Here is a 71940-nt window from a genome sequence, read left to right as displayed (position 1 = left end):
TTTATTCATGATTTTTAAATTCTCATAGATGGGCTTGTCTTTGCAGCTTTATACTGGATTTGTTTTGTAAAAGAAGTTACTGACAGTAGAGGAGACATTATCCGAAAACTAATTTATGATATTTTTTTCCATACACAAATAACTGATAAATGCTGTTTTTGAGTATAAGAACATTTATTTTGGTCACTTGATCAGAACATAGAATTCCTAACTTTATCAATATGCTGGTGACACCCAGATTTACTAGAGGGAAGTAAAGATTTATATTCTGTTGATTCATACATTTATTTAAGTCATAAGTCATCCATAAATTCCTAAGGAAGCATGACTTTTTTTTACCAGTAACATCTAATTAATTTATTTTTTTAATTTGTGCTATTTTGTATCGACTTTGATTTACTTATTGGAAATAGTTTTTGATATTTTGACCTTGAAGGTTGTTGTCAGATCTTGGCATCCATTTTTCCCTCTAAAACAAAAATTAGAATTGTACCTGTTTGCTTTTACCACTCTTTTAAAGTTGTCTCTAAAGTTTTCTTTGCTCTAAACATAACTTTAGGTTGCATCTCGGTTCAGGAAGTTTGTGATAAATCAGAATATAAGTTGAGCTGAACTGATGACCATCACAGGCGACAGCTGTCTATGGTAGAAAGATTAGAAATTGGATCCTCCCAATTTTTAGACAATAGCTTCAACGTTGGAGGAAGCCTTTGCCTTGGATGTTGTCCCTGCACGAAGGGACTGACCTTGGCAGAAGGAAGAGCAGTTGAGGTTATCTTCAAGTGGATGACAGGAAAATGAGTGTGCTACGTCTGGAGTTTCTCTTCCAAACTGCTACTCCATCTAAATCAAAACAAACAGTCTTTACCAAAAATAGATTTTGATCCGTTTCCAAGTCCCAACAACATAGCAAACTCTGGTGAAATACCCTGAATAGCTTGTTATTGAATTATACATATTGTCATATCCAAGCCAGTTATTTATTACTGGAGTTGTATTTTGTTTTCAACTTTGTAATTTCAGAAAGTGCATGTTTTTTCTGACTTAGATAAAAGTGTTTCTGGATGCGCTAATACTGTACAGTTTACAAAGCACTCAGGAAGAGGATGCTTGAGCGTTTGACGTGAGGATGTGAGATCAGGAAAGAGCAGATGATAAGCTGGCAGAGACAAAAACATTAACGTCACACCACGCCGTTGAACCAAACCATGTGCTGTTTGTCCAGGTACTTGGAAAACTTGTTTCCGTTCTCCTTTATGTTTATTTTAATTCTATTAAAAGCCTAAATGTATTAAAAGTTGATCAAATGTGAGGACAATTAAGGATAATTTTCCAGGTTTCTTACATAATTTGTTTTAATTCTACTAATATGCATTGTTAAAACAGTTTTTTGCTGGTCTACAGTTTTTATGTTTAGTCCAAATGACTATGTTGTGCTAGTAACCTGGAATCCCCGAGGGACTTTTATTTTACTAATAACATTTATCAATAAGGCAATATTAATTTGAGTAAAACATAATAATAAAACTAAATCATTCATCAACTCACTTATCCATGACCATTTGTGAAATAGAATGCTTCGACTTGATGTCTATGATGACAACACAGTGGTAAAACAAACACTTGGAAAAACATGACTTTAAGTTTAGTCATGGGATATTAGAAATGCTGCATTGAAAGAGAGTCTGATAATAATGTCCATGTTTGGGATAAAGCAAAAACAAGTTAAACAACAGATCTAGATAATAAGGGCCTTGATAGGCTAAAAGGAAATTTGTTAACAGTGAATCAACTATACTTAGGAGGGTGGAGATGAATGTGGTATTTTTCATTTTAAATGTAACATAAACAAAAAATTCTCAAAAGACCTTGTTAAGGTATATCCCAACCGTTTGACGCAGAAACAAAAGGTCCTTGTGTTCCTCCCATCGGGACCGACAGGGTGGCCTGGAACACAAGTTGGGATAGTGACTTCTCTGTCTGTAACCCTCCCACTCCCCAAACGATGTCTCACTAAGGCACAGCGTGGAGAGTCAGCAAGATCAAAATCAGCACACCAAGACTCTGCTAAACCAACAGCAGCTGGCAGAGCTGGGGAGGGTTTCCCAAACAGGGGTATAGGTTAGAAAATACACAGCTCAGCACCTTTCAAAGCCACTTTTAGCTGACATTTTTAGCCGTAATACCCAGCAAATTACCGGATTGTTACTAATGATGTCCTGATCAGGATTCTTTTCGGTCTCAGATATTAATCAAAGCCATTGAAGAACAAGCATATGCCAATACTTTGTACTTAATACTTTAAAATCAATTCTATCTGTCTCTTTATCTATCTTTTTAATTATTATTAATCAATATAAGCCTGCATTCCATAAGTATCACATGATGAACAAATGTATAATGATTGTGTAGGACATACTTGATGTTCTGGATGCTGCTATATCTGTTCTTCCTGACAGCAGTAAGTGTGTCCAAACTGCGGTTTATTCAGGTCAGCGTCCATGTGCTTCCTCAGCAAAGACTTTACTAAGTTAGGAAAGTGACAAAGCTGAAAGAACACGTCCACTGAAACACCCCTATCATTTGTTTCTAAAGATATATCTGGCTTGACACACAGCCACAGTCTTCACTAAGCTTGTGTTTTGCTGATTCATTGAGAGCATTTACAGCGTTAAACTGGGCACATTTACTCTTTTTTTTATTTTATTCTTATAAATTCAGTGCAGATTCAGGTAATTATGTGCAGCAAAAATTTACAGAATATGTTTTCCTGCTTTAAAATTTTAGCACTTTGCTTTGATGACGGTAAAATGTAATGGCCAATGCTTCATCAGTGCAATCCTTAGCTCTCTGGTGGGACTCTGAGCCACATGATCTGATCAGAGCAGATGATTTGACACAGACAGACAGGAAGCCATACCAGCTAATACAGTCTCAATTCCACCATCAACTTAATTGCAAATCTGTGATCGTTCAGGACAATCCACGTAAATTTGCTTATGCATGGTCTGTATTACATATCTGGAACTGTGCACACAGCAGGAACTCTGTGATTTTTAAAAACTGGCCATAGATTATTTCTACACGACTGATTTGCAGTGCTTCGGACATAAAAGTACAGACAGAACAACAACGACAGCCAGAGGTTGAGATCGGTCAGGGACTCCGAGACAGATGCTTGAAAAATGTCATGATTGGGACGCCAATTCAATTAAGAAGTCCTTTTAAGAAAATTTGAAAACAAATTGTTGTACTGAAACGATTTTAAATGTTAGCGAGCAAGTCTAAACTGAAAGCTCTGTTCATCTTATATATTATAGCTTATTGCAAACCTCCCATGTAATAATGGCAAGCATTTTCTCAAAATCCACAGTTTTTATCGATACCTCTGAGTTAACCTGGTATATATTTAGTAATATATGAAGTAAAACTGCAATGTAGTGACACTTTAAATTACAGATGAAAAGACATCCAGCAGCTGATGCAAAGCGCTTTAAAGAATAAATGGAATAAATTGATTAAGCTTTTATAGTAGTTTTCTAGTTTTACCAATGCCTCATAACACTTATGACTCACAATTACCCACCCACACTGCAATTCTTTTGGGCTCAGTGCCTTGCCCAAGGACACATAAACATGTGGTGGGAAACTAAAATTGAAACTGCCATCTTCCACTTCAGAAGGACTGCTTCTCCCACTGAGCCACAGCCACCTCTAATTTCAATAGGCAATCTGACAAACTATAACTTTTAAATTCGCAAACTTGACCACTTCATGCTGCTGTATGACCCTTAGATATTCCATGTGATTTTAGAGCCTGTGTGCAGATTATACCTTATGAAAGCAGCTCAAACAATAGAAACCGCCAGATTTTCCTCTAGTCTCATTCCGGGCAGAGTAGTCTGAAACAGGCCTGTCCCTGTTTGCATTGCAGATGCCTCACTGAGTTTGTTGCTAATGTAGCTTGACGTCTGTGTGTATGCGTGTCTGTGTTTGTTCTCATCTCAGGGTGGCCAAATGAACCGTTTAGCCTGAAGACCAAAGATCATAGGCCTTGATCCAACAGCCAGGGAGAGACCGAGAGGATCGAGACCACTGCAGCCTCCTATACATTATGAGTCGCGACTGAAGAATTCCTTTAGGGTTTCGTTTTGTGGTGAGTTTTATTTTCAACCTGAACTCTACTGTGCGAATAGGTTTGCTTTTGCAGCGGATTCTCGCCAGGGTTTGTAGTTCATTAGTCGGCTACACTACATGTGGTTCACAAATGTGGGTTTGTGTTTAAATTCCTTTATAATCCAGAATGCATCAACAAATAAGGCCGAGTGTGCTATATAATTTAGAGAGCTAACCAAATGATGATAGCGATCAAGTACTGAAGTTCTCAGAGCTTTCAATTAAGAGTTGAATGCGAACACAAACAGTCGGTCTGTGCAATTTGTGGACATAGACTTCAACTATGCAATGGCATGAAGACGTATGGTTTGACTTAAATCAGCATTTCTGATACTCTTTATAACAAGTACCACTTGAGTAAATGCAAACTACCACTATGCTGGCAAAAATAAAAAATGTAAGAGAAAGAAAATGCAGTCCTTATCTGTTGCCACAGTCTCTTTAGTTAAAATATGTGGCATAATTCTGCATTTATTCCTTATTGAGGATTAACAATTTAGAGGCAACTTGCTGCAGCTATAAACAGAATGTCAACATTTCAAGTGTAAAAATGTATGGTTTCTGACAACCCAAATCTCAAAATCCAATATGGCTGCTACTAATTTTAAACAGAGATAGCAGCAGTAAAAAACTGATTGTTTTCCCCCATCTGATGTTTTGTTTCTGATTATGTCAGTCAAGCTGATAGCATTGGACAACCTACATATGTTCCTATAATGTTTGAACATGTAAAATACAAGGAAGATACTATTACCAGCTGGTTATTGCTAACAGCAGTTAGCTTATCTCTTAGCACAACAGTTGGGAAATACCAGTGGATCTTCCACTTGCAACTGCAAGCAGGTAAAAGTGGATCTGGTGTAATTCCCAGATCAGTCCCCTGACTTCGGAGAAAAAAAAAGTAGCCACCAGGATTTCTCCATGGTCCAACTTTTTTTTTTTCTAATTCAGTTTTCTACAACAATTCTCCTTAGATTGGCTTCTGTTTAATGCACAGATCGATATGCTTCAACAACTGATCTCTTTGAGCCGTAATTGCATTTTAGCTCCACATAAAAGCCAATTTGCTTTGCTTTTACATGGTAAAAGCTGAACAGCCTTTTTATCACCCAGTTTGGGAATCCTGGGCTTGGAGAACAAAGCACACACATTAGAAGGAGAGGACGACAGAGCTTTTCAACTTTTCCCTTGAGATATCACTTGAATATTTCTCCTAGCCGCAACCCAGAGTATGAAGAACGTTGTCAATGTTAGTTGGAAGGAGAAACATTTGGAGCAGAGTGATTGTCTGATAATCCTTATGCAACAACATTATGTTGTAATCAGGCAAGAAAACTGCTGACAAAATGGTAAAGCAACTGAGAAAAGCCAGTCAGCAGGGAAATGCTACAGGGTGACGAAATGAAGGGAGATCCAGCTTCAAAATGATAATGCTCCCTAAAGGCCGATTTGACAAATATTACAGTTGTTTTCAAATGACAAAAGCTACTTCCTATAAAAGTAAATGTATACATAAGTCTACCAAGGACCACTACAAAATTGTTGCACATTAATAACAAGCTTCAAATGAGACCAAAGGTTTGTGGCTCTTGGAAATTTGTTCCTTAGGAATGAAGACTTCCTGAAGAATGTCAAGAGTCATGAAAGCATGTACTGAATGGAAGCAAACACAATGGATGTCGCAAGAATGAAAGGATAAAGGAAGGGCAGACCACCTAAATGTCAGGGACACACTCTTCGAACAATACAATAAACCAATATTTTCATTTTGGATTCATCGTGGAGTCTTATCTGATAGGTGGGAGATGGTTGTCATTGGAAGAACAAACTTTACCTTATGAAGGATGTTTTGAGCTCTGGAACTTTTCAACACATGGCCATGTTACTACCACAGACCTCACTGTATTTTATTGGTACTTTAAGTGACAGAACAACACTAGGTAATGTATAATTGTGACATGAAAAGAAAGTGCTGTACTATTTTTTGGTTATTTAAAATTATAATGCAAGCCACACTTTCTTCCTTCAATCCCAAAGTTATGCATTACTTTTTGTTGGTCTATTACATATAATTTCTATAAAATACACAGATGGTTTTGGTTGTAACGAGGAAAGTTCAAGGTGTCTGAATACTTTTCCAAGGGATTGTATAAAGTCGTGGTTCAGAGAGCCTTTTGCCAAATACATCTGATCCCAGATGAAGCCACGGTAAAACTTTTGTTGAAGATCTGCAGGCATGACCCCACCCACCCCTGACAAATCAGTGTCTTTGCATTTAGGCATTGAGCAAAGTGAAATATTTGAAACACTCTGTGTGGAGTATAAAGTTTGATTATGTCAGATTCAGAATAAATATGTTGTGGTATATCTTTCTTGTTCTTTAGGTATGAAAAAGTGAAGACCAAAACACCATGGATGTCAAGAAAAAAGAAATGGACCTCCTAAGCAACAGCATTGCAGCTTTGGCACACATTAAAGGTAAATCACTGTCCAGCAAAGAATGTATCATCATGTAAAACACTTTATTTTTGGCAATCATCGCTTGCTTGTGTCTCCTCTGTAGCCAACCCAGAAAGCTTTGGGCTGTACTTCGTCCTCGGCGTTTGTTTCGGCCTGGTTTTGACCCTCTGCCTCCTGGTGATCCGCATCTCCTGTAAGCCACGGACCAACGTTGCTCCTTCCACACCTGAAAAGAACCCCTTAAAGGACGCCAGTGTGGAAGATGATGAAAGTGATGACGAGGAGGAGGATGAAGGGGACGACGTGGAGGCATCTGTCGCATTGCCCATCACAGAGATCCCAGTTGGGAATCATACCAGCCAGTCAGACGGCACTCTGAGCGTGAACGTTTTTACTTCCGCCGAGGAGCTGGAACGTGCGCAGAGGCTGGAGGAGAGAGAACGAATCATCCGGGAGATCTGGAGGAATGGCCAGCCTGATATCCTGGGGACTGGGACGGGGACTATTGGAAGAGTGCACTACTACTAACGTACGCAAATCTTCAAGGAAACATGCTTAATGGACGTAGACACACAAACATTTGGGCCTGGTGTCCTTTGAGTCTGAGAGCTTCTGCTTGATGCAAAGTGACTTGTGGACCATAAAAAAAAATTAAAAATACGGTGCTAAATTTGACATATTTTGCTGAACTTTGAGATATTGCACTTCTTCTGTAGCATTATACGTTACTGTCAACTGAATACATGGGACTGAACTAAGAGATGTCTTGACAACCTCTGTGGAAATCAAGTGGAATAAATAGTGGTGCTGAAGGACTCTTGGATAAGTCAACCTTTAAATATACAAGGAAGATGTATAGATATTGAGCATTGAATGTTTTTTCTCAGTTAATACATTCCTAAAGGGAGTACTGACATGAACTTCACACCAGATTTCCACTTCTCTAAACAGGTTTTTTGTACATTGACATTCAAAGCTTTCAGTTTTTTGTCTCATCTGACCAGACCATATTCTCTCAAACTTTCTCCGACTTGTCCAAATGTTCCGCAGAAAACGTTGAATGAGTTTCAACATGCTGCTTTTCAGTAGCAAAGTCTAGCGCAGTAAGTTTGCATTGATGTCAAAAACGGTTGGGTGGAGTTCTTGTCGGAGTTAATGGGAAATTCGTACTTTCATTTTAGGTGTTTCTGAAGCTTGCTGTTAGTGGTCTTTGGCTCCTGGACTACTCTTCTGATTGTTTTAATGACACACATCAGACTGTTACGGACCATGTAGCCATGTATGGTTTGTGATAAAATTATGTTCTTTCTACTTTGAGATGTTGGTCCCAAATGTGCATCCTGGAACATACAGAAGTGTACAAATATGTCTGTAACCAATACCATCAGTATATTTCACAAGTATAAGGTTGCAAAGGTCTTGAGAAAGCTCTTTGCTTTTAGCCATCATGACATGTTTCCTGAAACCTTTTCATCAATCTTCACTATTCGCTGTCACGGTAAGAAAGCAGAGTTGGTTTTTAAATGCTTAACAGATTTCAACCGGGTCGCTGAGGACTTTTTTCAGCTCCTTTTCCTCTTCTTCAATATTCATTCCCTGTTTTATTACATGTTATACACATTGCTTAAATTGTGGGGTTGCTTGTCTTGATTTCCTTGTATGGATTATTTGTGTGGCTACCAACATCTGGTGTGAATTCCATGCTGGGCCATTGGGACCATTGGAAAACAATTTTCTGAGGAAAATGTTGATGGGTTCAATACTTACTTCCCCACTGTATTTGGTGCTTGATGTTAAAACTAAACAGCAACTAAACAATGAAACATTAAAAATCTAAAAGGTTTTCTCTTTCAGACTGTTGATTATGGAAATCTCAAAAATTGTTCCTGGAATTTTGTTACATGCATAAATTGAGCTATTGTGAAATTCTATTGTTTAAACAAACAACACCATTTGGTTAATTCGACCCACACACAGAACAAGAAAATACATTTAAACTGGTGAATTTTACATTACATTACATTTACATTAATTGGACCAAAGGAACAGAAAATATATTAAAAAAATGTAAGCCGAAATACACTGTTGTTTATCTTCAGCATTCTAAAGAAAGGAGAAGACCTCAAAACACTCAAACGCTCACCTTGTGTCAAACGTAGTTTCCAAAACGCCTCACATAGTAATATTATCATGAATTAAGAGCCTGCACACTCTGATGGCTAAATAAAATAAATAAGTTCAACATAAGATTTTACAAAAGCTGCAACAAAAACACATTTTCTTAAGCTACAGGGCAAAACCATTTTTTTACTGCACAAAGTTCTCCTAAAATAAAGGGATGCTGTAAAAATAACGACCTTCATTTTGTTCCTGCTTGCAACCTGTACTGCAGCGCAACTGCTGGTAAGTAGACGTTTAAAAAGTAGCAGTTTAAATAAAAAACAAGCCATGCCTTTTAAAAATTGTGATAACGTTTACGATCTTTTCATACGTTAAAAGTATAATATTGGTGTGACTCTGTCGAGTAGATTTTAACTAGTTGCTATTGTTGGCTTTGCTTTTATGCATGTGAAATAAAGCCACAGAAATGTAAAGAGTCTTTCAGTAGGGAGATTCCTGTTGCCAGTATTCAAAATGAAGTTGAACGGTTTAAAGCTAAAACTAAATCATACCACTACTGCCATACACCTATATAACAGCTACATTATGAGGCACTCCTGTTTAATTGCTCAAAAAATAACTCAACACAATTAGCAAGTCAGCCAGTCGCTTCAGAGAATGCATTCAGGCATTTAAACAGACAACTTTCTGGGCTGAGTATTTCAGACACCGCTGATCTACTGGGATATTAATGCACAAGCATCTGTCAGGTTCACAGAGAATGGTCAGAAAAAGAGAAAATACCCAGTGAGAGGCAGTTATGTGGACACAAGTTGCCGTGTTGATATCACAAGACAATGAACAGACTGGTTAAAGATGAAAAAAAAGGCTACAGCAGCTCAAATGGAATAATCACAATCATTTTATTTTCTAATAACAGTTTCTAGGCAACCCCAGCACATCTGGATTTTGAGACAAGCCTGCTCAGGTTAGGCGTTATGTCTCAAATGAATGGTATTCTAATCATAATAAAGAAGACTGCAGAAGCAACTGAACAATAATAAACCAGCACCAGCTTGACACATATTACCAGCATTCTTGTGCGGTATTGATTGATTTATTTGTGATCTGCCAACACGTAGGCCACTTCCACATGACAACAAGGTTAAGTGTATCCACAAAGGTGTTTTTGTTGTTTGGGTTGTGCGCCCATACGGATCCGGTGTTTTGGGAGACCATAGACGATAATTTTTGAAACCAGAGCGGATACATTTCAAAAAGCTGGTTTTGTGTTTTCATCTGTACACGAGAGCCGCATCTTTTCTGAAACAGTGACGTCGTAGCTATGCCTCTCTCCTGTAGCCCTCATGCCCCTCACTCTTACAAATAACAACAAATATGGCGTCATCCTGTGTTTCGGCTTTGTTGTTGCTGTCAGCAGGGTCCTTGGGCTTTTCCTTTCTAACGAGCCCGCTCCACACAGCGTGTGTCCCCCTGCCAACGCACATTTGTGTCTGGTCCTTCCACCATGGCGCTGTATGTACTTCACAGGAGCTGTCAATGCATGTCCATTGTGTTTTGCATGTTTCTGTGGCAGTGTCACAGCGCCACAAATGGGCCCGGCATGCCTACTGCAGCTCTATCAGTGGTTCTGCGTCCTCTCACGTGGACGCGCATTTTTTTTTTTTTTTATCGTTTATGAAAATTTACAGTGTTTGTCTCCATGTGATGTGCAGTTTCAGCCCTCCAGGGCGGATGTCCTGCATGTTTCAGATGTGTCCTTGCTCCAGCATACCTGGTTCAAGTGGATGAATTATATCCTCAACAGAAACCTTGTTGCGACCCATTCATTTAATTCGTGATTCAGGTGTGCTGAACCGGGAAAGCATCTAGGGCTGCTATCCTGCAACTTTGGGATGTGTCTCTGCTTTTACATAGCTAAATCAAATAATTAGGTCAGTAGCAAGGCTCTGCAGAAACCCAGAAATACCTCTCCCCAGCGACATCCTCCAGCTTACTATCTGGGCAATCCAACGGCGATCCCAAGCCAGATACAGAGTTCACTCTTGCAAATTCTGGGTTTTCATTGGGTTCTCCTCCTAGAGTGCTGATCAGGTTGTAGTAGGGCTGGACGATAATTCAATAACAATATATATCGATCGATAGACGTATATCAATGATAGAAAAAAAAAGGGTCAGTAAAAAGTTCAATAGAATAACAGTTTTCCTTCCTTTTGTTAGTCATTACATCCTCCCATCCAATCACAAACGTAGACCCAGGAACCAAGCTCTGGCCCCTTCAAAGAGTTCAGAGAAATAAAAAAATTAAAAGTTAAAATAACAACAAACAATGCTAACAGTAGGAGAAATAGTCCCTGATGTCCTCCGGCAGCCTAAGACTATAGCAACATAACTACAGCTATAGCTCAGGGTAACCTAAGCCACTCTAACTATGAGGTTTGTCAAAAAGGAAAGTTTTAAGCATATTCTTAAAAGTAGACAGGGTGTCTGCCTCACAGACCAAAACTGGGAGGTGGTTCATCATACGCCGAATTGGTTTAGTTGTCCTGTTTGACATATTGCATTGCATCAGCAGACATATTTCTCAAATCTAGGTGAACAATGTATCTTGATCTTTATATTTTTTATTCTGCAGCACCTTCTGATATTTGGCTCCAGTCTACACATTTATGGTGATGCTGATCCCTGGTACAAGAGCCATCGAGTGCATTTTCTCATTAGATGTGATTGCTGAGTGTGGGCACAGCTAGTCCAGTCTTGCCCCAAACAAAGAAGATGCTCTCTGTATTTTCCTGTTGTTGTCTAGCTTGTGAACAGCCCACACATTGTTTCAACATAATGACTTGTGTCAGCCTCTGTCTGTAATGTGGTTTTGGGAGGAGTGGGTCATTATCATTCTCAAAGCTCTGATGTTCCGAAGTGGGTGGATGCAAAGAATTATGAAGTCGGTGATCTCATGGCTAATATGATTTAACAGTGACAAATCAGTCTCGCGTGGAGCGACATCAGACAAAGATCTGATGTTGCAGCCAATCTACAATGCCTTGTCTAAAATAAAACTTGGCTTTTTACCTATTTTGTTGCAGACCAACCATTCCATGTTTTATTCCATGAAAATAAACACTGAAAATTGGCATGTGTATCCAACCCCTTTGCTAGGAAGACCCTAATTTTCTGGTGAAACCAATTACCTTCAAAAGTAACATAATTAGGGAAATGAAGTCCACCTGTGTGTAATTTAAGTGTCACATGATCTGTTGTTATGAACACACCTTTTCTGAAAGATCATAGGAGTCGCAACACCACTAAGCATCACACCAAGAAGACCAAGAAGCTCTTTAAACAAGTCAGGGACAAAGTTGTTGGGATGCACAAGTCAGGGTGGGGTTATAAAAAAAACATCCGCACCATCAAATCCATTATCTTTAAATGAAATAGTAATAATAATATCATCTTTATTGTCATTGAAACATACATCACAATGAAATTTGTTCTCTGCTTTTAACACATCACCCTTGGGGAGCAGGGTTGCTTTGGGGGCTGCCATGTGTGGCGCCCAGGAAGCGTTCTGGGGTTAAGGGTCTTGCTCAGGGACCCAGAGTGCAGCCGGGTACTTGCATCCTTCTCTGAGTGCAAGCGCGCTGCTCTAACCACTCGGCCAGCACTCCCGCTCCTGCCAAGAGAAGGCCACGGTGTCAAACCCACAGGCTGGGCCAGGAGGGCGTTAATACAAGATGACACTGAGACTAAAGGTGACCCTGAAGGTGTTGCAGAGGTCCACAGCAGAGACTGAAGGATAGGACCAAAAAGCATGTTTTGAGTTGGCCAAAGGGCACGTGGGCAACTCTACATGTATGGAGGAAGGTGCTCTGGTCAGATGAGACTAAATTGTAACCTTTTGGTCACCAAGTGAAACGGCATGTCTGGCACAAACCCAACACATCACCCTGAATGAAACATGGCGGTGGCAGCATCATGCTGTGGGGAGGTTTTTTTTCTGCAGCAAGGACTGCATAACTGGTCCAAGAGATTTGATTCAAGGGTCGAGGTTCACCTTCCAGCAGGGCAATGACCTGCAGGATGCTGCTAAAGCAACAGTCAAATTGTAAAGGGAACCATTTGAGCGCGTTGGGATGTCCCAGTCAAAGTCCAGACCTTAATCTAATTAAGAATCTTTGGTTAGACTTGAAGAGCAATGTTCACAAGTAAAAGCTATTCAACATGAAGGAGCTGGATCAGTCCTGCCTTGATGAATGGGCAAAACTCCCAGTGACAAGATGTGGCGACCTCATCGAGACAGATCCAAAGTAACCTGCATCTGGAATTGAAGGTGGCTCTACAAAGTATTGACTTTGGGGGTGTGAACAGTTATGCATGCTTACGTTTTCATACTTTGCTGTTTGCTTCACAATTTAAAAAAAATACATCTTCAAAGATATAAGAGTGTTCTGTAAATGAAGTCTTTCAAACTCTAAAAAGATTCATGTTTATTTCAGGTTGTGAGGCAGCAAAACATGAAAAATGCCAGAGGGGGGCGGATACTTTTGCAAGGGACTGTAAACTTGCAGAACGCTGATGAATCGCTTGCACTGAATGAATGTTTGCACAAAAGTTAATCTTCAATGATTTGTTGACTTCCATGAAATGGAATTATGAACTCTTGGCACATCAGCAGCCTTACAAAGAGAATCATTCACTAAATAATCAGTATGAGGTGTGTGTCAACGTCCTTTTCCTCTGCCACACTGATGACACAGACGTGTTTTGCACATGAAAACACGTTTTGTGCTTGAAAACACGTTCTGTGCATGAAAGCTGATTTCTTAATTTCTTCCGGTAGTTGACCACAAAGTATAAACTGAGCTGAAGGAGCAGACAGAGCTCAGGTTTGCCTCAGCCATGTGTCTTCTCCTTTGACGCCTTTACTGTGGGTTTAGTATTTTGCATTTGTAAGGAGTGTGCATTAATAATGCACACTCCTTGAAGTAGTTTTTATTTGTTTATCTATATGTACTTCAAAATGAAGTTCTGAATAAACAAAATGTTCCCCTTTCCAAATCCAGTTTGGAATGATTTTTATTTTATTTTTTTCAAAATATCTGAGCTCTGAAATATTTTACATTTCATCACCCGGTTTAAGCCCTCCAAACAAATCCATTGCAGTTGTTCTAAATTCCACCGATGCTACACTGCTGAACTGTCATCCATTGGGAAAGTACTATATTTGCTCAGACGGAGCCAAATTACATGTAAGCTGTTTATTGTGATTTATTGGTGTCCCTGTTGGCTCAGCGGCATTCCTTGTTGCAAGGAATGCAAAACAGTTTAGAATCCAGTGCAAATGTAAAATCTTGAGAAAGTAGAGATTTATACAGCTCCTTATCTTTTATGCACAGCAATCGCCACAAATGGTATCATCGAAACCCCGATAAAGATGGCAGCAATTAATTTATCTTTCAATTGCAGCAGCAAATTGTCACAGCAGAACGTTGGAAAACACAGATTTTATTGTGAGTACATTTAGTGGGGGAAAGGTTCCATGTTGAGGTATAACTGCATTTTACCAAATAACATGTGCTAAAGTTAATTGGACCCTTAAGAATTCTCAAAGTAGCAGACACATTTAACTTGCATAGTGTGTAAAACTGTTCGAATAGTAATCCATGACAAGCAAATGTACAATTCAACTAAGGCAGATGTTTTGTCTTTCAATATCAGATAGATATGCAAGAAATTAGCAACTCAATTAGATATGTGTCTCAATTGTCTTCCAAAGACCCTGAGAACATTGTTAAAGTGCATGGCATCATGAATGCTTTCTAATATTTGGTCTTTTTTTTTAAATATATATAAATATACGGTGTCCCTTGCCACAGTGCTTACAACTGGACACTTAGCAGGTTAATGATCCAAAACGTGTCCCAAATCAACAAAGAAGTGGGTAACCAGGCACAAACTTGACCTATTCTCGTGGCTGTCGCAGTCTTGAACCAAAACTTATAAAGAAAGAAAAAAAGAAAGAGACTTTTATTACAGCAGTGTTTTGCAACCATTGCAATCCAAAGAGCCATTTGTGGCTTCAGTCCAGCTAAAGAGAAATTGTTTATAGCCGCAGGTGTACCATGACTTTGAAAAAAAATTATGTTTGTGGAAAATGTCTTCGGTGATGTAAAAAAAAAACATAGTTTCCAAACAAATGACAATATATATATATAAAATATATATTAAGCAATATTACGGGTAGTTTTAGAGTCCTTCTGATGTGGAAATTCATTGTAATCATTCAAAGAAAAAAACTGGAAAACCACTAAAACCTGCATTTGTGTATTATGGCTATGTTTAAAAACAGTTGGTTCTGTATCACCTTTAGGCAAAGGTATTAATAGCCATTGTGGAGGGCCCAAGAGCCCCTTGCAGCTCTGCAGTCACAGGTTGCAGATCCATGGCCTAGAGAAACTGTGCAAATGCAAAAGGAAAACGTTCTTTCACGTGATATTCCCAAATCTTGTGAAATATTGCAAATATGAGTGAGAGTGGTAATTGTTTTTCATCAAATACCTGCTATTTTAAAATGTTGTTATCCTACCTTTAATTGGCTCCAATTAAAGGTTGGACTTTTCTAAAATGTTAAATGTGACATTCTGCTGTTACAATAAACATTTTCTATTTCGTAAGCTTTTTGCACATCTTTAAGAGGGGGACCAAAAAGAGCAGCGCTGACCTTATCCGTGCCCTTCCAACTGATCGTTGTTTGTACAAATTTTCTGCAGGTCTCGTGTGAGAGGAATATGCTGCGAATAATCCTCATTTACCTAGGGCTTTGAAAACAGTCTGTTCCTGTGGGCATTTTGGATGTGGTCTGAATCTGATAAGCTCCAGGTGTTGTCCACATGTGCTTAGCTTCAGGCAGAGAGAGTCGTAGTTATTGGAACGTAAGGCAATCGTCTTTGCCATTTGGAGCCAAAACCAAATCTTTAAAACTTGTGGTGAGGATTTTTTTTTTTTTTTTTTTTTTTTTTTTTTGGGTCCAACTCTGATGTTAGAGAAAACATTTTTTCCCATGACCGCGAGGGGAAAAAAAATCTCATTAATATTTCTCCTAAAGTTGGATCCAAAATTATGACTCACGTTGTTTTAGGTTTTCAAAGTGAGTCAGTTTTTCTAAGTGGCATAAGATGCCTTGTCTCACTGGCCAAGGTTGCCAACACCCATTGGTCTTTTTCCACAGCCTGAAATCTTCCAGTCTGCAAAAACACGAACGGGTTCATGCTATTAACACCTTTAACTCAGTTACCACCTCATGTTTCTAACAAGCAAGGTTATGTTATTAGATCACTGCTATCAATCCCACATTTACCCTGCACCTCAAGACTTCTGCTTATTAGAATAATTGACTTACACCGCCCTCTAGTGGATTGTTGCAACATTGCATAGTTACTTTCTGACATTTCATGCTAGATGCTTTAAAGCTGGGGATTTTGGCAGTGATCTCAGATATTTTAAAGACTAGTTGTTCACACCAAAAGACATACTTTTGTTTCCCGAAGGCGAGACAACGGATCACACAATAACTGCGCTTGTTGGGCTGGATCACATACTACCGTACCTTAAAATTTAAACCAACTAAAGCCATATTAGCCCATCCAACTCTCGTAGAAACTCTCGCGATGGCGACAGTTTAAAGGAGCAAATATACCAGTAGGTGGCGGTAATAGAAGATAGTTTCAGACTTTCAAAGGGTTGTTTTTAATTCTTAAGATACGCAATTTAAAACGTGTTTCCTTAAACGGACAAGTGAATATGATTTGGATAGTGTTGGCTGTACTTTTTGCTATACTCGTATGGAAAGAGATTTTTTTTCACACTTCCGCAAATTATTCTATCAGATAAAACAGTGCCAGTAAACAAATTAAATACCTTGGTTATATTATTTCAGCAGACGTGCCATATGATGACAGATATTATGCAGGGTTGCATGTTCAGGCAGACATTCTCTCTCATAAATTAAATCTGTGCACAGATGAGATCAAAATCCTTTTTTAAAGCATACTACACCCTAGTCTATACAGTACATTTGTGGTCAGACTATAAAAAGACAAGTGGGAGGACTTCAGATTGCCTACAATGATGCTTTGAGATCACCTGTGAAAATACAGAGATAGGGCAGTGAAAGTGAAATGTTTGTGACAACAGGGGTCAGCCCTCTGAAGGGCGTGATAGAAATGTCATGTATAAATTTATACATAATCTAAATTAATCTAAGAATAAGATCATTGGGCTTTAGTATTTGGGCTTTAATAGTTTAAAGAGTACAGGTATATACAGTGTTTGTGTTGTGTGGTTGCTTCTTATCCTGTTTTTTTTTTTTAGCTGGACCATGTGTGTGAAAAAAAAGTCGCTATCTACCCACCAGACTGCAACTAAATGGACTGAAGTTATAGCACTTTCCCAGTCATGATGACCACTCAAAGCACTGTACACTAGACTCACATTCACCCAATCACTCTCACATTCGTACACCAGTATGCAGCTCAGTAGGCAACTTGGGGATAAGTGCCTTGCAGAGTCACATCAACATGTGACAAGGGGAAGCTGGAATCAAACCCACAACCTTCCAATCGCAAGACAACTACTCAACCCATCAAGCCACGGTCACCACAACTAGCCAATCATCACCTCTCATTGGAAGTGTTTTTTCTGCCCTGCATTAAACGGTGTAGATGAAGCTTGTACTGTTACTTAAAGTGTATCATGAACTTAATACAATAATAATAATAATAATAATAATAATAATAATAATAATAATAAAAATAAATACTTTATTAATCCCTCATCTGAGAAATTAGATTAGATTAGATTAGATTAGATTCAACTTTATTGTCATTACACAGGTACAGGTACAAGGCAACGAAATGCAGTTTAGGTCTAACCAAAAGTGCAATAGCAGCAAGTGCAGGATAAATAATGGTTCCATATGTACAGGACATGGGTTATTACTGAATAAATATAGAGATGTATGCTATTATAGAAAGACTGTTACTGATCGATTTGTCCTATGATTATAATATATAGATAACTAGTATTGTGAACTAAATTTACAGCTGGATATGTACCGAATATAGTATACAGGTGGGTATTACTATAAATAGAGTTTTACAGATATGTACAGATATGTATATATGCATTTCTCCGGCTACATTCTGTAAATGAAGATAATCATTTACTTTCATCCTCTCCCATCACACTGGGCATAATTGCCATGTCGTCACAATACTTGTGGCATGCGACGCAGAATGGTATTTTTAGTCAGCAGTGTATAGTGTGAGGAAAAAGGGGGACAACACTGCTTTCCAGCTTGACCCTCAGTGAGATAGTTGTTGGTCCAGGTGGTAAAATCCACTCTCGTCCTCTCCAGAGTCCCCTTTAGCATTTAAGGCTGAATTTTGTTGAAAGCACAAATATCAACCTCACATAGGCCCCCGCCCAATCTAAAAATAACAGAGACCGGTGAAGCATAAAGAGGACTGCATCGTCTACCCCCATGTCTTCCTGATAGGCAAGCTATACTTGGATTATGAACTATGTATGAAAGCTGCTGAAGAGACAATAAGATAATTTAGTCTGAGAATATGTTTCAATTACCAAAACATGATGAATCTTTTCTTTTAAAACTGCCATACAGCTTTTATTACCATATGAATTACTTTTGTGGTTTAGTAGGGAAATAAGTTGAACTATGTTCACTCTCATATGCTCACAGAGCTAGTTAGAGAAGAACCAGCAGGAGCCCCCCTTCCAGGTTTGCAATATCTGACAGGAAAACTTATCCTTTATAGTGCTGAGCACAAAAAGACGAAGAATAATTAATATAAAAATGACTTAAACATGGCACCCAAACTGCCTCACCAGGTTTATATTTCCAATAACTAGTTTTCTTTTTTGTTTTTTACATTCAAATTCAAGATTTCTCCTTCAGTAGCTTGTCGCCGGTTTGACTTCAGCCAGCCAATCTGGCCCTTGCCTATTTTTGACTCTTCCAAGTTTTACAGCACTTGATTTCTTTTAATTCAAATCTGAAATTTAAGCTCTTTCAGATAAACTTAAAAAAATTCTTGATTTAAAGCTTTGAAGGTCAGGGTTTTTTTTCTCTGTTTGAAATAATTCAAAGTAACCAATGTGGGTTTCATACATCAAACAGCCAGGCAAACAGGTGATTGTATGTATTGACTGCTTTTTTTTTTAAGGACTTTTAAAACACTAGAAACCTTTTAGGTTTCTAGTGTTTTAAAACACTAGAAACCTTTTAGGTTTCTAGTGTTTTAAGCCCTTTAGGTTTCTAGTGTCCCAAGAGATGTTCCAGAAGAAGGGGAAGTCACTTTCACATGTTCACACCCTGATGCCCACACATGCAAACCCTCATAACCACCCATGGGAAAATACGCTGTAAACACACGTACACTCACCAAACACATCCTATACTACCAGGTCCAAGTACCGATACCCCACAGGGGCGTCCAGCCCCCAGATCCGGGAGATAATCCCTTTCACCAAGATGGAGGGGAGCAGACTGTCTGAGCCACAAGCTGAGACCAGGACTTGGGTTTTCATGTCAACAAAAAAAATGGACTGGTCCATAAACACAAACGGCGTGCACAAGAAGAGCCAAATTCACCTTTATCTTCTGAATAGACAGAGGTCCTTCAGAGTGTGTAGGACACTGTTAAAAACCTTTTATAACAGCGTGGTGGGATCTGCGGTGCTTTATGCTGTTGTCTCCTGGGGGGTTGGCAACACTGAAAGGGACAAAGAGGGACTCAACAAGCTGGTAAAGAGATCCAGCTCTGTCCTGGACCAGCCTATGGTCCTGACTGAGGAGATGGGAGAGAGGAGGATGTAGGCAAAACTGACATCCATCATGGATAACATCCTTCACCTCCTCCATGACACTGTAGGAACTCCGGGCAGCTCCTTCAGCAGCATGCTGCGGCAACGAGAGTGTAAGACTGAATGCTTCCAGAGGCTCTTCATCCCCTCTGGTAGTACACTCATTGTTGAAGCCCCAGTGTGTAAGATTTTCACTCTGGGACACCATCTAGTGGTGGGGTAAGTTAATTACAAACAACCTCGCCATTAAGCGCATAATACATACTACAGAAGCCGCTGAGTATCATAAATGTGGCAAAGTAAACATGTCCACCATGTGCTAATTGCTAATAGCTGTGGTCATTGTGCGAGACGTTTTTTACCACTGTTGCCAAGTCTGCTTGTTTTTGTCTAAAGTCGCTCTTGTTTTTTTTGGGCTTGTTTCTGAACATAAAGTCACTCATTTTGGCTCTTAAAAAATAACTATAAACACGAGTAAAGGGGCGAAGGGATATCAGCCGATTCACTGTAGCGCCCTGTGCCCCTCCCATATATATACTTCCTGGGAGGGAAAGGGAAAAAAGACAACTAGCCGTCTCTGCTGGGAGGACAGAGTAGTTTCTGCCCTACACATCCCCTTATTCGAACGTGTTATACTGTTATACTGAATTATCTTACCTGTCCAACAGAGAGCCTGCAACCTCCACATCTATTTTGAATCCTCGCTAGTTCATTGTCTCCACTCCACCTGGTAATAATAGCTATGCCAATATAGACTCTTGTTGTCTCCCAGTTATTACTTCTTTTTTTTTCTTGGTTACTTTTTCTTCCATCTCACTGGACAAATAGTATGGATGGTCCTCCATTTCAACATAAAACACCAAATAGAATGATCTACTGTTGTCTTTGCTTGTTTATACTCCTCCACCGACAGCACTTCTTGATATAGAAGACAGATAGTGAAAACGTGTATGGCTGACAAGTTTGTCCCCTTTTGGCTACTGAAATCAGAAAAGGTGATGTAACATGGTTCCTCACATTGTGTGCACTAAGCACTATAAACTACTAATTCTAAGTTATGAGAACAATTTAATTTTTTGATGTGAGGTTATTAGACTTTGCCAGATTAGGTATGTATAAAATCAGTACTTGATCTGTGGTAATTAAAAGCCAAATTAATTACACACTGGCCCTTTAAGTATCACATGCTTTTCTGGTCACTGCATGAGTTGTGCATTACTTTCCACAGAGCAATCAATTTTGTGCATCACTGTTCCACTGAAAGTAAATTAATCATAGGTTCCATGCAATAGATTGTTCTCTATACCATTTCTTTAGGCAATAATATAGTTCAATTTTTTATATATATATATATATATATATATATATATATATATATATATATATATATATATATATATATATATATATATATATATATATATATATACTGCTCAAAAAAATACAGGGACCACTTAAACAACACAATGTAACTCCAAGTTAATCACACTTATGTGAAATCAAACTGTCCACTTAAGCAGCATCACTGATTGACAATCAATTTAACCTGCTGTTGTGTAAATGGAATAGACAACAGGTGGAAATGAGAGGCAATTAGCATGACCCCCCCCACACACCCCCAATGAAGGAGTGGTTCTGCAGGTGGTGACCACATACCATTTCTCAGTTTCTATGTTTTCTATCTGATGTTTTGGTCACTTTTGAATGCTGGAGGTGCTTTTGACTCTAGTGGTAGCATGAGACGGAGTCACCAACACACACAACGGGCTCAGGTAGTGCAGCTCATCCAGGATGGCACATTAATGTGAGCTGTGGCAAGAAGGTTTGCTGTGTCTGTCAGCGTTGTGTCCAGAGCATGGAGGCAATACCAGTAGACAGGCCAAAACATCAGGAGATGTGAAGGACATAGGAGAGCAACAACCCTGCAGCAGGACCGCTACCTCCGTCATTGTGTAAAGGGGAACAGGAGGAGCACCACCAGAGCTCTGCAACATGACCTCCAGCAGGCCACAGATGTGCATGTATCTGCTCAAATGATCAGAAACAGACGCAATGAGGGTGGTATGAGGGCCTGAGGTCCACAGGTGGGGGTCATGCTTACAGCCCAACACCGTGCAGGACGTTTGGCATTTGCCAGAGAACACCAAGATTGACAAACTTACCAGGTTTGTCTTACTAACTCATCTTGATTAAGAGATGGTTTCTTAAGTAAAGGTTTAATAATAATAAATAACTATTTTATTCTAGCACAGAAGTGATACTTAGTTTTGGCAAATGCCTAAGTTTAATTCAGTGATTGGTATTAGGGAGCATAAAAATCCAGATCAGGATATCTCATTTTTTGTTTTTATGTTTTACATGTCCACACAGTGTCCACACAGTGAAATTTATTAAACTCTGGTTTTTGACAGCAGTATTTATTAAAATTCACAATATTTCCTTTTATTTACAGCTGTGTATATATATATATTTATATAAAACCAACTTCATAGAGGTGTTAAACATAGAAAAATAGTAGATGCAACTGCTGAAACAGAACATTGTACAACATTTCTTTCAAGCATAACCCATAAAGGACCTTCAAGTTGGGATTTGCAGCATTCAGATATGTAAATTATCAGCGTGTCGATTCAAAGTCTGTGAATACTGTCTTTTTGGTCCATTCCAGGTGAGCTTATCCTTATCCCCGACAACAGTTTCCAGTCTACACATCACAGGTATATTTTAGTTTAAATGTGTTCTCACCCCTTTCTTTACTTGGTCTCAGTAGGGGACAAAAACTAAACGATAAAAAAAAAAAAAAAATATTTGCAGTCCAAAAGGAGTCCCCAATTTCTAACAAAGCTCCATCAGCATCTGGAAGTTACTGATTTGTCTTCAAACTGTTCACTTCCTCCTGTATAAAAACAGTGATTGTTTTGAAAATGTTTTATATTACAGTCATCTTCAACCACAACTTCTGTATTTTCTTTTTTGTGTGGTGACAAACAGCACACAGTCTGTTACAAAATATGCCAACTTTGCCTTACTGACCTGCAAAGCCAGTCGCTTATTCCTTTCCTCCCTCAGTTCTTCTTTCACTTCCTGCATGTCTTGTCTGATTTAAAGAGACAGAAACAACAAAAAATAGATTACTAATGTGGGAAGGTCTAAATGGGTTGATAACACAACGGTGACGCTTTGCTAAAGACATTCGGACTTTGCATAAAGAAAAAAGCATGTTGGGGATCATCTTCGAACACTTTATGCAATTAAAAACCTTGTTTAAGAAAAGAAGTATGAGAATTACTCTTGTCGCGTTTGCAGCAGCTCCAATGCCATCCTCAGCTCTTTGATCTCTGCCTGCAGGCTTTCTACGGTAGCTCCTTCGTCTTTATGGTTCACAGTTTTGCTGGCAACAGCAGGTTTCGGAAAAGCTGGTAGAACTGGAGGCGGTACTTTTGCTGGAAGCTCAGGCTTTGCAGGAAGCGTTGGGAGGTTTTCAGACACCTTTAAAGATACAAAGACATTCTCATGACGGTGAAAAGATAGGGTAATTATGCATCATGTCACATGAACAAATGACTAATCCAATTAAAATGCAGAGTAGGTACCACTGTTCACTCTTTCTTGTTCGCCCAAAGTCAATCTACCAACAATGAGGAAAACGTCACAGCTAAGTGTCTTTAAACATGGCAAGGTGGTTGGTGGCAGATGAGCAATCGTCTCTAAGGCAATCATCTCTCTTGTTTACAGGGAATGGTCTGAATGAGGAAAAATATCCACCAGTCGTTTAAAACAAAAACAAGCTACCAAAGCATGGTTGTTGCCCATTTTCATCCCTTTGTAACCACAGTGTAGCCATATTTTAATGGCTACTACCTGCTCAATAATGTCCCCCGTCAGGACCTGCCTAAATTCAATTGTAACTTCTAATTTAGCATTTGTCGGCATCTGATGTGTCTAATAGATGTGCAGCCGTAAACGACAAGTTGTAAATGACAGCACCATCTTGAGAAGGAAATCACAGCTGTAGTTAACATCCCCTTTTATTCATAATTGTTTTTATTTATTTAAGTCCGATGCGAAAGAAAATTAAAATAGCCATTATAAATGTTACAGACCTTTTGCAAGCCTAGCGGTTTGTCACTTTGGAGCATTTTCGTTGATGGTTCTGCTGCATCCGTCTGCTCTGCTGCATTCTCTGTCTGCAAGAGAGAATCGGCCTGAAATTACCTCTCATACTTTGCAATCTTAACAATGACCGAGCAGCTAAGTTGAAACCCAAATGATTCTTCAGGGAATTGTTTTGTTCATTTCCCAGAACGAGTTGACAACCCTCAGAGATTGTGCTTGAACTTGTTGCTCTTAACCTTCTGATGCATGAGTTATGAAATCTTGTGTAAAGATTTTTTTAAATGTGTTTAAATGTGTTTCTATCCTTCTTAGGAAATGAAAAAACTAAATGTGAACCTCTTTTTTCAAATATAATTTTTTTTCAGGAAGTTACAGACATGTCCACCACAGTGGACTACATGTGCTCAAGCACTCAATATAACAGTATAAACTTAATGGAAGAATAAAAAATAAAAATAACTCAATTTTATCATAAATACAGGACCACAAATTTCATTGTGTGCTTTGAAAAGCACCTTAACATAATTTTACACACCAACATAGCGCTGGAGGATATAGGGAAAAAGCAAATCCATAATAGAAATCATATTGATCAATATTGATAATTAACAAATCCAAAACATATATTTTGAGTCCAGCCCTGACGATTTTATGTTGTTAAGTAGCGACCCATTTTTAGATACAGAACACACAAACACTGAATTCAAACTCAACCCTTTATCCAACCAACTTTTTACCAAAACTGCAAGTTTTTAAAAAAGAAGAAAGAACCTGTGCTCTCAACACTTTGAATTTAGAGAAAGTTGGTAAAGCATCAGTGGCACACTCTTCCATGTGCATGCAGCATCATGACATCTGTTTTGACCTTGATGAGCTTGAGCCAGTGATTTCCTGTGCTGAATCTGACTTCATTGGGTGGTCTCTCTTCTGCACTTTGGTGGAGAGGGGGTCCCACTGGGTCTTACTTTTTTGCACTGCTGGAGGGAGCCAGCATTTCTCAGTTTACAGGCCACAGAAGCAGACAACCACAGGTTAGCTGTGGCTACGACGTAGCTCATCATCCGCATATAACTGTGAATGTGAATGACTGAATGTAGTGTGAAGCGTTTGGGGTCTTGATAGAGCGCTATACAAGTACAATTACATCAAACTTGGTAGAGAAACAGAGGACCTGTAATTGCTGTGAAAGTTGGTTTTACAAAGTATTTCCCTTGGTGGACTGAAAACAATAATTTTAGTGCTTTCAAATCTTTATTTGAAAAAAAATATTGAAAACCTATGTATCCATTTACTGCTCTTACACATAGTTTAAACAACCAGTTAGTTTCCGTAAACAGTTTTGTGGTTGGAAACAGTTTTGCATTAGTATCACAGGAGGGCATTTAAAAAAACAACACCTCAACGAGTCAAATATTGCATTTGCTAGTGTGTGTCATCACTGACAAGTGTAGAAGAGTGATATTATAAATGCGATGATCTTGCAACTGTACAAACTGTGGTTAACACAACACATGTGAAACCCTATTCAGGCCGTTGTAATGACAAGTTTGTCTAACAGCAAGCAAGATAAATCTCTAAGATAGAACTCACTTGTGCTGTATTCAGGGCTGACGGGGGTCTCCTCTGTGGAGGTTTGGCTCTATTAGCCGTGGGATGACTAAGCTTTTCAGTTTGCACATCCAGCCCATCAAACTGGTCGGCGTCCTTCTCTGGTTGTTTTGGTGAGATGGGAGCTGCATCCCCGTTGGTGGCACTGAATGTGAAAGGAGGACAGATCTGTTAATCTGTTCATGTTTTCAGAAGAAATGAAAAACTCGAAAGACATTTTTGCGTGTTTGAACTCTACAGGTGCAGAGAAAAGTAACTGAAGCTTGAGGTGCATCTCGGTCATTCTTGGATAAACTTGATTATTCATGCATAACTTTCTGTTTCCCTGCATGCATGAAATAACCGCAGATGCCACCCAACTTTTCTGATATTTCGCTTCTTGGATGCATCTGATCAGAAAACCCTATGGGATTCTTAAGGAAATAAAACGTTTGATATAGTATTTTTGTGACAGCCTACCCACGACTAACGTTTTCAAGACAGGACCAGTTTTCTTTTGAGTTCATCGTGTGTGCCTGCTGTGTGTATTTTGCTCCGGAAACAGGAAATGAGTCAAATCAGACCTAAACAGATGAGAGCGGTTGATTTGAGTTTCCACTGAGCCACTAAATGTCATACATCCTGGCTTTATTCTTTAAGGACTCCATGGCAACTGGAGGTGGCCACTAAAAACCTGCAGTAATATTTGAAAGCAGTGATTTTGGTGCCAGACCAAAGAGCAGCACGGGTTCTTGACATTTCTTAAAAAGGCCCCTTTTGCAGTAGGCTGCAAACCAACAACTATTCAGTCCCTAGCAGATTAGCACTGGGATTAGAAATGCAAGAAAACAACGTCTGTGTTACTCACTTTGGTAGAAGCTTGGCGGGTTTTTCTTTAATAGGAGGTGGAGCTGGTTTCATGATTGGCAGCTTTATTTTTGATGGAGGATTGGTCCTCAAGTCTTTCTGCTCTGGTTTATCATCTGTAAACGAAAGTCATGCCATCCCATTTTTTTAAACCATCTTTAAAATGTATAATGTCTAATCGCATACCAGTGAAATTGGCTGACACTTGTACCTTTCGCCTTTGCTTGATCATTTTTATCCATCGCTGTTCCTTCCTTTTTTGCTAGAACAAAAGGACAAACACTATTCATTTACATCTAAGGACCCAAGTAAGGTGTCAACACAGCAGGTGTGGGCTGAGATTCAACACTGAGCAGTCCTACAGTATAATTTTCTAAAAAAAAAAAAAGATTGCTCCAACTGAAACAATTTTTACAGGTGTGCAGGGGATTTCAGTCTGCAGCACATCTCCCAGGTGTGTTTCTGCTTTGCCCACACAAGCAGATCTGAAGGAATGGCATTGCAACAGAGGCATCCTGCTCAGCAAACCTGCACTTGCTAAAAGAGGTCACAGAATGCTGCACGACGTTTCCCCTCTCTTCCTGTGTGTTAACAGTTCAAACGTCGTAAATGGTTGGAGTGATAAAAGCCATTCTACACGTTTTTATTTCTGTTGCACAGAAAACAGCTGTGAAACTGCCCGAGTAGTTTTGTAATCTCACCAGACACACCTGCCTGTGTCTGGGGACGCCTCTGGTTTGTTAACAAGCTTTATTGTTCTAATATTATTTTCCATCTGTTTAGCCAGTTGTGCTATTTGGAGGTCAGGTGAACACAGTAAACAGCCGATATTGCCACTAGGAGTACTTTTCACTGTTAACAGTTTCCCTGTCTTAAAGAAAAATAAGTAAAAACTGCTGGTTTTGAATAAACAGATGTATTTGCTAAATGTTATTTTGTGATTCAGTTATAAACCAGGAGTGACACATTGAACAAGAATGCCACCCTGTACAAATACCTGCTATTCACAAAAATGAGAAAAGAGAATTAAACTTTTTCTAGTGAGAATTTATATTCACTATAAAAATTATGTAGTCCAGGTATGAATATTAGGTTGCCTAATTTAGGTTGCCTTACTGCCACAAAACATGTCAAAAATGTTCTGCTTTCGGATTTCAAAAGTAGAATGTTTAAGCCTGAAACTGAGCTGTATACAAAAGCTGTTCAGCATAGAATTAGTTACAGCTTAACCAGTGTAGTTTTTTCATACCGTAAACTACTGTTGATAAGACAGACAGACAGAGTTCACGTTGATAAAGAGGGGGTCCACAATCTCACACAGTGGTGCTCTAGGAACAATCTCATCCTGAACACGTGCAGGACCACGGAGCTAATAATGGACCAAAGGAGGTCCAGGAGTACTGAACATGCTCCACTCTGCATACAGGGGAAATTAGAGTGTATGGACAACATAAAGTTCCAGGGATTTACAATTCCTCCGACCTCTCCTGGTCCATGAACACCACCCACCATGTGAAGAAGGCCCAACAACGGCTCTTCTTCCCCAAGAAACGGGATGGACTTTCCACTAAGCTGCTAAAAGATTTCTACATTGCTACAATAGAAAGTGTTTTATATCTTGGCATAACTGTGTGGTATGGGAGCTGCACAGTGAATGAGAGGAAGGACTTAGCATGAGTGGTGAGGAAAGCACAAGACATTCTGGAACGACATGTGCAAGAACGGAACTCGGCTTATGCTATACCAGTCCAGAGAAGGGCCTGACGCATTGCCACTGATCAAACCCACCCGGGCGATGCACTGTTTGCCCCTTTTCCATCAGGCAAATGTTCAGGAACCTCAAATCCAAAACTAACAGACTCAAAATCAGCTTCGTCGCAAAAGCTGTGAGGGCTATCGCCCCCTGCTGAGAAGACTGAGTCTGTTACACATCCCAGTAACACTGCTGTCAATGCATATTTGCACACAGTCTTAACTTATCAGGAATATTATATAGCACAATTCTGTATATGAAGGTTTAAGACTATTGCACAGAATTTACTGCAGGAAGGACTTTATCATCAAAGAAGCTTTGAGTGAATAATTCATGCAACACAGTAAATCATATCGTTTAAAACGCATGAACTTTCGGAACTCTGTACGAGTCCAACAGACTCTAAAGACTACTTTGTGCGTTTGGGCTTCTCAAGAAGTGTGGTTGGCCAGTGCAGCCAAATGACAGACTAAATTTAACAATATGTCTATGTGTGTTGTGTCTACCTGTATATATTGTTCGTGTGCATCCTGAGCTGGTATCTGTCTCAAAAAAATAAAATAAAAATAAAAAAAATCACCCCAGTACAACGCAGTGACAATAAAAGATGTTTGATTCACTGAGACCAAGTATCCATAACACTGTTTGGAAAAAAAAATGTTTTTATCTGAAAAAGAGGTGTACAGTTTCAGAAACAAGTGTGCCGTAATATTGGGAGCCCAACAAGCAGAATCACAGGCGAATTTGACAGCTCTTCAAGAAATATTTCCCAGTACTCCCTTCATATTATTAAATGTGCAAGAACTTAAAGTGATGTGAGAGAATGCATTTAAAAAGGTTTGCTAATTGAGTAAGTTAATCTCCGATGCACAAAGACTGCAGAAAAAGTGAATATCCTGTTTCTTTACTGACAGAACAGTTGAAACAAGAAGTAAATACCTGAACAAAAGCCCTACCTTGGCTGCTCAGAGCATTGTGCCACATTTCCCTCTCAGGCAACTCATGCAGGGTTGTGGATCAAATACCGTTTCTAGCTGGTTGTGAAAATCTGTCACAGAGCCTTCATTTGCCCCTCCGCCCCCATTTCCTCCCAGACTCCTGAACTGTGGCACGTGACCAGTTTAACCATCCCCCAATCTTACTACGGTCTGAGAAATTCATATTCCGCATTACAACATGTTAGTTGAGGTGAAACCTGTGTAAAGAGTTTAGAGCATGGGTCCTAGTCAATGTTTTGAAGGGAATGCCCCTTTTGAATTTGCCACCAAGACAAAAGTGTTGCAATGTGGGAACATGCATCGTCTTTGATATGAACAGCAGCTAAATCATGAGCCACATCCTGTTCTCATGCACATCCAGTCTGCAGATAAGTTCATTTTAAAGTGTTTAATGAGATCAACAAAGTAATAAAAGCCCAATTAAAGAAGAAACAATAAATCAATGTCTATGTAACCTATTTTAATGTATAATGTCAACAAACTGTTGCTGCAATCTCAGTAGCATATCTTTCAAGCCATGTCTTCTTCAGTTTTCCACATCCAGTATGAAGACTGACATTTTTTGCCCATTCATGTTTGCAAAGTAGATGTGTCTAGGTTAGATCTGGATTTTTAACTAGGCTATTTCAATACCAGCATGTGCTTTGGTCTAAACCATTTAATTTAGCTCTGGCTGTATATTTATGGTTGTCCTGATGGAAGGTGGACCTCTACCCCCGCTTTAAAGGCAGTTCCAACCGGATGTAGCCCTAGGAAGGTCCTAGAGAGTTCTGCTTTTCCATGTTTATAGAGCCTTTAAAGAGAAAGTGGCACAATAAATATGCACCAGGTCGGACAATGCGACCCCGAGTTGTTTCACTCTATAAACTTCTCGTAGGCAAGAAGTCTTTACATCAAACTGTTTTATGTGTGACACTGAGCTTGATACCCTAAGGTGCTTTAAGCAGGTGGTCGCAAGAACGTGCGGCATCACCGTCCCTCTCTGCTCTCACTGACAGGTGTGCGGTGGGAGCCTGCTGGAAAACAAACAGCTTTAGGTGCTCAGCTAGCTAATCACACATTTTACCATGTGTTCCCCCACTGGGAATTGTAGGAATTTGCCACAAGAAATTTAGGCAACAGTGCGCTCAGCGATGAAGGTTAAAACATCTGCGGAGAGTCAGTACATGGAGTCCACCAAGCTCACAGTATGCACACAGTACGCCTGAGTATGTGGGAGCCTTTAAGCAGCCTGAGCCCGGAATACACGCTAGCAACAATAAACCTAGTAAGTTAATTCAATATAAGAGTTACATTTATTTTAGCCTTATGTTAGAAACAGTGCAGTGTAGTCCAACTACTGCAGAGATGGATAGCTCTCCCTCTCAGGAGAGAGCTGTACACATGAAGGAGCGGAGTGATATTACACACTTGGGAAGAATATTTAGTGCACCTTATAATACGGTGCACCTTATATGTGGACAAAGACACACAGAGACATGTTAATTCACTGTGCACTTTATAATCCGGTGCCCCTTATGGTCCGAAAATTACGGTAGTCTTGTCTCGCTGCCTGCATATGGTTTTCCCCAGTTTGTTGTCGCTCTGCCTGCCGATCTCATGCACCTGTTGTTGTCCATCCCTCACTAGTTGCCTTAACTAATGCTTGTTTGCACCATCTGTATATTGCTCCCAGTTGTTGTTTGCTCACCCTGCCAAACTCCATATTTCTGCATGAGACCTGCCCTCGCTGGTGGAATTTTTCCAGTGACTGCATGCTCGTCTATTTGCTCTGCATTCCTGTGAGGCTCTGCGGCCTGCTCTGGTGAGCCATCAGCCTGGTAGTTCTGGTCCTTATCCAAATGTTTCTCCAGCCATCTCAGCCACCATCTACAGTACACTGCCCAGTCACCTCCAACCTGTTCTGTCACCAGTCATTCTTACAATAAACCTTTTAAGTGCAACACCGTGTCTGGCTTGAATATCAGGTTCCCAGATCAATTCATAACAGTAGAGTTTGTGAAGCAGAGGTAACGACTCCAGACGTGTGAGAATTTTTCGTTTGTAGACTGAAGAAAGAAGGTTAAGTATTCCAAAGGAAAGAACTCCCTAACGAGTTCATGCCAAGATTCTTTAGGAGGTTTATCTTTCAGGACGTTCAACCAGTATTTCTGAATTTTAGGGCAGGATCAAACACAATCAATATATGTACCCAGACCGGACTTGCATTCAAGATATTTAGGAGAGGTTTGATTTTTATGTCTTCTGCTGTGGGGTTGGATATGCAGTCTATGAAGAATTTTAAAGATATATAGCCACATAATGTGCTTATAAAAACAGACCAAAAACTGTTCAATCATGATAAAATAAGGTTATACACACCAAGCCTCCAATTTGATAGTGTATTGATAGTCCTTTTTGAGCCAAAAAAAGAATTTGCTCTCGGGCACGATTAACAAATTCAAATAGACATGGCGACATCTAGCAACGGTATCGTAGAACTATCATAATACCAGTTTCCTTAATTTATAAATCTATCATAAATAATGCCAGACTAAGCCTGAACCTCTGCAATGCTTCGCAATAAAGCGGCAGCGCAGCGTGATCGAAGACTAACCATTATTAAACAAACACACAGATCTACGGCAACTTAAAGAGCCTCATATCAGAAAATGTACTCATGTCAATCAACTCTCAGCGACATTCCAGTCTTCTACCTCTTGGAATCATATTTGTTTCATGCTTTTTTCACATTTCACTGGATTTTGGACCATTGTTTCGCTGGGAGATGCTAATAGCCGTTAGCCACTTCCTTCTTTTAACCCCTGCTGCGCATGCGCACTATGTACTTCCATTAGAATCATAAATTAACACAAAATGCTTTCTTTACTAACAAAATGAGCAAAAATAAAGCATAAAACACCAAAATAACAACTAATATGCCAGCAGGACGTGGTTATGCACCTTTAAATTGTAAAAGCCTGGCTCAATTAAAGATATATGTTTTGGTCGATTCCAAATGACCTCCCACTTCTCCTCCCCAATAACCAAAATCAGTTTGCCATGTTTGCGCAGCAGCAGAGACGTTGTTGTAAAACGAAATCTTGACATCCAGGGTGATGTCCTCCTTCGCCACGCTGCCACGTCACTCTGTTAGATTCCTCTTGTTTCCACCTAACCTGGGGATTTCTGCAGCTCCTCCAGAGTTATGAGTCTCTTGACTATCATGTTTAGAGCCCACCTTATTCAGCCAGTCAGTTTAGGTTGAAAACCATATCTTGGTAGGTTTGCAGTTGTTCTATATACTCTGCTACATTTCAACCTATCAGTTTTCTGACGATAGACTGAAAAGTGTTGAACAGTGTGTTTCTGAGTCTTTATGATGCTTTTAGTTCACCAGTTTAAAAAAAAACCTTAGAGGCCTTAACAGGACAACTCTACATATACACACAATCAGATTAAATTGCACACAGTTTCACTCAATTTGCAAATGAAGCTACTTCTGAAATCCTTTGTACTGGATTTTCTACTGGGGCATCAGGAAAACGTTATGTGCTTGAAATTCTATCAAATTAGACAAAGTTAAAAGGTTTGGAATACTTTTGCAAAAATGAAGTCTATATAGAAGCAAGAAAGGATTATAGATTAGAAAAAGGAAAAGATCATGACCAACATGAGGAACAAATTCACAAAACTAATACTGCTAAATCTTGTCAATACATGTATAAAACCTCATCTCTCAGGACTGTAAATGAATGCAATAACTAGTTTAGTCAGGACTTGTTGAAATGTTCTGACTGTGGCTCTTGCTGCCAATTTTAACATCTGCCCAGACAACAGTTCACCCAAGTCCAAAAGAACAAACTCATAGCCAGGTCCAAAAATCCAGAAACTGGAACTCCAAACCCCCCAAACAAGTGTCAGACCTCATCTGCTGTGGTGCAGCTGGGTTTTATCAAAGCAGAAAACATGCTGTTCTCTCACCTGGTACTTTTATAGTGGTGCCACGTGCAGGTGGTTTGCTCATGGTTCCAGACTAGAGGAGAAGAAACCGAAACTTAAATAGATTGACTTTTGTGACTTTTTGTCCAATAAAAGCAGCTACACAAATTTTCCATAGTGGGAAATTTCCAGTGACTAAGTCTAAAGACGGGCCTGAGTCATAACGGGCTGAAAACCTCTTATAGCAACATAACAGATGAAAATAAGCAGATAATTTGCACCAATTTCCAAACAAAAAAAAATATTACTATCAAACATGGCAAAGTTTCATGAAAAACAGCAGGATGTTTTAATTTCTCCTGGTTGGACGATGTAACAGTTCTACACCAAGTGTGTTCTGTTTGCTTTAGTTGTGCGTTCACTCACTTGCAGAGTTTCCAATTCTGGCAAAGGCATGACAAAGTTGTCAGGAAAGAAGCCGCATCGGCCGTTCAGCTCCCCCTTCCACCAGCCTTCATCTTCTGTTTCCTTCAGAACGAGATTAAAGCGTCACATTAGAGCCGCATAATTGGCACACTCCCTTGGGAGATTAAATTGCTGAACAGAAAGTTCCCAAAAAGGTCAAACAAAACACAAGTTCCTTGTTATCGTTTTATCTGAGGGGACTGCCATGTTTGCGTTATGAAAAGTGTGCCATGACAAACATTTTAACCAGTGTGTGCAGCTTAAAAGTTTAGATTTATTTTGTTTATGAGGTCCTAAACTATATACTTTCTCTTTTTAACAACAATACACACTTAATTTTAAATAAAGTGTGTATAAACCAGGAATGAACATCTGAATCAATTAACTGTTGTTTCTGGTGGCTCTTGCCTACTTATGCAGCGATAGTCAACAAGGTTGACTATCGCTGTCGAGTTTACTACACTCCACCTTCCAACAAGAGAGCAACCCTAAACACACATCCAGAGTTGCAACGGAATAGTTTAGATCAAAGCTTATTATTGCCAAGGGAAAGACTTAAATGCAATTGAAAATATTATTGATCGGATATGTCTTCAGACAAAGATCAGTATCTATCTAGAGCAGGGGTTCCCAAACTTATCCGCCTGGGACTCCGAAAATGACAGCGGCAGAGACTGGCGAACCCCTTATGGTAGGGTGGGGGTTGGATCTCTTTTTTCTTAAAGGAGATCATGAGAATAAAGTCATAAAATTGTGAGAATAGTAATTTTATGAAAAGTCACAATGTTCTTTATCCATATACACCTAATATCACTTTATTCTCGTGAACCCCCCCCACACCCCAAAAAAAATTATTTGTATAATGGCCATTGTTTTACAAGAACAAATTTTTAGTTTTCCAGTTTTCCCTAAATTGTTTTACTCAAGTATTAACCCCAGGTGGGCCACATGCAAAATAAGCATTTTTATTATTTTGCATTTTAACAAAAGAAATTAGGCTAGAATGTGTTTTACGGTATCTCTGTTCAGTCAAGAATACCTGGTTAGAATCTTACTAATTTTAATATGTAAGAAAAATATGGAAAAAGTCCTCTAATTTAGCACCAAATCATATACTGAGGCCTTGTACACATGTACCTGCATCTTTATAAAAACAAATATGTTTCCCACATTGTTTTTAAGAATAATGTTGTACACACAGGATCATTTTCAGACCCACACAAATGCACCACATTTATCTTAAACATCCCAAACGTATAGAGGGCAGTGTACCACACAGCAAAGAACATTGTCAGCCAATCGGAATCCTTGAAAAGAACCATGTGGTCCCTCCATATTGGGAGGGTGTAAAACAGCTCTTTCTCCTTTGCTCCTCAACATATTGGAGAAATTGGGCTTACAAAAACAGACAACCATAAACGCCTCAATGTAAAAACCAACGTAAAAATCTGCACCTCTATGACAGCATTCCTTTTTCCTCCACTTCATATCCAAATCAATAACACCTTGGTAGCACATGAAGTCAGTGGCATATTATTTGTCACAGACTCTGATGCTGCTTGGCATTTACACATGTGAACACAAAAATGGGGCTTTCTTCACTTTGGGCAGATTTTAAAAAAAAAATCAAAAACAACAGTTTTTATGTGGCTGTAAGGTGAAAATGCATTCGTTTTCCTAGATATCCAGCTACATGTGGACAAGGTCACAGAAAGTCACTGTCTTGTCACCAGCAGTGGAGCTACAGCAGTTTTTCCTATTACACCATGCACACCATAGGGTGGGTGTCTATTCCCATTAATTGGACAATAAACAGAATATATATATATCCATGTGTTATTGCCTGTTTTTCCCTGCCATTCACTATATGCACGCGAGAAAGCAACAACAAAAAAACGCGTGTCAACGTCAAATAAACGCAAGCAACGCAAGCATATCGAGTTAGCAAGCATTTTAGTTTAAAGTTCTTCCAGCATCGAATATGACAGAAACAAGTTAGTTGTAACCACTGCCAAGTTAAACTTTGGTATTGAACATAAAATGGTAACGCTGCTCCCAGCTGTTACCTTAGAAATTGCCTGTTTTTGGTAGATTTTTTCCTCATAAAGAGAATTCCCTGTCAGTGGCAATAAGCTTTAATTTATTATTAAATGCTATTTTTTGTTTTACATGTTTAAGTTGAGCTTTACACTAAATATGTGTTACTGATAAGTGCTACAAATGTTACAACACTTTTGTTCATATGGCAGCAGAACATTAAAATAAAAGTGCTCTTTACACTACTTTTGAATTCATTCTTGGAGTTTGTAAATACAATGCGATTAATCGCGATTAATCAGGCAAATTATGCGATTAATCGCGAATAAATACTTTAATCGTTGCCCAGCCCTAATATATATATATATATAACAATTTATAAGGAAAATTCTGATAATTTATTTAGTCTCTATGTTGTCAAAATGTTTTATTTATCACAACTTCAGTCTATCAGGTTTTCATTAAAAAGTAGATTAGTTCCTGTAAAAACATTTTAAATTATAAGATATGATCTCAGCAATGTGAAACTAATTGAGTTAAAAAGTTACACAAAACATTTTCAGCAAGGCTCACTTTGTGGAAAAAGTCTGTATTCCTGCTGCATATAAAAACAATTTCTAAAAAATATATTTTTTTCTCCCTGCAGCAACAAACTGTTTTTTTTTTTTTTTGTATCATGAGAGGCTTGCCCTCAGCCTACACGTGAACATAGCCTGAAGATGCCGTTTTGTGTTTAGAGATGACCCATTTCCTTGAAAGCAAAATAACCGGTTTGACCGGTTGAGCAACATGACACGAGTTGTTGAATACAGCAACTACTGTAACGAGAAATTACAAGACAGGGAAGGGAGGACTGCCTGTAAGAAGGGTGACACCAAGTGAGAAACTCTGCCAAGAAATGCCACAGTCTTCTAACCTTAGTCACGATGGCTACAATGTCCCCTTGCTTCAGTTCCAACTCATCCACCGCACTGGCCTTGTAGTCAAACATGACCTGGCAATATTCCACACCTTGGAAAGAAAGAGGGGAGATAACATGAGTTCCGATCTTGAAATAAAAAAAAAAAAAACAACAACAGAGGATTACTTTAAACGTGATAGGAAATGAAGGTTTCAACAGCGATGACGATAGCCATATTTGGGTATTATGATAATAAAGGTTCAGATCTCAAATGGAAACGGCAGTGACTAACTGCCCATAAATGTCATAAACCTTCAACCTCTCAGATATTTTCCCCTGTTGTCTGTAAACTGATTAATCAAGGCATGGCCCCACCTAGGCCATACAGATGTGACAGCAACCATTGTCAAGTTTGAGTCCGGCTAAAAATAAACCTGACAAACTGCCTTCAAATGCCATTATAAATAGAATGCATCTTAGCTCTGTTGTAAGGACAAATAAAAGCCTTCAAGCAGCTGTTAATATTAAAAAGGGTTGGAACTCACGGTTCTTTGCTTTGTTTCTCACACTGGCTTGTCGAGATATCTTTGTTGGGAAATAAAAATGAGGTAATAATTAACAGAACAACAGTTCATAAAAAATTTGAGTGATCTCATTTGTGACAAACATACACACCTCCTTACTGAACAGGGCATCAGACAGTTTAGGCCTGGCTTTGCTCTCATTTTGCTTTCCGTCTGTTGGAAAAATAGAGAAATTTGATTCGGAGTCTATGATCAAAGATAAAAACATGTTAAATTGCTTAGCCACCAACCTTTGGGAGAAACAAAAATTTCTTTGACGAAATTTGATGGAAATGCTCCCATTTTGCCATTTTTAATGCCCATCCACCATCCATCTTCAATCTGCCAGTGTAAGAAAAAGAGAAAGAAAAAAAGGAAACATTTTAATGGCTGATTTTACTAACCCACATTGACGATGAATGTCCTGTTTGCATTCCAGAGACTAAAATCAGTCCACAAAGGTTGTCTGATGATTCTCAGAAATCAGATAAGCACAGACAAAGTCTGTCATTTAAAATGAATAAATTAAAAATAGATAGATTAATTTTCTGGAACCTGATGCAAAGTATCAACTTCCAAAACTGTAAGAATAAAAATATTTTTCCTATGTCATAATCAGCATATAATTAGAAATAAACACATTCAATAAACTTACATTAATTTAGTTAAATACATGTTAGATATATAAATACATTTAAAAATCTATTTAATAAAATTTGAAGCGAGCAGTTAAAGCTAATAATCATAGACATTTTTCATAATAATTTTATGTACTATGGGGTGTACTATGAAATATCTTGTGATAAATGAAAAATACATTATTTTACTGTCACTGTGGCTCATCAAATATACCTTTGTACAGTATCTGATTGAGTAATTTGCAAAGCAAGTGAATTTCTGACAAATTTTATAGAGCAGTAGAGAACTGTACACCTACAACATACTATTTTTGATTGTTAAAAAAAAAAGCATGCAGCATGCAACTGTAAAATTTCAGATAACACAACATATACCAAGAAGAACTGAACAGAAGTCCGGTTCCCTCCAATTTAAGCCCATTTGCTGTTGCGATGACCCGAATAACTGAGAATTTGCACAAGTAACATATACCAAGCATTTGTTCTGATAATGTTTACTTGTCCTTTTTGAGCATGAGAGGGTATTATTAATATATAAAACACTGATGGGATTAAAACACCGATAGAGTAAAAACACTAGTTTAAATGCACTCAAATGCAAATGACGGGGGAAGGAAGATGTTGGTATACCTCTCTAATAATCTCCAAAATTTCACCAACCACCAGCTCCAACTCGTCTTCATTTTGAGGGCTGTATGGAAAGGCCACCTCACATTTCCTCAATTGCACTCCTTTTTTTGCTGGGAAAACAAAACATCCAAGGATCAGTGAGAAGTCACACCAATAATTATGGATTCATTTTGAAATAGTCCTTCAAAGTCACTGTGCTCGTTTTCATCTTCTCCCTCTCTGTACGCATACTGTGATTGGTATTTGTGTGCACGGATGTGGCGGCATCTATTTACAGATGGCTTACTTCAATCTCTGTTTGAGCCTGCTCACCACAGTAACCACACAGTCTTTACCATGCCGTTTTTTTAAATTACAAAAGAAAAAAAGAAAACAGCTTTACCACATTTCCATCTTGGTTTGTTTTTAGCCGGCTTAAAAACTGAAATATTTTGTGAAAATCAATCAATGATTCAATATCATCTTAAAAGGTAGCTGGGATTTTAGTAATGCAGGTTCTGTAAACTTATGAGTAATATATTTTCATTAAGAGGTTGTAGACAGATATGTTGCTGAGTTTGCAGTAAATCCCTAGAGCAGGAGAAGGCTAACAGCTACTCCAGAACCAGTTCCTCGTTTTAGCTGATTTTAGTAATTTAAAGCAATTTAAAACTTTTTTTTTTTTTACAACAGTGTACAACATTACCATACAAGTGAATGATAAATATCTAAACTTTATAGAAGACCATTTTCAAGTTTGTGGCAGCTTTCTCAGCTGAACGTCTCTTACAAATGAGGCCTGAGGCTCTCGCCTCTGTCATTCAGCCTTATCAGCTTATCGACATCAGTAGGCTACTCCTGGGTATTTTCCAACTAGCCTCACCTGATAAGGCGAACTGATACAGCCGCTAGCCGCAACCGACATAAATTTGCATAGTAAATGGACATTATTAGACTCAATAATCCACTGGGTGGTAGTATGGATAACAAACGACTACATAGGTCACCTGGAACTCTGCTGTCGACTTCAATCAAATTTGCAAATTCTAAACTCACATCTTGTCTTTTTTTGTGGTCATTTGACAAACCAGGGTGAAAAAAAACGTGACTGGATCAGATGACGCTACAATACATGTTTGATATACCAGAGAGATCTGGCATAGATTGGTCCTAATTTTCCATGCTTCAAAACAAGTTTTTTGGGTATGTTGGAGGTTTCCATCACATTTTATTGGTAAAAGACCAATTCCGATTTAAAAAAGTTTGCCTATTTTGGGGTTAAAAATATTAATAAAATTACTTGAATGTAAAAAAAAAAAAAAAAAAAAACATAGCTGAGAAGTTGCACATAAGCAAAACAACAAGTATTAAAAAACAGCCAAAATTGGTTCAGATCCCCTGGGGGTAATAACGCATTATTTACTTTGGATTTCAAAAAGAACTAAATAAAGGGGGTCCATGCATGTTTTGGTAATCGGACTTTCTTGTCAGGAACCAGAAATGAAAGTATCCATTTCTAGCCATTTCATTTTAACATTTACAAAATTGGACCAAAATACATGATATAAATAATATTATAAGAATAACATTTCCTTTAAATAGTCAAAAACAGATGAGCAGAAACTTTTATTTTGGTTTTCTTTTTACATTTAAGACAGTAAGAACAATTTTTTTCTCAACCAAAATCTTCAAATGGTTAAATGCTTTTTTTTTTTTTGTTCTGTGGTGAAGGAATTTGAGTGATTACATCTTTGTGTACACATTCTGTACAATGTGTACAGAAAAAGCAGCCTCTCCTGCTGTCACAGTACAGGCTCCATTAGGTTTCTTTCAATAAAAATAAAACTGCTAAATTTTGGTTTCACTTGGATTCATAAACATTAAAAGTAAACCAAAATAATTTAAAATTTCTGCTCATCTGTTTTTGACCATCACGCTATAAAAACATATTTTTGTGTTTTTGTGTGTTTAAATTGGCAATATCAACCAATTTTAAAATTATCATCATTACTGGTTTCTGATGGACAACATGAACAAAAACTACAATTTCAGTTTGAGTTTTTAAAATGCCAAAGATCAGCTTAAACGGTGGGTCCACAGCCTTTCCCTGCTGTGTTGATTTATCCTCCTTTTTTTAAAATTATCTGACATCAGTCCATTTCAGATAAGAACCGGTCTGATAACTATCCCTTTATTGTTTAAAAGAAACATTACAACGTGGACATTTGAACACCAGAACCCCAGCAGAGAGAACTGATTTAAGTGTAAAAGTGTTAAAAATAAATTTCTGTCAAAACAGACTTCCTGTAAAGAAGTAAACATTACAAATGTGGACAGTCATCCGCTTACAAAAACAAGTCTCAGTTTAAATCCTGATTATACTTCTTATAGTAACAGTGGGAATTTTTCCACCTTCCAAAGTATTTGCAACAAAACAAGCAAGACATTTAAAGTTTATACTTCTCCGGATGCTTCGTGGTTCCCTCTTGCCGTCACCAATCAAATACACAGGTATTTCCTGCATTAGAAAATAAAATAATGAAATATTTAGTGAGTGGGGATCAAAGTAAACCCCACACAGAGTGACAGCCCCAAGCGACTTGACTTACTTTGACAAAGTTTGCCGGGAACAAGCCTCTCTTCCCCCGCAGCTCTCCCTGCAGCCATCCTTCCTCGGCCTTGGTGACGTTTTTGATCACGTCTCCCGTCCTCAGTGTGAGCTCGTCACCCATGTTGGCCTCAAAGTCTAGCAGCACCAGCACCTCTGCAGAGAATCCACAAATGGGGCAGAAAATCTGAGTCGCTTCACAAAGGCTGGGGCCTCACAATCGATGCGTCCTGACACTTCAATACCAAGACCAACCTCTTTAAGCACTTGAGCTTACGAAGGACTCGGTGTAAAATATTTCTGACAGAATTTGTTTGTTAATAGTAAAAACGCACTTTTAATGCTAGGATTCCCCTGCAGAATTAACAAAACCTGATGGCAAATTATCAGAAAAATACAATGCTTTATCTAATGTGTGAAGAAGGGGGAAAAAAAAAACTGTAAATACAGTCCGTTTGTGGATGTGTCTCATGTTATTTGTGCATATCCTAAGCCGGTGTTTGCCTCAAAAGGTAATTTTGCCACAGTGCTAACCCTAAATCTAACATTTGGTGACAATAAAAGATTCTTTATTCTTGAAAAACAGAAATATTTCAGTTCTGATCTCGCTCTATAGAATAAAACTTTAATAAAAACAGCAAACACAAACATATTGATGTAATGTATATATATACCTGTAATGCTGTGTAGCAGTGTTCACTTAAAGGCTCTAGTTTCATTTCAAGTAAAATTAGAATACTTGTCTCATATGTGCAATATTTCTAACAGGCACAACGCAGCTTCATTCTTTCATTCCCCAGCTGCTGCTGTCCGCGTCTAAGGGTTAACCCCTTCCCCAGCAACCAAGCAAAAACAGATTATTTTCAAAGCGTGAAATCCCACCACTATGTTGGTAAAGTTGACTCACCCATGTTGTCCCTCGTTCTCCTAAGAACTGAAGTCTGCAATTCCTTCCCGAAGCAGCAAACAAGCAGCTGAGCAAAAGGAGAACTGAAAGGTTGTGGTTCTGTTGTCTGACTGACTGAGGCCCTTCTTCCGCCTTGTCAAACATTAACATTAAGCAACTATTCCTCAGGCGAGTCATGACAAGTCAGTGGTAAGGAGTAGGACGGGTTTCACATGGGACTGTGAGCTGGAAAGAAAAAAACAGAAAGAGACAAACAGGTACAACAAGTTTACAGAAAGCAAAAACAATGGTCATAGTTGTTTTGACAAAATAACTTTGTCATATTGTCCATGAGAATCAGAATTTTTTTTTTTTACTCTTCTCTAAATTTCTACTAAAATTTTATTAATTCAGGACGAATATCTAAAAATTTGTGGTTACCAACATAGTTTCCCTTTTGATTGATTTTTGATTTTTACTCTGGTGGTTCCTATTGGATAACACAAGAAATCTTCTAAATATTGTTTTCTTTTCTTCATAATTAGCACACTTTCAGACCTGCTCATCCATGCACTTCCTGCTTTCATTCTTACTGTTTACAGATTGGAAATGTACATTTTGAACATATCTGTAGACCGACCACAGCTGAAAAGCGCCATTAAGCGCAAACTTAAAAGTTACCAATAATCGATGGGCAGCGTTTGTTTCTCTAAAGTCTAAGGTAGTTTTATTGAGGTGTTCACATCTGCTGATCATCAGTTAATCAAGAGCTTTAAATAGCAGCACCTGGTTGCTGCTTTCCCTTGCTGTGAACGCTTTGCACATTAGATCGGACCTTTTGCTTACTTTAACTGTATTCCTCCAGGGAAATTCAAAATGGGTTTGCCACAATTTTAGTTCTAGCCCGTGTAACCTTCTTATGTAGGGTCCGGGAGTTCCTAAATCTTAATGTCTTTATGACCTTGAAAAACAATAGCCTAAAAGCCTGTAATGTGTCACCCTTTGAGTAGAACGATCTTATTCTGCGGATTTAGAAATTGAGAAAGTTTAAAACAAATTTCAAGAGCAATCTATGATTAAATATTGATAAGTGTACTGAGCTAAACCCCTTTTGTTTTTTTTTCTCCCAAGAGTCCCATTTCATCATTTAAACAGGGTTTTCATGCAGTCTTTAGCAATGTGTGATCAGGCATTGTGATAGTCTTTAAAAGCAGTAAAAAAAATCTAATATCCTCCTGAGAAAACTTTCAACGAACTAATAGAACCCGCTTACTTTTGAAGACTGCCTGCTTTTTTTCCTCCCAGAACTTCACACCTCTCAGCTCTCACCCACACCCTCTTGTTCAGAGGACTCTCACACCCCCTTCCCAACAATCCTCTCTATTTAAGCACTTCAGATGAGGAGTTTTGAGGAGTAGACCCCCGTCTGTCTCAGTGGATACTGGACTACCTCACTGGCTGTCCACAGTATGCTAAGACACAGTACGTCTCTCTGTCAGGCTGGTCAACAGTAATAAGGGGGCCCACAGGGAAGTGTGCTGGCACTGTTCCTGTTCACCCTCTACACTGCTTCCCTCTCCATTACTCTTCAGGCTGCCATCTTCAGAGGGTTTCAGATGACTGAATTAGTTGGCCTCATCAAAGGTGAGGGCCAGGGCAGACAGACTGGTGCCAGCACAACAACCTTCTGATCAAAGAGGGGGAAACCAAGGAGCTGGAGGTGGAGATCCAAGCTCATCAGGTAGGTCTGCTCTGTCCTAGGATGCCCACTTGACCCAGTTCAGGTGATTGGGGACAGAAGGACTGTAGCAAACATAGCAAGGCTGCTGGACAATAGCTCCCAGCCATGCATGAAGCTGTTTAAGAGCTGGAGAGGTAATTTCAGTGACAGACTGCTGCATCCTAGATGCACAGAGGAGTGCTATCGCAGATCCTTCCTCCCAGGAGCTATTAGACTTTATGCCCATCACTGCTTGCAACTAAAGTGTTTACATCTATGATGCTTTTGCAGATGTTTTGTTCATTCTTGCAAATCATCTGCTGTTTTTATGTATAAATATACATATACATGTTGTACACTTTTTAAAATCACCCTGTTGCACACTCTAGTTTCATGAATGCTATTTTTTTTTAACTGTACAGTAATTTTGCTTATGTTGTAAATGTATCTTTGCAGCTGCTACGCTGGAATTTCCCCACTGAAGCCCCTCCCCACCTAAAAAAAAAAGAAGATTTTTACATTTGAAATGACAACGGCTCTGCTTCGCAACAGCACATACTGGTTTGATTTAATAAGACACATCAGCATTGTCATTTAGGTAAGATGTCTCTTTAATTTAGTACCAAAGAGGAACAAACACAATGAAAACTAGAAGATATTGTAATATCACTCAACAAGACAATCTTTAACCAATCAAACTGTCATCTACATCAGTTGGCCTGTAAGGTACAGGTAAGACCTGTGAATTTGTCTTAAAGCTAAATAACAATCCACAGAACAAAACACATTCATTCAAGCACTAAATCCTCTGTTTGTTACAAACTACATACAGAACAAATTCACTTGTTTTTTGTATATTTGAGAGAGCAATGTTTACACAATTTACATTTCTGAACATTACAGTATGGTTAAAAATTTGCAAGCCATAAAAACGTACCAGAGATTAAAGTAAAAATGTCTCTCTCGCCATCATAATTACAAGCCGGTCTTCCCAATTCCAAGAAAGGTTAAAAAGAAATTAAACAAATGGACTTCGGTTCCGCCGTTGAAGACGTTTCACTCTGCATCCGAGGGACTTTTTCAACTCAAATTTAGCCAAAACCAACTGTGAAGAAATATCCGCTGGTATATAGTCTCATTTTAAATGCACAGTACTCCAAGACAGTGCTGCTGTAAATTGGCTGTATGTTGTGTAATGAGAGTGGTGTTTAAGCTTCAACCCTGCAGTTTGGTCCCATTGTCAGATTTGGGTCACCTGTTGTCTATTTGGTTTTCTCTATATTAGTTATTTTTTTTCATGATGAAAGTAGACTGTACCTACTGCAGTGATTATTCTCTAGATGAGACAGCACTTTGGATACTTACAGAAGGGATATCCCAGTTTTAATCTGCTGGCAGTGTAATATTTTCCCCCCAGAAAAAAAAGTACTTTAGCTTTCAGAAAGACTTGTTTGATTAAACTGTGCAAGCAATAAAAAAAGTACTTAAGATAGTTTTCATTGGCCTAAGTCAAAACTAAAATGTTGCAAAAACGCTGCATGAAAGAACTCAAACAAAATAGAAGGCAACATTTACATGTAACGTTTATTAAAAAACGCCCTTAATCAGTGCTACTATTAGTCACAATGTGTAACCTGATATAACAGATAGTAAATATGTAAGGTGAAAGGAAGGTATCCCGCTCTGTTCAGATATTTTATTCAGAACCAACTCATCCATTCTGGCTGATGAACATTAAGATTCCAGACACAACCAATTACTCTTCTACTGCTTTCTCCTTTGTTCAAGTGGTCTGTCCATTGATTTCTTCCGCTTTGTGGTCCTGATTTTTGGAGCTGCTGGCATTGCCAGTGGCTTTGCGGATGATGAATCGTGTCCTTCCAAGAGGAAAGCCTCCTCGACTCTGGCCTTGGTTTTCTTTCCATGTAGTGTCATTGTCTCTGTCATCATGCTACAAATGTTAGGAAGCAAAGAAGATATTTCAAAGGAATATGAGGGATGGAAATGGTGGAAAGAGTGGAGGGATGACTTGGGGAAACAGAGGAACCCTTACCAGGAAGTATGCTTTGCTCCTAGGACTGAACTTCGGGTCCCAGTTTTCACCTTTAGTGTTTATGGCCATGTTCACTTGGTCACTGGGCGTGTTGTTTCCCTGATGGCTGCTTTTGTTCCAACTCCTTTGGATTTGAATTTTCTGGTGGTGAAGGAATAAAAAGATTAAAAAGGGCTAATGCAGAGCACAGAGAAACACACACTCACCCGCACATTTATTAGGTACACCTTGCTAGTCCCAGTTGAGCCGCCTTTTGTCTTCAAAAACCTAATCTAATTCCCAATTCCATTCCTCAGATATTTTGGTCCTCATCAATATGATGGCTTCACTCAGATGCAGCATGATGTGAATCTCCCGTTTTACAGTATCCCAAAGGTGCTCTCTGGATCTTGAGAGCTACTGGAGTACATTTAACTCACTGGCAAGTAAAAGAAACCAGCTAAAGATTATTTGATGTTTGTGACATGGTGCATTATCCTGTTGGAAGTAGCCATCAGAAAATGGGTACACTGCGGTGTAATTGGATGGACATGAACAGCAAAGATACGGCCATTTTTGTAGCATGCTGGGGGAAGGAGTAATGAGTTGTGTGGGTTAATACACCCAACAATCGAACATTTTGACTTATCCACTTGTAGCTTCGGTATCCTTCAGCTTGGGCAAAAACAAAATTGCAGCAAAACATAAACATTGTGGGTTTTTAAAACCTGTAAGCCAGAAATTCATGACCTTGTTTAGCAGCTTTGCAGCAAATACTGTGACCCAATTGTTAAAAAAAAAACATAATAGAGTGCAGAAAAAACTGAACGGCTTGAAGAATATGACCCAAAAAGAACATAAAGAAATCGATGCAGCTCCTGGATAGACTACATTTAAAGTTTATCCATTCCTAGAGGCTCCAAGTACACAACAAAATGGATTTAAGGGCTAAAATTCTTTGGATTATATGTCCCCTTCTTAATTAGTATCAGGTGGCCCAAAATGTACAAAGAAAATATACCCCCAACTATTATACCCTGAACAGTTGAATCAAGGTAAAATTAATCCATGTTGTCATGTTATTCACATCAAATTCTGACAATACTATCAGATTGTTGCAGTTGAAATCGAGACTCAGACTAAGCAACGTCATTTTTGTTAATGTCCATTTTTTCAAGCCTGCGTCAATTTCAGCCTCTGTTTCCTATTCATAGCTGCCAGGAATAGCAGTGGGTGTGGTTTTCTCTTACTCTAGCCCTTTTGCTTCAAAGTTTGGCATATTGTGTCCAACACATGGTGCATACATTGTTTGTAACAAGGGGTTATTTGAGCTTTTACAATCTACAACCAGTATATCAATTATTCTCTGAACTCAACCAATGATTTTCTAACCTGACAACAGCCAGATGCATGTCTCACTCCGCCTAGCTCCACTCACATACATCTGGGACATCGCTCATTGAAAGTGATTTCCCCAACCAAATTTATGGTCTGGCCAATCAGGACGCAGGGCGGGTGTTTCCTGGATGTGACGTAGTGGAGAAGCGTTCCAACAACAATGGCGGCTCGCATCGAGGAAGCAAGCGTTAGCATTGATGCTGCTATTTCTTCCGTGTTGTCCAATCTACCTGATATTGTTTCATTAAAAGAACATCAGAGAACGGCTCTGAAGGCTTTTGTTGGTGGAAACGATGTTTTCGCCCTTCTCCCGACCGGATTTGGCAAGCGGTTAGCCGCTAACGAGTGGTTAGCCGCTAACCGTTAGCATACCTCTCAACTTTTGGGGACTGTTGAGAGTGAGATTGTTGGCGGGGGGGGGGGGGGGGGGGGGGGGGTGGAGTGCTGTTGTTCGATTCAAGACGGTCACTATTTTAGATGGACTTTGCTTTCATGTTACACTTTGTAATAACACATGACGACTTACCATTTAATTCGCACACAACACGGACCGTACAAGTGTTTCACTTTGGATGAGGGAAACTTGTTTGCGCGGCGGCGGTACTTGCAGCTGTGTTACCTCTACTACTGGACGTGCGGAAACCATTGTACCGCAAATTGGTTCCGCCATGACGCGAAGCGTCCGTACGCGTGCGTTTCAAGAGTGAGATTTTCATTGTAAGATTGAGATTTTCAAAGTAATGTGTGTGAGCGTGTGCAATTGATGAAATGCGTGTGTCACACGGTCAATGCGTGAGAGTTGAGAGCTATGCCGTTAGCGATTAGCGCGAACCGTTAGCGGTTAGCGCGAACCATATTAGTCCTCAACGCGGTCCGCCCGGGATCGACTCCGACCCGCGGCGCTTTGCCCCCCCTCTTCCTGTCAGCTCACTGTCAATAAAACATTTTTGTTTTTCCTGCGTCTCTCTCGTCAGCGTCACGGGTTAGCTTCGGTGTGAGTGGTTGAAATAGCACGTCGATAAAGATGACAGACAAGTGGCTTATCCAATCATATGCAAGAATTTTTGATGAGCCCCAGCCTTCAATAAAGGCAATTCCTATGGCGGTGTCCCAGATGTATGTGAGTGGAGCTAGGCGGAGCGAGACATGCATCTGGCTGTTGTCAGGTTAATGATTTTCACCCACACAACAGGATATTGTCGTTTTTAAACTATTCCCTATATGCCAAAGTGATAGTTATGCATGAAAATAGCAGATCTCCATTTTCTGAAATATTTAAACCAGTCAATCTGCCGTTAATAACTATAGCATGTTCAAAGTCCCTTGAATAACCTTCTACCCCAGTTAATGCCCAGTTTGAACTTGAGCAGTTAATGCTCACTACACCTAGGTAACTGAATGTATTTACTGCCCTGTGATTGGCTAAGTTGTTATTTGAGTTAATAAGAAATCACTGTTGTTAAAATCACAATGATGACTAAACTCACAAATTCTTCTTGTGGCCGTGCTCCTTCCTTTGTTACAGGTGGTTCCCTCTGTCCAAGTTGTGCCCTGCTAAAGATTTCATTCTTTGACTTGAAATTCCCATGCACTGCACCTTCATCTTTGTGAGAGTTGGAGGACGAGGAAGAAGAGGATGAGCTGGAGCGAGAGCGTTTCCTGACGCTTTTTCTGCAAAAAGAAATAGGATTTCCATGACTTATTGAATTGCGGTCCACATAATGCAAACATAAAAAGTTGACGGCCCGTTAAAAACAGGGTAGTTGCACATACTTAGAAATCTTGCAGTGTTTTGGGAAATTTCCCTCAGATCTCTCCTGACCAAAATCTTGGGAATCTGCAGGGACTTTTTCATGCATTGAGGATTTTTTACGACGCTCTATGTCCAAACGAAGGTCCATTGGGTCACCCTTCATTTTTTCCCCACCGTCCTGGGCAAATCAAAACACAGAGCAGAACGTCGCGGACGGACTCTGGATTAGCATGTAAATGCTGCCTTTGTGCAATCAGCCAGTGAGTTGTAGACTAAGAGATCAAGCCGCTTCAGAATGAAATTACTGTACTGGAAGTACTGGGCCATACCAAAAGTTGTATTTTCTTTTTTTCTTTTTTTACCCATCTCTGATGCAGCATTTTCAGTTTGGTGTGGAAAGCATCTCTAAAAGGTTTAAGCTTTGCCTCAACTACACAATTCATGACATTCTTTAGTCAACATTTTATTTGTACTTTTGTCTAAGGCCCCGTCCACACAGACATGAGATTAGGTGTATCTGCAAAGGTATTTTGTCATTTCACTGTGGATCTTGCGTTTTGGGAGCAGCAAAACGCAAGATCCACAGTCTTTACATAAAATTCAGAAAATCTTTACATAAAATTCAGAAAATCATAGAAAATCAACAAACTTTAAAAGATAGCACATTTAAAACCACCAAAAATTTTGTTTCCAACTCTGATGGTTAATATTTGGTCTTTCCATTTACAATCTGACTTAATATGCCACAGCACATCGAAAAAGAAATGCAGTGATAGTTGATTCAAAATCTTATGTGAAACCAAGTGCAGTTGAATCAAGGGAAGTTACAACTGCAAACATCATTGTATTTCATTGTGATTTTATGTAAATAGCCAAACACAAAGTAACACTTTTTTTTTAACACTTTTTGGGAGGAAAATGATACATGCTTTATTTTTTGCAATTAAAAATCTGAAAAGTGTGGCATGCATTTGTATTCGGCACCATTTATCCACCATTTTGTGATTTAAACTCAGTATAAATCTAGCTGTCCTGTAAAACGATTCTGTGTTTTTTGAGAGAACAAAAGGCATCATGAAGAACATGAAAAATACCTGACAGTTCAAGGATAAAGTTGCAGAGAAGTATAAAGGAAGGACAGGTAATGCAACATTAGGCCGAGCTTTAACTCTCTCATAGGGTGCTGTTCAACCCATCATCAGGTAAAAGAAAGAGTAGTACTACTGCAAACCAAACAAGACAAGGCTATCCATCTACACTGACAGACAAGGAGAGCTGTCACCTGAGAACCAGAAAATATGCGCATGGCAACTCTGGAGGAGCTGCAGAAATCCGGAGTTTAGCTTTTGGTTGTGCACACCCCAATTCTGGTGTTTACGGAAAAGTGACAAAACAGGTGAAGTGTTGAAAGAAAGCCACAAGAAGTCATGTTTGTGGTCTGCCATAAATAATATACTGTAGTTCAGTGGCCCTCAAACTGGGGTCCTCGGACCCCCGGGAGGTCCGTGAACCACGGGTTGGGGGTCCGTGAAACGCAAACGCAATTTGCTAAATGTAATTTGCTAAAATTAGGAAGTTTGACAACAGTTACGTGGAGTTTGGCTTTATCCAGAATGAGGATCTAATCTCCACTAAATCTCTAATATTAGGTGTATTTATATATATTTTTACAAACATACAAAATTCCTAATGTATTTAACAGTATAAAAGGCTGTTTAAAAATACTATCAGCATGAGGAATCTAAAGGGGTCCGTGGAAAACATTTTACCGCTGCTAAAGGGTCCCTGGTCACGAAAGGTTTGAGAACCCCTCCTGTAGGTTACACTGCAAATGTGTATGTGGATGGAAATGCTCTGTTTACATGACACCAAAACTGAACTTTTTGACTGATATGCAAAATATGGTGGTGGCCCCATCATGGTGTGGGAATACATTTCTACAGCAAAGACAAGGAAGCTAGCATTTGTTTGCAAGATTTATGGAGGGGAAACTTGGATATTCCTTTGTTGCACAGGCCTAGACCTGAATCTAATTCAAAATCTGCCACATAATACAATATGGGACCAAAAGAAAACTTTATTTATTAATTTATTTTGTTGAGGTTTGCTTTCACGCTGTTCTTTTCGAACATTGACTATAACTTGTGACAGAGCCTGCTAAGCACCTTGTATGGTTTCAGTACTACGTTCATTGCTACAGGGGCTTATATCCAAAGAAACACGTGTTTTCTGTGGTTGGGTCGGTTTGAGGCCGTTTTGTATTTACACCAGAAACAAACCAAACCAGAGTACATTTGTAAGCAGACCAACATTACCTCCAAAGTGGGTCTCGGACCGTTTTTTTTTTTTTTTTTGGTCCAGACCAGGGTTTGCTTGAGCGTATTTACACCTTAACAAAAGCTCCGGACCACGAGCAAAAAACTAATTATGATCCGTTTAAAGTGGAACAAATGTGGCAGGTGTGAATACTCCCTAAATCTTGATTAAATATGAGTGAGTTTAAGCCATCTAACAAAGCAGAAAGGGCAAAATCTCCAGTCTCTAGATGTGCAAAGTTATTAGAGATATACCCCAGAAGACTGGCAACTGGAATTGCAGCAAAATGTCTACTTATTTAACACAAAAGAATACAAATGCATGGAACCCCTTTCAGATTTGTGTTTAAAAAAAAAAAAACATAACCCTTTTTTCTTATATCATTTTCCTCCAACTTCACGCTTTGTTTTGGTCTTTTGCATAAATAAACAGATAAAACACATTGAAGTTTCCTCTTGTAATGTGAAAAATTATAGAGAAGGCGTAGGATTATAAGTACTTTTGCAATATACTGTAATGTTGGTTATCTTAGTTCCTCATTAGTTATTGTTAATATCGTTCATATTTTTTAGAGCATACTTACAAAGGCATTTAAGAGTCCTTTGGAAAGCTTTGGCACTTCCATTTCTGACCATATTTGATTGGTTAGCCTTAGTCAGGCTTGTGCCCACAGTACAAACAAATCAAATTGTGTTTGTGGTGATACAACAAACACTAAGACCAGAGTGCCTTTTCTCATGTTTTTTTTTTAGACTTTGACCATCTTTCCTCATAGAAAGTCAGGAGCTTTAAGAGGGTGTAGTCTAAAGGCATCTGGTTAGCTCGCTTTTCTGCTGCAGGTTTTCCAACAAATGTCATACAGCAAAGTGTTCAGTCACCTTGTAACTCCCATCCTCTGAGCTTTTCATCGACTCGAAAAGCTGAGGGTGCTTCTTAAAAGCACTTGGTGAAACATCAATCCGCCTGCGGGATGGGGGAAAAAAAAAGTCACGGTTAAGGCCAACTAAATAAGGATGCGTGTGGTCGATACTGGAAGCAAATAAACGGCTCGCTACGCTGAATCGGGAGAGCAACATAAAACAGAATAAGAAGCAACTGCCAGAAAACAAAACTGACCGCCACCAAGCATGAGAACAAAAAAGAAAAAAAAAAAATCCATGAAAGTCTGTTGATTATCGGATAGGAAAGGTGAAAGAAATACCTGACAGCTGTTAAAAGAGGACGTGAAGCCACAGCACACTGAAGGTGAGAGGGTCACTCAATAGGCGACTCTACCTGTGTATCTCTGGGCTTTTTCTTGGCTTAATCATTTCCTTCTCGGCTGCTTGCCTTTGGTACATGGTGAATCGCTCGTTTAGAGTCATGCCAGAAGATGGAAAGTGCTGAGCTGAGAGGGCAAAAGTTAAAACAATAAAAGCTATGGATATTCATTTCTTTTACAGTGCCTGTTCACGACAAGGCACTTTTTACTAGACAAGCAAGTTCAACCTAAATCAACCTGATTAATTCCCGTACTATCGAATCATATAAATTCCAGTTATACACCATTGAATCAAATCCGTTATGTCTGGATGTGTTTAAGAAGTTGTGATGGGTAATGGAGCTTGCACTCTGTGTCCATAGAGTAGATTTTGCAACAAAGTCCATTGTTGTTATTTTACATTCCTTAAATTTACAACAGAACCGCATGCTTATCCTGATATTTCTTCTGCATTATCTGAACTTCACCGACTGAAGTGAAAATTCTGAAATGTGGAGCCCATTTTATTTTATTACTGAAAAAAAAATTACAAAATTGAGCAGTAATTGGGGAAAATATAGTGCAGAAATGTATGACTCACCCTTGATGTGGTGAACTATGGCGACAATGTGCTGAGCAAACAGCTCAGATGGGCTCCTCTGCGACTGAGCAGCCTGAACGTGCTGAAAGATGGAGCGAAACTCCTGATGCTTTTTCGATGACTGAACCAAGTCCTGAGACAACTGCCGCTCCTCAGCTAAAAGATCGGAAGAGCTGAAATGACAACAGCACACTCATTCACTGCTCTTCTCCACGACAAGGCGGCCAAACGTGTCTGATTACGACAGTCACTACAAAAGATGGGAGGTGGCGAAGAAAAGAAACGCAGAACATAAATTTACAAAGCAATTAAAAATCCAAATAAAAACATTACTTTTCTTTAATTTCAAAAGATCATCTTAAAAGGTAGCTGCACCAGTTAAATTAATAGACAAGAGATCTGTAAAGTCCCCTCGGTATAATAAAAAAAAAAAACATTCAAGAGAGCAATGATCTCTCAGAAGAAAGAAAAAAATGCAATCAGCACTCTGTGTAACTTTATATTAGCGTAAGCCTCTCTATAAACAATGAGCAGCCATAACATTTTGACCACCTGCCAAGTGTTGGTTCCTCTTTTTTATAGTTAAAAACAGACCTGAGCCATCAGGGCATGGGCTCCACTAAACTCCTAAAAGTGGTCTGTTACATCTGATCCTTTAAGTGCTGGAACTTGTAAGGTTGGGGATCTGGGAAGTTTAAAGGTGAAGTCAAAACCTCAAACTTTTTCACCTCAAGTCAAGTCCTGTTAGATATTTATAAAGCCCATTTCATATGGCAATCATAGACTCAGTGGGACTCACTTCCTGGTTCATTTTCACTTTGTGGCCAGATGCATTATCTTGCTGAAAGAGGCCACGGCCACCAGGGAATTCTGTTTCATGAAATGATGTACTTGGTCTGCAGCACTCTTCGGTATAGGTGGTACGTATCAAGGTAACATCCCCACGGATGGCAGAATCCAAAGTTTCCTGACAGAACATTGCCCAAAGCAACAATATGCCTCTGTCAGCTTGCTTTCTGACCGTAGTGCATCTTGCCGCCATGTGTTACCGAAGTAACACACACGGAAAACCCCATCCATATTTCTATTTCTCTCACTTTGCTGAGTTCTCCTACTGTTCTCCAATTAGCATTGCTTGTTGTCATTTCAGCTTTTAACTTTTTGTTCTCTGTCATTTTTTTCTTCTTCATAGTAGGGACACCAGGTCTGGCATTCTGTTAGCTGTGACATCATCCAGGGAAGACAGATCACCCGCTATTACCATCTAATGTAGAACAGATTCCTGGATCAATGTTTGCTTCTGTGCTTTTTTTGTCTCTCTTGTGTCTCTGCTCTGTCTTCTCTAACCCCCAGTCGGTCGAGATAGATGACCGTTCACACTGAGCCCGGTTCTGCTGGAGGTTTTCCTTCCCGTTAAAAGGAAGTTTTCCTCTCCACTGTCGCCTTATGCTTGCTGGGTATGAGGGATTGCTGCAAAGCCATGGACAATGCAGACGACTGTACCTGTGGCTCTACGCTTCTTCAGGAGTGAATGCTGCTTGTCAAGACTTGATGCAATCTGCTGGGTTTCCTTAGATAGGAAACGTTTTGACCAATCTTTTTGATCTGATCTGTATAACCTGACCCAATCTGTGTAATCTGATTGAATTTGACTTTGGAAAGTGCCTTGAGATGACATGTTTCATGAATTGGTGATATAAATAAAATTTAATTGAAATGAATGTGAAGTTATAGAGGCGGATTCCCCAGACTGGACCACCCTTTTCCATTGCTTCGTGGTTCACTTTAGATGCTGATTTTTTTTTATCTTTGGCAGTGGACAAGGATCGGCATGGGCCCCCAGACTGGTCTGTGGCTATGCAGGCCCCATACTGAAATCTGCATGCACTGTGTCATCTGACATCTTTTTTCCCATAACCATCATGATCATTAACAATGTGAGCGTCAGTAGCTTGTTTGTTGGAACAAACCACATTGATGCTTCCTACATGCATCAATGAGCCTTAGCTACCCATAACCATGTTGCTGGTTCCCTAATGTTCCTTTCATTGGTCAGTTTTGATAGCAACTGACCAGTGCGGATGGGGAAAACCACAAGAGCTGCGGTTTTTGGTGGTGCTCTGATCCACTCATCTAGCCATCACAGGTCACACAAATCCACATGCATTTCCATTTAGTCTTACTTTAAATACATCAACTTTGTGGACAAAATGTTCACTTACTGCCACCCAGTAATCGGTGTCATGATGAAGAGAGAATCAGTGATTTTCACTTCACCTGTCAGTGGTCATAATGTTATGCCTAGGCAATGCATTTGAATGGGACAGTTTCAACAACTAGAATTGTTATGAGCTTGTGATAAATTACAAAATTGTAAAACAACAACAACAAAAACTGCATTTTTGGAAAGTCTTGCACATTTTTACAAAATCCGTCAATACACATGTGCCCTTAATTCAGCAACACCAGCATTTCACTGGATTGCTGTACTTCCACGTCAGCCACTGAGTTTTAAATTGAAGAAGGCAGTTGCTCATACAGCATAAGCTAACGTCAGACAAACACCTACTACTGGAATCTGTTTATGGACACTCACCTTATGGGGCGATCTCCTAGAAGATCCATTCTTAGATTACACTTTGGTTCCTGTTTTCTTGAGGCCGTAAGAGGCTTATCCTCTCCTCTAACCATAAACAACCCTCTGTCAGAATTTTGCCTCAGCGGTCGTTCAGAACACTGAAAAGAGGGAGATTTGGCCGTCTTCCTTATTTTAAAGCTCATGCCTGGGGACACGTCCTTGAAATCCCCCTTTAACTCTCTTTTACCGAGAGCAGCAGTGTTGGCGTCTGATTTATCCTTTTTTCCACTGAGATACATCTCCCTTACCATGGCATCAAGGTCTGCTTGCCCCAGTTGTGCACAAGCCGTACTCTGCCACTTTTCAAAGATTTTTTGGGCTGAATGGTTGACCTTGCTCTTTGATTTAGAGGCCTCATCTCCATTTTGCCACTCTTTCTGAAGGGATTTTAAAGGTGGCCTAATGATCCTTTCATCATCATCATCATCATCGTCATCATCCTCCTCCACCTCAGCAGACGAAAACGGAGAACCTTTCAAAAAGCTTCTCAGGGACACTTCACTCTCAATGTCCTCCCTGCATTGTTTCGGTACAGTGTCAGAGAAAACTGCGGAGGCTTTTACGTTCAGTTTTCCCTTTTCATTATCCACATCACTGGCCTCTCTGCTTTTGCCATTTTCCCAGGCAGATTTAGCTTTTTTTGTGTGCTCCTCCAAAAACCTAAAGAATAAAAGAGATAAAAAAAAGATGTATGCAGCTGGGTATGTAAGAAACATGGCAAAATATGCATTTTACCTATGAAAGCAAAAAAAAAAATTAATTACAAAGTTTAAATTTCAAACGTGGATATAATCTGACAGATAGAAATGTCAAAATAAAAATGTGATTTGTGGAACAAAAGACTAACTTTTAAATTTACAGTAAGATGAGCCTTACTTCTTGAAAGCAATGGATATAGCCGCTTTATCTCCATCCAGGTATTCCTCTGTGGAGAAGAAGTCAAAGCTGGACAGCATGGGATTTAGACCTTCACTTGAGGCCTTTCTTGTTGAGGATGAACCAGACGCCACCTCCATCATGGGGGAGCCATTTCTGGTGTCATTTGGGTTTTTGGTGGGACTCGGCCGATTGATAGCTTGGTTGCTCTGCGCAACATTGTCATCGAGCGGACTGCTTTTCTTTGGACTGGTGCAGTCCCTCAGGCTGTGCCAGGTGCGCTCAGCTTTCCCACAGCCTGCGACATCTCTAGCATCCCCTGCCAATGACCCGGCATGCTCCGCTTGCTCATCCTCTCCCCCTCCTCCTTTTTGGACTTCCTTGGAGGCCAGATGCTTCTCCTTGACATCTTTAGAGGTTTGACTCGCCAGCAGCGAGGCTGGCCTGCTTTTCGGGGAGGAGGAGTGCGATGAGGAGGAAGAATGCTGCGAGTGTCTGGACAAGGGAGAGGACGATCGGTCAGTGTGTTGAGATTGACCCTGAGGGGGACTTCCTGAGCGTTTTTGCACGTTGTGCGATTGCCCTCTTGAATGATTGAACTGCTGCTGATATTGTTGATGTTGTTGATACTGCTGCTGCTGCTGCTGCTGCTGATTATAAGGGTACTGCTTGAAGTTTTTCCAGTTTGGACGAAAGTTATTGTTGTTGTAGCCGCCACCGCCACGGTGGTAGCGTCCACGGTTAAAGAACCCCCTTCCTCGACCCCTAAAATTGTAGGGCCTCCGAAAGCCACGGTGATACCCCCGGAACTCCCTGTTGTTCTGGTACGACCTCGGATATTTCTTCTCCCGGTTGTGAAATGGAGAATGAGATCTTGACCGAGACCTAGAGCTACGAAGAAGTATAGAAAAAAAGACACAGATATAATTAAACACACATGATTTGTGTTATGAAGAAAATGTGAGACTCTTCAGCTCCACTCAGATTGGACCAAGCTTGTTTGGTATGTGATGGGAGTATTTTTGCCAGGTCGATTTAGGTCCACTTGTCACAATAAGAAAGATGTTTTTAATAGAGGGAAAAAAAAACCTATTGTCATATCAGTAGAGCACCACTTTTTCAAAACTAAAACTGTCTGTCACACCGTTCCTAAGTGTTAGAGACATTTTGATGAGTTTCCAGAGAAGGTGCCACAGTGACCTTAGCATGGCACTGCACATCCCGTACACATTGCTACAAGCTGCTGATCAGCTGGCTGAAAGAAGGCTCCTAAACATTTCCACCGCCTGCAAAAAATCCAAATTTGGCTGTTTGCAGATATGGACAGCTGTGGTGCTGAAACTAATGGAGCGCAACCAATTAACCTTATCAGGGAATAGCTTTTTAAAACTGAAACTTGTAATTGTAGCCTGTTGGTCTTTCAAAACGAGAACAGCAAAAGGACATTAATTACATCAATAAGGACTGTTTGCTCTATATTCTGTAAGTCTATGTATAATAAACAAATGTTTATATGTATTATTTGCCAGGTAAAAAAGTATTTTAAACGGGCATAATATTTTAACAGCAGGAGGATTAATGATTGCTTTTCTGTTTTAAATCAAAAGCGATTCTTACCTGTGTTTATTGTATGTTGTATTGTGCACACAAGTGTTTTGACCTTTGAGTATAAAAAGAGCAATTTCAAAATCTCCACTGTTATGAACAGCTATGGGACTTTACATTATCATATAACCCATAGTTTTCACTATGACTACTGTAACCTCTGCAAGTTTCTGTTGTGAGGAACATTGTTAGATTCTTTCAGTGGAGACAAATCATGACCAAACTGGGATTAAAGTTTGCTGTCAGATTGTGGCCAAATACTTTTTGTATCTTTCCTTTACTCAGTTTTCTGATCACAGCACACTGGATTTTACATCACATGATGGGAAAGGCAAGAAGACCTTTTGACATCATAGTGTATCAAAATTCATGAAACGCAAGAGGAGACTCTCTAAACTTTGCCAGTGTAACATTTCAAATGATGGTAGCAGTTTTATTAGTTTTGCAAAAAGACGTCCATGGTTATCTGAGAAATGTATTGAATATTTATGTATTGAGAAATAAGATAAAGACAAGAAGTGGACCTGCTTATGCTTGATAGACCCTCATGGATGATCAGCTAAAAATGTTCCCAGATAGTGAATGCACCATGCATAGACACCACCAGGTTACACAGAAAGCAGCACTCTTCAATGGGAAAATTATTACTAGTAATCAAAATCTGTGTTTTTTTTTAAATTATTATTATTTTTTTAAAACTTAAGTTAGAGAAATCACAAAAGCCTTTAGAAAATTGAGTAGAAGTATTTTCTATAGGAGGCATGTCAGCTGTTCATTTAGGCTGCCACAAAGGGTCGTTAGATGTCAGCAGATCACAGGAAGACTAAACATAATGTATATTTATCTTTTTGAGAAACTCCAATTGTCCAGTCTATCATTCATAGAACATGCTTGATTAGAACATTTAGAAATCGCAGGGTTCACTAAATCTACAGAGAATATAAACAGTTTACAGTTAGTATTGCTAACAGTGCTAACTTTGATAATAGTGATGAAGCCTTTTATATAATCCAACACCTAAATGTAAATCTGAGCTTTTTTTTACTGGAAAAGTGTTATAAATGTAGTCCATTTACCATTAATTTAAAGTACTTTACAGAACCACATTCACCTAATTGCACTCAAGAACATGCATATTAACACACACTAATACACAAATCAATAGGTAACTTGGGGTTAACTTGCCCAGGGCCACATTGACATGTGACAGGAAGACGCTAGAATCGAACACACACATTTCAGATTGCTAGGATGACTATTCTGTCCACAGTCTAATGTGTTATCGTATTTAATACACATGACATTTTCAGGTGTGTGAAAATGTGGGAGAAAAAATATGTGAATTAAATTAATGCAGAAAGACCCCATGCCAAGAATTTGAACCCAGGACATTCTTGCTGCAAGGCAAATGTGCTACCAGTCACTCCACTGTCCAGCCCTTATTCAATCAAGTTTATTTTTATATAGAAAATTCATAACAAATGTCATCATATGAAGGAGTGAATGGGATCTGCTATAATTCTGTTTAGTAACCTGAAGGATTTCACAATATTTCCAGATTTTTAATAATGCAAAGAGAGACAGCTCTGTAATTCTGGGCTGTTTTTAAGAAATTATTTTTAAGAAATTGTTTTATTTTTACAAGAAGTATTTTATTCTTAACACAGTTAACATTTCAGTTTTTCAGAAAAGTAGAACTAATTATTTTATGTATAGTTCTTAGAAGAATCCAAATCAAAAAAAACAAATCAGAGCTTTATAAAATCAGTGATTAGAGATCGGCTGCTGCTGATCAGCGCATCTGTACTCTTAAGGACGACAGCTCTAACACCAAATAAATAAAGCAACAGCTGGGCGAAGATTTTTTAGGTAGAATGACCATTTCAAACAAATAACAACTTCAACAGGCTCAAAATGTTTCCCCTTTTCCAGCATACGGAAACATAACATATTTTCTAAAACGTTAACGGCAGGATGTGTTTAACATCCGTTATGCCCAGTGACTGTAGATCAGCTACAAGTGACAAAACACATGTGGGTGTGTAACATCTGTGTTTCCATGTTGAGAGAGGGTCAAGAGGGAGAGAGGCAGATATTCCACTGAACCCTTCAGCCAGGCTGCAGTGTCAGATACATCCACTAGGAGGCTCTGCTGCATTACTGAATGCGCAGCACACAAACCCATAACTTTTAAACAATCTTGGGGTTATATATCACTATAAGTTTCTGTATTTCACAAATTGTAGTTCATGCACAAACATGCTTTTTTAAAAACATGTTTTGAACCGCTTTTCAATGCCATCTCTGTAATTTCCCTTTGTAAAATTTTAGACTAAGAAAGTTGCACACTTTGGACAGAGATCGGTTTACTTGAGCAGTGCAAAGATTTAATCTGCAACAGGATTTTCTTTTTTGGTCAGTCTACTTATAGCGCTAGAATGGGAAGTGACCGCCAAGCATTCACTGGTAACCCCGTCTTTGCAAAAATTAGAATCTTGCTCAAATATATCTGCGTCCAAACAAATGCATGCAAGATACTGTCAAACCAGACGAGCGAAGCACATTATCCAGAGCATGCAAATAACCCCCCACAATCTGTCAAAGCGTATAACTCACCCTGCGTGTTTTTTCATCGGAATAGAGAGCGAAACAGAGAAGGCAGCACACCGAGCGCTACTGAGCACTTTGCAAGCTACGGATACTCTGGGCAGCTGTGGTGGAGCACAGCAGAGTCACGTGGACCGTATGAAGACAGAGAGAAAAAAAAAAAAAAACTACTTGAATCCTCACTGACTCTATGTTTGCCACTCACAGGCTCCTCAGGTTTTAAAATGTCCATCAGAGGCAAAGGCTTTCCCGCCAACATTTCTGTTCGCTGTCTCTTCCTGAAGCTTAGATCTGAGGCGATAGGGTTTAGAGAATAAAACTAGCGGAGGATCAATCCACCAACTTTGACAGCTCGTGAAAACATTTCCACCGAGCAGTCTCCGTCACACAACAACAGTGAACAAGCTGGCTTTTAGGTTAGTAGTTTAAAAATGTTCTTGAATCAAGGTTTTCAGAGTGACTTGTATCATAGCTGCAGCAAAACAGTGTGAGAATGTGTTGCTTTTGATGCCGTTTAACAGAAATTCTAATGTATATACTGTATTTAACTAGGTAAATACAGAAATGCATCCATGCATTTTCAGTGCCTGCGTGTGTTGACAAAGCTTATTTGCCCAATGCGTAACAGTGGTTTGAGGAAGAATAAAGCATGAGATTCCTTCCATGTCTCTTCTTTAGGCTAATTTTAATACGAGCTGTGGCGCTGCCAGGAAATGAGCAACCGAGCCTTTTTATTGCAGTGCCACAGTCATTCATGCCAGAAACAGCAAATGCATCAGTGAGGGCTCACAGCGTCTTCCAAGCACACACAGATCCCCCCTTTCGACCGGGCTTTAGTGCTTTCTCTGCTCAGGCAGCGGAGAAATACTGGCTTTTAAATCTAAAGCTTGACAAATATGGAGCCAAAGTCACGCCAGTGGAGCTGGGCTTGACTAAAGGCTTCTATTTGCAGCTGGACTCCCACTTAAATATTAATTTCCTCTTTCTCTCTTTATACAGGCATCATGCTCAGAAAAGATAGAAACATAGGGTCTTGTGTTAAAGAACTTCAAAATTGGGGTAAAAAAAAAAAAAAAGAGGAAAAGCTTCTAATTCACAACTTGTTGCCAGCATTTCACACTTTAAAATATAAAACCTATAACACGAAATCGAGTGCACACTGGTTAAGATTAATTTCCTCAAAACTGTGGAATGATCGAAAATTCAAACACTTTGTGGAAATCAATGCTTTCTTCATCCATATATTTATTTTTAACGGTTGTCAAAGGTCAGTTCTTCAGCGCTTCTTGATAAGTCAAAGCCAACAACATGCCAGCGCCTTCACCAGTCAAGAAATAAAACAGGAGATCTTCACCATAAACGCGAGAACGACTTTTCATACCTGTACCGGTGCTTCCTGGACCGGGAACGACTTCTGGACCGCGATGAGGAACGGGTCCTTGATCGGGACCTTGATCGGGATCTCGAACGGCTCCGAGATCTCGACGGGGATCTTGTCGACCTGGACATCGCTGCGATCAGCCCACCTCAAGCTGTCACACAGAAAGGAGAAGTGGGGTAAAAATAAATACATAAAGGAGCAGGGCAGACTAAATCAAATATTTGTAAAGTTAAGAAAGCTGCCCTTTTAAAGCTGAATTAACAGCATAGGGCATAAAAGACTTTTTAGAACCTATTTTCAGAAAGAAAACGTTCAGCAGAATGAATCATCCAGGATGCGTGTGAAAAGGCAAACCTGAAACTACTGTTGAGCAAAGAACAAACAGCTGTGAAAAAGAGAGGAGGCAGTATCTAGACCAGGTCATCGAACAGAGGCGGTTTTATTTAGTCGCTGATCATTTGCATAGAGGGCTGTCTCCAGTCATCTGACTCCTTGGCTTGTCACTTCACAAAACTAATAATATGACAACACTGCTTCATGGATTTTCCGATATTTACTGCAAATAAGCTGGTCAGCAAGCCCAAAAGTCACATATATATTTTTTTATGTTTATATGATTTAGATTTCTCCAGCCTGCTCATTTCTATCTATACTGTAAATTCCTCTTTTCTAATATCTTGGTCTTAAAGTATTACCAATCAAGCGTGAATCAGAGAAACCTACGGCTGGGTAGATGTTATCAGATGTGGTAAGCTATTTTCAGGAAGCCATGGAAATGTCTGTGAATATCCTATGCCTTGGCTGAGTAAATGTCAAAACTGCTGACTGTAGTTTATCAGCGGGGTAAACGCTAATCTGTCTCCATCTGTGTCTTGTCTCGTCAGATTAGGTAAAAGCTTTATTGTTGAACTCAAACCAGACAAGACCCAAAGGTAAATGTTTAAACGCTCCCCCTCACCACACCAGTGTTAAAGCCTCCTTTGGTAGTGCTGGGAAGTTTGTATGTGGTTAATAATCTGCTGCCATTCAGCTACCAGAGACATGTTTTCCTGGACTTGCATGCGGTCGGCACACAGGCCTGTGCGCACTTTGAACCACAAAGTTGTTGTTCGTTATCTCGTGTCTCCCGGGGGCTTCCCTTTAAGATCCCCAAATTGCACCCTAGTACAGTAAGACTGTATGTCTTGCCAGTGTCCACAGGGCATTGTACGTGAGGAATAAACAAGCAAGCCTGGGATAAAATCATTTATCTCTTCTTATTAGAGCCATCTTCAGGGATTGTGGAGGGCGGATATTGGAGAATACACGTGACGGTTTTTTTAAACACGTCGCACAGAGTCGCATGGTGACCCTGCTGCGCAGTCTGACTATTTAGGTGAAGAGCTGAAAAATGCTCTGGTGTTCCGTTCCTCCAGCTCACGCTCAGTGAACTTTCCACCCCTGTTGCACCTCGAGGATTGCTGTTTTTGGCGCTCGGAGAGTCATTTCCTGCAGGAGAGCCTCAACAGACAGTCCCTTTGGCGAATATCAGCATTCAAGACTGGCAGTCAGATGTGGCCCTTCGCAGAATGAATGACGAACAACTTTTTGCATCGCTATCTGACAAAGAGATAAATTTGCAATTTAGCTTTCATCCACTCTTGTGCAGGCGTGTCCAATTGTTTTAGCTGGATCATCATCATTTGTGCAGTCTTATGAGCAGTCACCTTCTACAGTCACCCCTTTTATAATATTATTTCTGGGTCAGGCACCACTCTTGTAATCTGACCTGCATTGGAGTACGAAACACTTTAAAGTCTTGGGAAAACTTGCCATATCCATGCATATCATATATTATATTGTGTCAGACTGCGGCCTCGGCATGCTTTTTGGAAAAGTGAATAAGTTAACTTAAGGGGGTTATTTTATTTTGTGCCTTAGATGAACCAATAATTCTTCAAACTCCAGAATCGCACGCACTGAGCCATATGTGGTAATGTATATGCAGATATATCTGCAGCCCTGATAACTGGTTCTGTCTCATTTGGCTGCAAGATCTGCCATATCTGGTGATAAGTCTTTTTACGTAGCTTTTCTTCTTTCTAGAACATGTTTAATTGACCTACTCTGCATGGATTTGGATCTTAAATGGCCAGTTTAAGGTCACACCACAGCAGCTCAGAGTTATATCCATACTATCACTTTGTAATTTCAGGCACTTACAGGTGGACGTGCAGCATTACCAAAGTCTGGTTTTGGTTAAGGTCACAAACTAAGGGCCATGAATTCTCCTTCAGGGTTTTTTTTTTTTTATTAGAGAGCTGAATTTATAATTCCATCAATGATTTCTGAAATTGTTCATTTTGGACCAAATTAAAAGGGAGACACAACTCCTATAAGTTTCCATTTGTCTATTAACAAAACAATATATTTTTCTAAAAGCGTTTGTGGATCATTAAGATGTGCTCTTGGCAAATGTGAAGTAGCTAATATTAGAAAAAATACAAAGTAGCTCTATGTGCTTTTTTTGCTTGCAGTGGTCCTCGCCTCAAAAGTCTCCTCATTGCCCGGTTTTATCAATACCTAACTCTAACTGAAGCAAATTAGCCTTAAGATCTTATTCAGGGGTCTTTTGTGACTGCCTGGATGAATAATTGATGTGTTTTTGAAGTATTTTTTTTGGGCTGAGCACTTCTGGGAAGATTCACCACAGTTCCATGTTTTCTCCATTTGTGAATAATGGCTCTCAGTGTGGTTTCGCTGGAGTACCAAAGCCCTGGAAATGGCTTTGTAACCCTTACCAGACTGCTAGTGACTTAGTTCTTAAAGTTCTTCCTTTGTTGCTCTAACAGCCCTTTTTAGCTAACCTAATGTTGCCAAATAGGTTCTATTTAGGTGATTTCTTGAAAGTTTGGTAATAATCAGGTCGGGGTGTGGCTAGGGAAATTGAAAACACCTTTCAAAAATGTAGGTAATCCCATTTGACATAATTGAATAAGGGGTTCAGTTCGTTGCAAAACTTTTCTTTAATTTTAATGCACTGCAGCTTTTGTTCCAGAAAAAAAACTACTGTTGAAAGTACTTGACCATGTTCAAACTCTTAAAAATTTAGATGTGGTAACAACATACGGTACGTTGATCACCACCTTTGAAATGTAGTCAATCACCCAGAATTAGTGTCAGCTGAGATTAAATATCTATATAAGGATGTCCAGATCAAAGGTGTTGACGCTGGGTCCTGATCACGGGCCTTTTTGAAACGTATGGAATCTAAGTTAATCTCTTTTTTTTTTTACTCAAAATCCCAGTTGCTGTTGCTGTGATATTGTGTCTCCCACAACACAAACAAGCCATGTGACTGCAATTTCCACAGCTAATTTTTAAAAATCCAGGCCTATTTTGGGGTCCAGACTCCAGAGCTGGCGAACTGCACAACAGGCCATGATCATCGTTTTGTTGTTCTGGCAAATTTGACTTAGACAACTTTATTTGTCATTTTGTATACACAGAGTGCATACAGAACGAAATTACGTTAGCATATAGCTTGAAGAATCGCAGTAAATTGCAGTAAGTTACAGTAAGTTACAGGATAAGGTGCTGCGATGATTTCTGTAATCAACTGAAATGTAAACAATCTCAACAATGTAAACAATGCAGGAGAAATAGGCAGCGTGCGATTCCACAGTGTACAGGTGAGTATTATTAAAAACTGTGTAGTTTACGAATGTGGTACAGAGTCCATTCCGTGGCTTCAGCAGTTCAGCAGTCTGGAGCATATGTGCAAATGTGTAAAGTTTGTAAAGTTGGGTTTTCCCTATAACTGTTGGCCATTTTCATTGAAGTTAACCATAAACAGACTGAGTGGCTGCTGTGGGTCCTGGTCCAAACATGTCATGAGACCTGTTCCGCATGCTGACAACTGTCAGGGTAGCACGGAGCTGTGCAGACAGCAGCTGAAACATTTGTTATTACATTTTACAACATCCAAAGTGCTAAGTTCACAAAACAAGGGAACAACTTTTACTTTTATGCACTTACAATTAACTAGAGCTTTTGTAGATTTAAAAAAAGTTAAATGGCCTGTCCTATAACACTTTATCAAGTCTGAAGACCCCAAAGGGCTTTACACTACATGAAGTAACCCGTTCATTCACCCCGACAGTGGTGAGCTGCCAGGGTGAGCAGACAGGCAATGCGGGTGAATTGTCTTCACCCGGGGATTGAACCGGCAACCCACCGGTTACAGGATGAACTCCCTAACTCCTGCGCCCCTGTCGCCCATAATCATTAAATTCACAGAGAAAGTATCCATCCCAGAGCTTCCACAAACTGCTCTGGATGAATTTAGATGACTGCAGCTGAATATATTTCAACATAAATATTAAAGTGACTTTTTTTAAGCAACGTTCTCCATGTTGGAGCGGCATTTTAAGGCTGATCTGTAGATTTAAATATAACTACGATTGCTACTGGGGACAAAGACAATGCTGACGAAGACATCCCTAGTGTTCAATTAAACAGTTGTGCTTAAGAAATTTGATAAAGCAGGAAATAAAACAAAAAACAAAAACCCCCTGCAGTGTCTAAAAGCGGCCCAAAGTTAGCCCACTTGTACGACTTCTTTATCTTAGCATAACTTTGTCAACAGTTGTGTGGGAACTTTAGAAAGTTCAAATCCTCTTGCTAACGTTTCCATCCGCCTGCGCGATTGATAGCAAGCTGCATCTGCCCGTGTGCTGCTGACTGTGTGGTCTGATCACGGAGATGTGGAGAGCTTGGGTCTTTAATCGCACACTACTTCATTTTCACACACCAACAAGCTCACTGACACACGTTCACTCAGGTCCAAACACTATTCCTGCGATACTTCTGAGGATCCTTCATTCAGTGACTTTTTCTTTTCAATATAAGGACCTAACTTTTCCCATACCCAAATCGGAATCTAATCAAAACATCAACCCTTTGCCAGCCTCATAATTTACATGTGGAAATATCACAAGCACAACTTCACAACCATATTGTTTATATATATATATATATATATATATATATATATATATATATATATATATATATATATATATATATATATATATATATATATATATATATATGCATACATGCATACTGTACATACACCTCCTTTTTTTCATTCAGCTAAAGTAAATGCAAAACAGGAACAAATAACATTTACAGGAAGAAGGTGCGAAACTAGAAAAGCAGGTCTTAAATATATCATCGCTAGCCAAGCCATGAGCAGTCATGGATGTCTTACACCTCAAACAGCGTCACCCTGAGAGCTTCTCATTGCCAGATACACTATCGCTCGCCCACACACTCAATTAGGACTCCCCTCAGAGTAGCCAAGGACAGCTGAGTAATCCCCATCAGCTGTTTATCTCATGTAAGGGCAGAAGTGGCTCCGATCAACAATGACCCTGCAACCCGATACGCTTCTCCGAGCGTTTGAGGAGAAACGCTCCGCTCAATCAGCCATTAAGACTAGGATGCCACAGGGGCAGCTGGAATCACACTTGCTATCTATATGCGCCCCTGAGACACCAAGCTGGCTATTTCAGAAAAAGCCACAGCAACTGTCACTGGCGACACGCTTAGCCTTGTACTCCCCTGAAGTCACTTCAGTAGATGCTGAAGCTGGTAATAAATAACAAAGACGCTGGCAGGAATGTGAAAAGGGAAAAAAAAATCTTCCCAATTGTTTTTTCTGTGAAAATTAATAAAATTCTGAGGACAGCTGACATCTGCTTTTCTCAGGGACAACAGGGAGACCAACAGGAGCATCAGTCAACTTAAAACAGATAACCTTCCTTTACCTCAGCAACACTTACAGCAAGATAACCTCTTTTTACTGTCTATTTTACTTTTATGACAATAATCAGCAGTTAACTACCGCTGCATAGTGTTTTTTTAAAGACCCTGTGAGCACAACAGAGGCATCCTTACACCGACAAACTCCTCGGCCGTCTGTCAGCACCACATTTGCGGAGCTCTCCCGCGCACAAGGTGGAGCTCATCAGCTGAAGGTCCTGTCTATTTTGGTCTGCAGCGAAGCGTCTGTCAAATTTATGACCTAAATGTGTTCCTAAAGCACAGTCGGTCGTTGTGTGTTCTACTGAGACATGGCATCTTTGCATAAAGCCACATACGCACCACATTTGTTTGACGTTCATTACGGGGCGCCGCAGTTTGAATATTTATGGGAATTGCTCAGTAAACGCACTAGCTTGTTCTGTTAAGAGAGGACTGGAGCTACAAACGAAGAAGAAAAAAAATGGGATGTCAATATTTTCTTTCCAAAATAGCTGGATTTTTAATTTCAAATGTGAGCTTTGATTTCCTGCCAACCGGTTCTGACTGATTCCATTTTTCAGCAAACAATAAGATATACAAGAGGGGCAAAAGCATTCATTAATATGGTTTCTAATACAACAAGTGATGTGACAAACATCAGACTTTTCTGTTTAAGGAATTTAATGTAACAAATAATTTGAATAATGTAAGAAAAACTTAATTTTCAGAATCGAAACCAGCTGATCAAGAAAAGATTGGCCTGTTTCTGACCTCCGGAGGATGGATCGGGACAGCTTTAACACAACAGTGGTGAACACTGTTATGGAGACAATACTCCTAACCAGCTAGTTTCCCTCTTAAGCCCAACCATCTCACATGTGCTTCCAAAGTGCATACGTGGTGGGGGAAGAAGAAGAAGAAGAAGAAGAAGAAAAAAAAACTTAAATGAGTTGTAGTGGCACATTCAGTGGGAGCCAGGCACACCCTTTTGTAGTGACTGTGTGGTTTTTGTGCGGCTGATGTTTGCCAAAGAGGATCGACCTAAAAGATCATATCCTGCTGCACAAGGACGCACAGAGCTTTTTTGAAACGTTTTCCTCTTGAACAAATTCTGCCTGGGTATGGGCAAAGCCGAGCAGATGAGTATTTTATGCAACTTTTTGGCAGGCTTGGTTATGGATTTTGACTGTTTTCACTGTAGGTGGAGGAAAAACTTAGTGAAGCCTGTAATCCCAACATTCTTCAACAGGGCTAACCACCAGGAACAGCAGCCATATAACTATTTCAAATAAACAGCTCATTTTGCCCCCCTAAACTCTCCTCTGCATCAGCGAGCGATCGGGGCTGCGCTGTGGAAACTGTTGAATGAAATCAAAAAGCCTGCCAAAAAATCTATAGCTGGTTAAAAAAAAAAAGCGCCTGAGCCATTCCTATTCTGATTTGGTGTCCACTGGTGCAATTAGGTAGACGAGACACCGACATAACGCGTAAATAAAATGATCATACTTACACGTTACAGATTTAAGGCATTGTTTCACTTTTAAATAAGAAAAAAAAATGTAACCTGCGAAAATAAACACACAAGCAAGTTTCAGAAAGCGACTGCCTCGCATGAATCACGGGAATACAACGCGACTTCCCTTTGAAAGCATATTTTATTTCTAATGATGATTTTTTTTTTATTTTACTTTATTTTTTATTTTATTTTATTTTATTTTACCTTCGTTAAACGCGACAAAATAAGGAACAGGACACCTACCGGGTCGGCCTTCTAGTCGGTCAGTGCCGCGGCGTCACATTCAGTCCACCTGGCGTAATCTGGCAGAAATACGTCAGAGCCGCTTTCTTTCTGCCGACGTTCGCGTCTGTTCTGCTGCGCCCGAGTTCCCAGCGCGATTCTGGCTCGCCTGAGGTCTGCCTTGCTCATTGAAGAAGAGGGAGGGGGTGTGGGGGGTGTGGGGGGTGTGACGGTGACAGCTCCTTGCTGCTCGTAGCTTTGCGTTTCCTTCCGCTTCGCCTGCTCTCTCCCTCCGTCTGTGTGACTCGCAGTCTGACCGCCTTTTTTTTTTTTCACCAGCGCGCCGCGCATACAGCAGCCGGGCACGAGCGCAGGTCACGAGCCGCAGAGCACACACATCAGTCGGTCTAAATAAGGCCTCAATAAATTAGAATACAACTGAAGAGTTCGTTTAAAGCACAGGTGTCAAACTCAAGGTCCGCGGGCTAAATCCGGCCCGTCAAGGTAAATTATCCGGCCCTCAAGAGCCAATAAAAAAAGGCATATCATGTCATAAAGTAGAGGTATATATCCTTTTAAAGCGTATAAAGTGGCTAAAACTGTGCCTCCTGTAAGTGTAACTCACCCCAATATCAACTTTTCTTGCAGATAAACTGGGCCTAAGGTTGCTATTTCTATGTTACCGTGCATTTTTTATACTTCTATGTGAACTGGAATGAAATTATGAAATGAAAAGTATCGTCTATACACGTGCAACCGGCCCTTTTAATGACTTCATGACGTCAAAGTGGCCCCATATGGAAATGAGTTTGACACCCGTGGTTTAAAGTAACCCAAACAGAGGGACACAACAAATAGGTTCGTTACGCACTTGATGTATTTCAAGCCTTTGTTTCTGTGCTGATGAATCTGGCTCATGGTCAACAAAACCCCAAAATTCAGGTAGAATATAAACAACAATTCTGGATACAGAGAGCTGAGGCTATGACTAACACATTGATGGGTAAGACTGCTGACTTGGCAGCGTTCGTCAGTCAGAGGGTAAGCCTTACTCAATGCTAAGGAAGCAGGTCATACAATATGCCGTATCCCCACACATTAAAACCCCTTAGCTGTAAGGACACCAGTGTCTTCAGAGAATGCATTTCTGATTTGGCGTTTTGGGGGTGACGGTTAAAAGCTTGATGGAAAGTTAAGTGGAAGGGGAATAAAAAAAATAAAATCAGTGCTTCAATAAAACCAGAAAACGCGTTATCACCTGAAAAATTGTTTTCAGGTGATAGAAAATAGACGCATAAAGCTCAAGGTGGAGAGGTAAGAAATTTAAGATGCGTTGATTTTATATTAATTGTATGATTTCCACGGCGAGGTCATTTGTTGGCGTCGCCCCTCTGAGTTTTATCCAAATCCAAAGCGGATTTATCCTGAAATTTGGCAGCACTTCATGCTTCCTTCTGCTGACAAGTTTTATGGAGCTGGTGTTTGCATTTTACAGCAGGACTAAGAATCGGTGCCAAAAGTACCAATACCTGGTTTATGACCATGGTATCACTGTGCTTGAGGATACAGTAAACCCATCCGACCCAGAGAGAATCTGTGGTGTGTTAAAAAGAGGAAGATGAGATGCAGCTGACCCAAAAAGGCAGACAAGCAGAAGGCTATCAATCGCAATTTGGGCTTCCTCAACATTTCAACAGCACCACAGGATTACCTCCAGGTAGTGATGCAGTAATTCAGGCAAAAAGAGCCCTAACCAAGTATGAAGTGCATATAGTAGTATTTGTTCGTAGGCCAACATTTTCTTAAATAAATTATTATAGTCTTTGGTAAAACTGATTGTTTTTGTCACATTTCTTTTTAGTCACTTAAATAGAGTACATTTTAAATGAAACTATCTAAAACAAATGAAACAAACATTTTAATTATAGCTTGATTTTCCTGTTTCTGTAGGTACTTGTACCATGGCTTAGACCAAACGTGCTCCTCCTCCCGCAGCGTCAGCAGCGACTTGCTGCAGATCCACCGAGGAGTCCCTATTTTTAATCTCCTGAATATTATTGAGTGAAGCACTAATATTTGGGAGCCAAAAACAAATAGCTCAGTGGAGGGTGTGGTTAAAGAAGTCAAACAGAGGCGGGCTCAGATGAATGGGAGGCCCAGAACCATATTGTTGGTAGAATGTGGTTGTGGTCCTTTGCATAGATATCCATAATAAAGGCTAGATGTCTTGTCCGCGCTGCTGGCCAATGGGGGTCGACGTCCGCACGTGGCAGCCATCTTGCCACAGGCAGCTCGCTCATTCGTAACATTGTGTTTCAATGGCGCATGTACTTAAATAACCATAACTTCCTCAATTGTCTAACGATTCTCAAACTGTTTGGTTTGTTAAACAAAAGTCAGACATGTAGTTATGACACTGCACACTTATGAATAATTATAACCATGGAATTTCATATGAAAAGAACATTGAATAGAACATACAGGTGCAATAAATATACACATGCACAAGGTATTTCTGTTAAATCAATATATGCTATTAAAACTCAGAGTACAGAATGGCAACATGATATATATATATATATATATATATATATATATATATATATATATATATATATATATATATATATATATATATATATATATATATATATA

General features: G+C 39.5%; 3 protein-coding genes across 8 annotated transcripts in view; 1 reads left to right on the top strand and 2 right to left on the bottom strand.

Moving 5' to 3' along the window:
- Window positions 1-8479, top strand: part of eva1ba (eva-1 homolog Ba (C. elegans)) — an 18301-nt gene extending 9822 nt beyond the window's left edge. For both annotated transcript variants that reach the window (XM_012878775.3, XM_021324638.2), the window contains exons 2-4: window positions 4009-4156; window positions 6561-6654; window positions 6740-8479. In XM_012878775.3, coding sequence (XP_012734229.1) covers window positions 6588-6654; window positions 6740-7164 — 492 coding nt within the window. In that variant the 5' untranslated portion in view covers window positions 4009-4156; window positions 6561-6587 and the 3' untranslated portion in view covers window positions 7165-8479. The remainder of the gene's footprint in view (window positions 1-4008; window positions 4157-6560; window positions 6655-6739) is intronic.
- Window positions 8480-22292: 13813 nt separating this feature from the next.
- On the bottom strand, window positions 22293-42312 carry sh3d21 (SH3 domain containing 21). 3 transcript variants are annotated; one of them, XM_021324651.2, is made up of 18 exons: window positions 42272-42312; window positions 41612-41836; window positions 40706-40860; window positions 40557-40614; window positions 38118-38227; window positions 37101-37191; window positions 36962-37023; window positions 36832-36871; window positions 36302-36396; window positions 33310-33411; window positions 32926-32977; window positions 26423-26473; window positions 26213-26327; window positions 25348-25510; window positions 23745-23828; window positions 22931-23130; window positions 22675-22738; window positions 22293-22537 (listed from the first exon to the last, which is right to left on the bottom strand). In XM_021324651.2, exons 2-18 carry the CDS (start codon window positions 41613-41615, stop codon window positions 22505-22507), a joined length of 1479 nt encoding a protein of 492 aa, XP_021180326.2. In that variant the 5' UTR covers window positions 41616-41836; window positions 42272-42312; the 3' UTR covers window positions 22293-22504. The 3 variants fall into 3 exon arrangements, with proteins under 3 accessions (XP_021180326.2, XP_012734222.2, XP_021180327.2); XM_012878768.3 differs by lacking the exon at window positions 42272-42312 and adding an exon at window positions 42149-42270; XM_021324652.2 differs by lacking the exon at window positions 42272-42312 and adding an exon at window positions 42206-42221.
- A 1591-nt stretch (window positions 42313-43903) lies between these two features.
- Window positions 43904-69576, bottom strand: thrap3a (thyroid hormone receptor associated protein 3a). Of its 3 annotated transcripts, none has more exons than XM_012878751.3 (11): window positions 69307-69576; window positions 61758-61908; window positions 56165-57055; window positions 55247-55948; window positions 52651-52823; window positions 52085-52196; window positions 51688-51772; window positions 48514-48671; window positions 48228-48411; window positions 45364-45504; window positions 43904-45261 (listed from the first exon to the last, which is right to left on the bottom strand). In XM_012878751.3, the coding sequence occupies exons 2-11, from the start codon at window positions 61883-61885 to the stop codon at window positions 45094-45096; spliced, it is 2742 nt and encodes a 913-aa protein (XP_012734205.2). In that variant the 5' UTR covers window positions 61886-61908; window positions 69307-69576; the 3' UTR covers window positions 43904-45093. The 3 variants fall into 3 exon arrangements, with proteins under 3 accessions (XP_012734205.2, XP_012734206.2, XP_012734207.2); XM_012878752.3 differs by lacking the exon at window positions 69307-69576 and adding an exon at window positions 62112-62134; XM_012878753.3 differs by lacking the exons at window positions 61758-61908; window positions 69307-69576 and adding an exon at window positions 60386-60705.
- Window positions 69577-71940: the final 2364 nt, after the last annotated feature.

This window comes from Fundulus heteroclitus, chromosome 3, assembly GCF_011125445.2.
Source record: "Fundulus heteroclitus isolate FHET01 chromosome 3, MU-UCD_Fhet_4.1, whole genome shotgun sequence".
Lineage (NCBI taxonomy): Eukaryota > Metazoa > Chordata > Actinopteri > Cyprinodontiformes > Fundulidae > Fundulus > Fundulus heteroclitus.
This window is presented reverse-complemented; position numbering and strand designations above follow the sequence as displayed.

Bases quoted from the DNA above. Each gene is read 5' to 3' on its own strand.
- sh3d21 (XM_021324651.2), bottom strand. The intron at 23,131-23,744 runs GTCTGTAACATT...GTATCTTTAAAG, and splicing joins AACCGCTAGGCTTGCAAAAG to GTGTCTGAAAACCTCCCAAC. The intron at 22,538-22,674 runs GTCAGTAAGGCA...GTTTTTATACAG, and splicing joins ATAAGCGACTGGCTTTGCAG to GAGGAAGTGAACAGTTTGAA.
- thrap3a (XM_012878751.3), bottom strand. From the start codon at position 61,885: ATGTCCAGGTCGACAAGATCCCCGTCGAGATCTCGGAGCCGTTCGAGA. The intron at 52,824-55,246 runs GTGAGTGTCCAT...TTGTCATTTCAG, and splicing joins CTAGGAGATCGCCCCATAAG to CTCTTCCGATCTTTTAGCTG. The intron at 51,773-52,084 runs GTAGAGTCGCCT...CCCATCCCGCAG, and splicing joins AAAAGCCCAGAGATACACAG to GCGGATTGATGTTTCACCAA.